Here is a 61,551-nt window from a genome sequence, read left to right as displayed (position 1 = left end):
TGGGATTTAAGTCTTAATAAGAGGACTTTGAATGATATATTTATTATACGTTCTGGGACTCGTGTTTTTGGTGGTGGTAAGAACTTGTCTATTACTTTGGATGTTACTTAGGAACAGTTGGGACCATCTTCTTCTCATGTTGATAATTTACGAATTTTCTCAGTTGGAATAATCAATGTTGTTCCTGACCCAATTTGGAATGGACGGCTTTAAATAAGAACCTTTTGTGGCTAACTAGTAGATTTAAACCCTATGTGGTCTGTATTTTGGAAGCTAAAATGTCTTGTTTTGTTTTTTATAAATGGTTTGCTAAGCTATAGGGTTTAACACTTTTGTATAGATCCCCTCTTCAAGACTAGCTGAAGGGATGATTTTAACTTGGACCAATGTATTTATTAACATGGATCATTTGCTCATAATCTGGGCATTCTTCGAATCAACAAATTCAATTCTTAGATTAAACGGGGATTGGTGGTTTGTGGTTTGTGGTTCGTGATTCATGTTTTCCAACACCCTTGCTCCAGTACGCTGCATCAGTTGGTATTGGAGCTTAGGTCCATCATGCCGCGAATAAATGGAAGTAGTGAAAGGAGCCAAGGACATGAACCCAATACAAATGATGTATGGAAGGGATGATATTGGGTGCTTGGCACAACAAGTTGAGCGACTTGCCCAAAAATGGAAACAAATCCTTTTGGTGAAAAAGGTCAAAGTGAAGAAAGGAGACTGATCGAGAATCTAGATGTGCAGCGTCGAGATGCGGGTTTAAGAATTGATATTCTAGAATTCTAGAGCAATGTACAACACGAAAAATTTCTAGATTGGCTTAATTCTGTAGAAGAGGTTTTGGAGTTTAAAGAGGTCCTAGTAGATAAGAAAGTTCTGCTTGTAGCAACCAGGTTTATAGGTCATGCCTCGGCATAGTAGCAACAACTGAAAGCGACCTATATGCGAAAACAACAAGATTAAGACGTGTGAGAAAAAATGCAAAAGCACATGAGCTCAACCCTCCTATCGCCTAACTACCAAAAATTAATTTATCAACAGTTGTAAAATTTGAGACAAGGGACATGAACAATGACAGACTATACCTCATAAATTTTAATAGTTGGTAGCTCGAAATAATCTTGTTGAGACAGATGAGCATATGTTGTTTTGGTATATTGGAGGCATGCGTCCTCAATTTCAGGATTAAGGTTTTTTGTGGTTATAATTATTTGCCCACTACGTGTGCTATCAGTTGGTATCAGAGTGTGGAAAGCATATCCTTGGGGAGGAACTCCACATCAACTGGAATTTTGCGTGAAGAGATATTGCCAAATTACTAGATAGTGTTCGTATATTTACATAACTTAAAGCTTGAAGAAAATGGTTAGTGATGATTATTCGTTCGATCATATATTATATCAATCTCCCTCCAATATTTGATTGATGTTCGGTTGGTTCATGTGAGATTTGTTGCGATATTTCTTTTGGGATTCAGAACTATTTCGAGAAAAAGTTAAACATGAAACCAAACTTTTGGAATGCATTGAATATGTTGTCGAAGATTATGTACCCTTTCTACACGCATTATTTCTTCCTAATTTACCCTTACTAACATAAACTCATCACACATTTTATTTTTTCACACCTCATCGGTAACTCTCTATATCACTAAACCCTATCGCAAACACCCCATCACAAATCCGTATCTTTAAATCCCATCAAAAACCTGCACCGTAACTCGTATTGCTAAACCCCATTCCAAACCAATGTATCACTAAACCCTATCGCCCAACTTCGCGACAACGACGCCACTAATCCAAGGTCGTGAAGAACGCAGGGTTAGCCTTCGATTTTGATTTGTAATTTTATGTTTCTGAGTTATATTTCAAAAATTGGATGTGTTTTAGAGTATAAAGATGTATGTATGAGGTTGAGCCTGGTGTTTTAGAGTACTATTAGTCATAGTTCCAAGCCAAATCAAATGGGAAACATGTTCTCATACATGATTATGACATGAGTTTGCTTCACCTATGAAATAATAACACAAAACGATGATTGCTCGCTCTCTATTACCAATTTATTTATTTTTAGGCCAAATCTCTCTATCTAATGTAAAGACAATACTCTAAAGAAGAGTTAAACGGGACAAAAATTAATTCAATACAACAGTGATGCAATTGACCACATATCTTTCTCATCCAATCTCAAACAACAGAAGTTCATATCTTCATCTCCATCCATTCATATGCCAAATGGGTCACAAGCAAATATTGCATGTATTGGGTCTATCGAACTTAAAACTCTCTATCTAATGTAAAGACAATGATCTAAAGAAGACTTAAACGGGACAAAAATCAATTCAAAACAACAGTGATGCAACTGACCACATATCTTTCTCATCCAATTTCAAACAACAGAAGTTCATATCTTCATCTCCATCCATTCATATCCAAAACGGGTCACAAGCAAATATTGCATGTATCGAGTCTATCAAACTTAATTCTGATTTGCAGCTAGATGATATGCTTCCCTAATTTAGGGTCAATTTGATGTCAGTTAGCAAGATGAAGTGCTTTTGTTGAAATAAAGAAACCGAACCAATGGCCCCTGAATAGACAACAAATACAAAATAAGCTATGTAAATAGTCAAATGCTTCATGACCAATAATGTAAATTAACTAAGCACATAGCTACATTTACCCAACATGATATCAAAATAATTAACACCCAACTCTTTTTTTCTTATGTGGATAAGAAATACATGGAGTGATGATCCATGCTCATAAAAAGAAAGGCCTAATTACTTATGTCAATGAAAACATTACGATGAAAAATGAAACGAAACCTAAAAGAATGCCATGGTCTTATAGTCGTTAATTTTAGATTCACCAAATAATAGGTTTTTGGTTATATTATGATTGGGTTTGATACTACATGTAAAATTTAATTAGCATAAACAACTAAAAGACACTAACCTCGTCTCTAGCATCATCATCACCAACATCCTCCTAGTCAATTAGATCTACACGTGATGATAGAAGAACTCAGAATTAAGGGATGTAAATTAACTAAGCACATAGGTACATTTACCATACACTTTAAGAGAGAAAACCTGCTTAAGAAATAGATAAACCTATATATATTATATACCTTCAACAATATATACTGTTTAAGGCAAGCACCTCGAACAAACATGGCAAAAAATTTGGCACCAAATTATTTAGTGCCAAATCTGTTTCAGCGCTACTCAATCGTCTGGGCTATAAGTACACACAATAAAAATTTAAAAAGTGAAACTAAATGAAAACTAAAGGAAAATATATATTTATATGATTTGCTATTTATACCGGATGCGCATCAACGTTACGGTTGTATCTTAGGAAGTCCAACGAACTTATCGTGTAACCAGTGGGGTGGGGATGAAGATGTTTTGGCACCACATTGTAGCTGGGGGGAATCTTAGTTGTCTTATAGTGCATGATGCTAAACAAGACAGACCGAGGACCCTTTTGTACAACATTGTTAACCCAGTTTCCTATACTCGGAAGTGCATGCCTCAAGTCATCTTCAATCATGTCTTGCACGCCACGAGCACAATCCTTTACTTTCTTGCAAGCATCAACTCTATACCTCATCTGATCTTTGGCATCCATGAGCACGGGGTGGCCTTGTAACCCACCACGTAGATTGCTTACATAAAAGAAAAAGTAAATCACACAAAAAACTATTATAATTTTTTTGAGAGAAAATGAAATTTACTGCCTAAGACAAGCGAACATGAAAGGAAGGTGGAAGCAATAGGGCCCAAGAGAATTGATCACGTAAGGTAGTAACCCCCAGCCACACCTCCTCCCAAAATCTCACTCTACCTTCATTTCCAACCTTAAAGCAGCAACATGCTTCAAGTTTATCCAGGACTTTCGTAATACCTATCCAAGGGTTATAACTATTTCTATAGAAAATCCTTTTGGGGTCCCATCCGTTCACTTGCAGGCCATACTTGCTCTTAATCACTTTATACCCAAAAAAACTACTATAATACTAAGTTAAAAATGACTAAAAGAAAATATATAGATTGTTACTTACCGACGTTGGAGACAGATCAGAAATCTACTTAATTCTTCATGAATTTGGCTCGAAGGGCTGAAAAATGAGCGGTCCATACGATCAAACTCAATAAAATCCTCTGATATATTGCTCATTTTAGCAAATTTGGCTCGATTGTTTAATTTGTAAATGTTACGTGGATTCAAATTTCCATGACCGCCATGACATGTGATCATTTCGAGAATATCCATACGATAATAGAATTAAAATATTAACAGAAAAAAAACTTAAGTAATAATACATATATTGTTAAAACTATGACTAATGTACTTGTTGTAACAGTGTAGTTAAATTTTGGTCAAATAGGTCTTAAAACATTTTGGACATAACCTTGTTTTGTCTTTGGTTGCATTAATGCTACTTTATTTGTTAAGGTTTAGATGAAGCCACATAATCACTCTTATATGCGTGACTTTCCTAGTTTTGGCTGAGTGATATAATCAACCTTAACTTTTCATGTTTAGCATACCAAGACAATAATTTCAAAGAGATTTCTTCTTTGTTTATCAACTCTATTTTATATTGTGTGTGTGTGTGTGTACTAGTTGAATAATAACACCAAGATATCTCAAAATCCAACATGTAAGTGGAGGGGCAACTTACTTTAAGATTTTCCGAAAGGATCTGTCAAGCAATTGTACGTTGCATCCACTAGTGGAAATCGAGAAGCCCAACCTTCAAGCGTTGTATGGGCAGGCTCCATGAAGATAATTTTGCACTTATACACTTTGTTAACATCCAGGGGGTTGTTAAAGAGACGGGTTGACTGAAACCACGGATCGGCTATTTATAATTCATTTGGATCGAACAAGTGATAATTTTCCGGATATTGTTTACATGATGGTTTTACTATCCTTCCCGAGAACCAATTGGGTATATTGGGATCAATTGGCTTCCCCTCAGTATAATAATTTATTTGAGTCGAGCATCCGAATTTGAAATAAATTAACAACTCAAATAAATAACGAAAAATAAGAACTTAATGAAAGTAAAGAAATTAATATGAACCACTTACAATCACTTTTAAACAGCCACCATCAATTCTAAGCGTTTGCATCTGCATCCAAATCCGCAAGTACAATCATATAAACCTAACTCAGCAAGCAATTTGATTTTTACACATGTGCATGCTTGTGAACTTGTGTCATGAGCCAAGAGGAGAAGAATTCAGTGGCTTACTGAAGAGAATCAGTTGCGACCTCAGAGACAAACCTTTGTGTGGCAACATCTACCAGCCCAATTCTGTGAATAGAGTAAAAAAATCAATGATTTTGAAAGATAGTCGATCCGCTTGAAACTAAGAAAAAAAGAAGGAAATAAAAGAAAATTTGATATGCTTGTTCTAACTATGTATAAACCATCTTCCAATCCCACAGCTTAATCTCCATCGACATATATAGTACTATGTTGGATGAAGTTCATAAGGCACATCTGTATTTCTAATCATGTTTGTCTTAGAGTAATTACTTCAAATGCCTCAACTAGCACTAATGGGATTGAAATCAAGAAAGCAAAAAAGTAACTAACAAACATGTTGATTAATTTTTGTGAAATATATTAAATAATTTCGATATGATACCCTATCAAGCTCCCCAATATTAATTCATGGTTGTGATTTTGTTGAAAATGAATGTATGAGGTTGAACCTGGTTTTACCGAAATAACCGAAACTTTCGGTAAATTACCACCGAAATCATCCAAGTCACACAGATCCTTATTACACCACACAAATCTCCAAGTCATATTATCAGAAACTGCCGAGAAATCCCAGTTGTGGCTGGATATCAACACCACTATCACACAAATTGTTTTGCCCTCGATTTTAGATGACGGGGAGGATTTAGAAGACCACTACAAAGTAATGATGTTATAAGACAACCACATGGGCCAACCCACCAAGAGCTTTGATCACAAGGACAAACTCGAGATTGACCTTCTTATGGAGGACATCGCCATATCATCAATTTTGGACACCATATCTCATGAGTTGTCCTAGTCAATCTACGTCAAGCATGGTCGTCCAACAAAAGAATGGTGCAAATCCATCACCAAAATAATTAAGCGCTCGCTCAATCTCGTTGTACCATTTGTGCTTCCGAATACACTTTTTAAAAACAGAAGACATATCAGGTAGTTGCAGGAATAAATCTTTGCGTATCCTACACAATTCATTAGGAGCAAATGTCATTGTCACAACTATGGCTTTATATCCGATTTGCTTTTTAGTGAGGCAGTGAAGTTCTCCTCTAGTTTATTTTTAGGTGAAGCAATGAAGGCCGATTGTGCCATTATAAGCATTAGTGAGTGGCTGTCATAACAAAAATGGATAAGGGCACCCTTAGCAAACTCAAAATGCTTATGGCTAACGATGAGTATAAGTGTCTACTTTTTGCGGTCTTCCTTTGGTCTTTAACTTATTTTTGGTTCAGTAAGCACAGTAGAACTAAGGTTCATTAGCTCATCGAGTACTATCTGGTGTTGTCTCTTCTTTTCGTCATCTTGTTGCTTATACCACGTATTGAATCTTTGTAATTGCGACTTTCCTAGTGAAGTTGTATCCTGACTACTCTTTCCTATATTGATGAGATCTTATTTCCTTCAATGTGAATGCATTATATCAAGTGGGATCGGTACACCATGATCTATATACTCTGCAATTTCATATGTACACGGTAATTGGTGGGTTAGACGAATGACACAACCACATCATAGAGAATCCACCATATCCATCTATAACCTGTTTTAAAATAAATTATAATGTTAACTATGTAGGCCATATATGTACATGCAATAAGTAAACTGAATTTACATTTTTGACTCGCATACAATTACACTCAAAACCATTATAAAATTAAACCTAATAACTTTCTCAACTCCGGATGCTTGACTCTATGTTGAATGAAATATCGACTCTTTACAAAATATGCCTTAATCTCTGTGTGCTCCAGCTCTTACAATAAGTGAATCTACTCATGATCTCTTAAATTTAAGTTAACTTAAGGGAAGTTGTCGCTTCAACTTTGCATGTGCAATTTCCGATATGTTGATAATAACAATATAGTTTGTGGAAGCAAAATAAATTATAAAATTAACAATAAAAATGGACTAAAATGCTTACCTATTTGAGATCTTCGATTCAAGATGCATACAAGTGTATGTCCACACGGCCACAAACTTATCATTATTAATCAATTGTCATGTTTGTATACGAGAGCCTTTTTAAATTCACTAAACTTAGACTCAATTTGTAGCAAACAACGCCGATATTCCTCCTCCATTTCTGAACTAACCAAAGTATTCCAATCCCCATTAAATTGCTTCCCTTATTTGAGAGTCCCAAATAACTTCTTGCAGTTTGCAAACACTCCTTTATTAATATGTCATATATATAATAAATGTTGTGCACTTAGAAATATAGACGTAATAGAATTTATGAGTGCTAACTCTCGATTTGTGACAATAACACCAGGAAGACAATTATCATCCAACAACCTCCTCAATCTAGTCAAAGCTCATGTGTAATTGTCTTCTTTCTCGTCATTAATATACACATACGCAACAGAGTATGTCATATTAGTATATGTCACCCCAACAATTTGCAATAGTAGGAAACGATACTTATGAGTCTTATAGGTGCAATTCATGATAAGTACATGTGGAAATACCCGCAAAATCTCAATATTAACGAGGTGTATCCAAAACAAGTCAGTTACAATATCACCAAATGTCTTATGCTACTCAATATAATTGTATTCAGATAACTTAGTAAGCAATTGTTGCATTTATGTTCTCCCATCAAATTCTTTGACTCTATTTCGGATCCTAGCATTGTATATTGTCTTCATAGTTGAAATATTCATTGCATCTCTATCCTTCACAGTGACCGAAATATTTATAGGTTTCACCAAACTACATGGTTATGTACTATGTAAAACTTCAAATCATTCTCATCACTAATATTGACACCCTTTAATAAGAATGGACATCCATATTTCTTAGTACAAGTGTCCCTCGAACACTTTTCGTATCAACATTTGCATTTGACCTTACACCATTTGTCTCTCTAGACTTGTAAGGCTCATATTTACTATTGCCCTGACCTCCAAAATCAAACATTCTAATAACAATTACGATATTATTCATTTTTCCTACTGCACAAGTCCATCTAATTAATGCAAATCTAACTTTGAATATCTACACATTAAACTCATGTTATTTAAAGTTAAAATTTGAAACATTAATGCCACGTTAATGATACTAAAAAGGATTTCATACAAAAAAAAAAAGATACTCAAAATGATTATCTCGTAAGTTGTGAATTGATCAATATAGTCCATTACACATTTTGTTCTAACATTGTTGTCTTCAGTAGCGGCGTCACATTGTTTTTGTTCCTTCAATACGAGTAAGGTCAAAATAGTTTGCATTAAATTTGTGATCAACAAGAAGTTCTTGAAAAAAAAAATTTATATTTTGATCGTCACCACCAAATAATAGGTAAAATTCAGTCATATGATACCAAACCCCTTTCCACGTTACGGTGGACCTCCACCACATCTTAAGTTAATAGTCAATCGAATACAATCGAAATAGGTTCAATGTTTTAGTGGAATGCCACCGAATTTGCCTATCGTGGTTGGTACTGGTCTGCCGCATGTAACCAGCGACCACCATGCAACCCTAAACTTGAAAAAAGCCAAAAAATTAACTCACACCTCATTCGAAGCCTTCCTAACTTCAGTCTCACCCTTATAAGTAAATACTATGTATGTTTTCACCAATATAAGCGTATAAACCTTGTTAGGGTTGTAGGAAGATATGATGGTTTGTAAAAAAAAGTCTAACTAGGGTTGAAGGAACGTATGTGTGGTGTATTGAGTACATTTAAATTCTATTTTAAATGTTTTTTTGTCCTTAATGGTAATTATGGATAAGGATAAAATAAGTTATTCAATTTAAAAATTAATGTGAGGATCAAAAGAACAAATTGTGAGGTTCAAATAAAATCACACATTTTTTTTTTTCTCTCTCTCTCTCTAACATCTCTCATGCCCCTTTTGCAATCATAAAGAACTCTTCTAGATATTTTATATTCAATATACTCCTCGGAAACCATCTTGGACGAGTTTCGAATTATTTAGGAGCCATTAGCTATAAAAAAACACATTCATTTCATTTTCAATCACATCTTGGTAGATTATTTAGGTTGAGAATTAAGGTATTTTCTTGGTCAAAAAATTATTTATTTTTCTTGAGTTTGTTAGAGCATTTCCAATCGGCCAGTTAAATGACAAGTGGCATGGCAAACGGTAACAATTGAAGCTGCTTGGAGATCTAGCCGAGTTGTCATTGTTGGCATGAAAAAGAAGGTAGCGAAGACGTCAAAATTGACGGCAGCATACTGAGGCGTTATTTCCTTATTTTGAATTTTATATTTTCTTTGGCCCCACTTAGCTTTAATTACTGTTTGTTGTCTTTGATTGGTGCCATCAAATTTTTTTATTCTTCTAGCCCCACCAACTTTTATTGTCTTTTAAACCCATTAAAAAATATTAATATTTAACCAAGGTGGTTGATGTGAGTAGTTCGGCACTCTCATTCCTTAAGAGAGGTCAGGGGTTCGATCCCCGTTCTCGTATGGAGTCACCACTTTGGCCAGCACTTTACCCCTTACGGGCCGACCCGATGTGAGCGGGGATTAGTTTGGATTGTGGTTAAGGCTTAAATATGCAACCCATAGTTTAAAAAAAAAAAAAAATATTTTTTAACATTTTGAAATAGAATACAAATTTATACAATATGTCAAATACCCACATCAGCCATCATTCAAATTAGTTGTTTTGTATTTACATCTCTCAGTAAGTTTCTGTCTGCCAGAAACAAAACATTAAAATCTGGAAATTAGACGAATAATCAATCGAATACACGAAAGTTCGGAGTGACAGAGTCATAGATAGCTCGTAGGGTCATAGGCATGTGAAATTTTGGTTAGGAACCAACGCCAGAACGTGGACACACACTTACCGTACAGCACAACGGCACGTGACATCGTGACTAGATTTAAACCACTGAAATGGAGCGTGCTCCGCAGTCTCCATAGCAGCACGTGGATGCCAAACCAAAGCAGCTACCCCACGTCTCCTCTCTCTCTCCTCTCTCTCTCTGTCCAAAAAATGGTCTCAAATCACAAAGAGAGAGAGAGAGAGAGAGTGGCGTAGAAATGACTCGAACTCGACGAAAAATTTGGTAATTGCTTTTGCTTCTCACTTTTTTTTGTTGCCCCTCCCGCCCTTTGCTCCCTCGCTCTGTCTCTCGATTTCTCCGCCTAAGCTTTCGAGTTTCTGCTCTCAAACCCTAAATTTCCTTTTTCTCTCTCTCTCTCTCAAATCCAAATTTCTTATCCATGTGCTTTTACGTCGTTGGAGTTTGAACACTTGCATATATCTGGTGCGATGCTCTTTCAATTTCTCTGTTATCGAATGTTTTTTCCTTGTTCGTTTCTTGAGCTTGAGAATCTGTTTGGTTGCCGAGAAATGGAAGGGAAACCACGGAAATTACAATCAGTTGCCTAGCATCTCTCTATTTCTTTTTACTTTTCAAAAAAAAAAAATGGAAATTTGAAATTTGAAAGTTGGGTTTATCCTTTGCTTGGAAATTGAGAAATCAAAAGTCCTCTGTTGGGGCAGCTCAGCCTGGTACTACTTTCATTTTTAGTTTTTTTTTTATAACAAAATTTCACGATTTGGGTTTACGTAATTTCCTTTGCTCTCTCGGCCTTCATATATGTATATAAGATTTTCACTTTTTCACTTTTTATCTCTGGGGATTTTTAATTATTCAAAATTTTAATTTGAATATTAATATTGTGGATCTCTCTCATATGGATAAAGGTCAGGTGCCATTTGCTTGGGTTCCATGTTTTTCGTTATTATTTGATTAATTTATTAACTGTCTTCTCGCGTGCTTCATTGATTAAACACGTTAGTCTGTATAAATCTCTGACCTGGTTTTGTTTCTCTTTTAATTGTATTTCAGACGCACATTAGTCTCCCCAACTAACTTATCTTGGATCCAGAATTGTTCTGACTGCGACAAAGGTAAGGCTTTCGGGTTTCAGTTTGGATTAACAAGATTATATCATTAGCTGGAATGTACATTTTTCTGGGTATGATTGGCTCGTTCATGGGGAAGCCATTTTTGGGTAATTTATACTACTTTGGTATTTCATTACCTCGCCCATCTAAGGTTCATACTGGTGTATATGCAATTGTGTGTCTCTTCTCTTTGAAGATTCAATTGAGTACTGGATAATTTGATCTCCTTCAATATTATGGTCTGAGAGTTGATCTCAGGGTTCTTTCTTCTTCTTCTTTCTTCCCAAATGATTTGATTGTTGATCTCAACGTCAAGGGATGTTACCTTTGTCTTTTTGGGTTATATTTATTATAGTTTCAGTTATCGTCTTGGTATCGCATTCAATTGTTACGGAGCAATTCTTTGAATTCAGACCACAAATAGGGATCTTTAGACCATAAAGCGTTTCTATAATTTGCTTGCATATACTTGGGCTGGTTGAAAGGAGTTATGTATCTTTCCAGAATTCAACTGAAACTCTAAGGCTTTGCAGGAAATAAGAAGGAAAAAAAGAAGAGACTTTTAGACATGTGGAAGTGAGATGGGATAGGAATGTTCTGTACACAGTAGTACCTCAGTGCACGCTATTTGCTGCGTCTCAGTATTTCATTTTCCCAAACATGGAAAATGTTACTCCATGTGGTGTATCAGATGGCTATTTGTGCTTCAGATGCAACCAGTGGGGAAGTTTGTGTTTCTAGGGTCCTGAAACCTTTGTAGTCCGCTTAAACCAGTGTCTATAACTTTGGTCTTGTGCATTTTGGGATGTCAAGTAAGCATATTGAGGAGGGGAGTGCCTTCTCCTACAACAGTTTGTTCTACTTAATGTGTTATATCTGGTTTATGGTTTAGAACTTAAGAGTGTCGATCTCCCGAGAATTACAGTTCTGTCGCTAGGTGGAAAAGATTCTGTGACTTCCAATCTGTTCACTCTGTGAAATAAATATATATAAAAAAATCGACCTTTTGCTTCTTGTGATGCAAAATTAAACCATAGAGGTCTGAAATGTAAAATATTGCAAACAAGACCAGTGAGATATAGCTCAAATTTGTAACTTACAAACATTCCAAGCAGATCCTTACATTGGCCCATGAAAAGTTTTAAAAACAAAACTTGTCAGTGTCACATGCACTTTCATAAATTGATTATGTCAGAACCTTTTGAAGTAGTTAGCTGCAATTCCTATTCCATGTTAATCATTTCATTATCTGGTGTATTCAATTTTGGAAGGAAATGTTGTCAGATTTCAGAGTGATGCCTGATTCACTAGATTGATATAACCTATGATATTCAGGAAAATGTAGGATTTCAACCAGTTTACTCACTCTTCTCTTTCTGCAATCCTTGGATTTTTTTGGATTACTATATACGGGCTGTAAATTTTTAGTTGCCTTTATTTAAACCTTAATTGGGAATGTCTGTAGGAAGGAAATGATGCCAGATATTGAAGTGATGCATGATTCGCTAGATTGATTCCACTAATATTCAGAAGAATGTAGGATTTTCAGACCTTACTTGCAATGCTTGAAGCTTTTAACATTAGTATTTTGCAACATTTACAGCGTGTGAATTGTCTTTGACTTTTATTTAAGCTTTAATCTTGGGATATGTCTGTTTCCCAGTCCTGCTAGATTGCAGAGTCCGTATTAAGTTAAGCAGCGTAATAGTTTGCAACTAATTAAGTCAGGAGAAATTTGCAATTTGTCAAAGCAAGGATGCCTCTGTTTTATATCAGGATTGAAACGACTGTTCTGGATGGTCTAGATGGCCATAAATCAGTGCTGTCCCATCTCTTGAACTCTATGAAGGCACATGTCCCCTGAATGTGGTCAGGTAAGACGGAAGAGGGCACTCGTTTATTTGTTTTTTTTTCCTTCCCTTGTGAATGGATATACATCCATAACCTCCTGTTCACCTTGTTCCTTAAAAGTATACTATATTAGGAATTGGAATTTTAGAGGAAATTGCAAATATGCATTTCTGGGGTAAAGGGGGGATGTATAATGAGAACTTTGGTCAATCCCAACTGAGATTACTGAGTTGATTAGGAGATAGTATGAAGTACTAATTCTTAATTTTTATTATTTTGATAAATGGGGTAGGGGAGATTCAATCTTGGGACCTATTCCAACATTAGAAAGAAAAGTACCCCTAGACCAAGAGCTAGTTGGTTACCAAGAGTTTTCAGTGTCTTAAGATTCTCTCACTTGGTATCTGATGCTTTTGTTACATGCTATGAGGACCGAGGATTCCCTTTTTCTTTTAATAATTTTGGCCAACTATTGATATTTTTAAGTTTCAAGGCTTGTCAACTAACTCCATATTCTGTATGTGCTGCTTGGTATCCATTGTGAGGTGTGTTCCTCCCCAGATAACCAGTTCTAATAATTGGTGATTCGTCTTGTGGTTTATTTTTCGGATTCAAGGTTCTGATTTCTTGTTATTCTTTTAGACTTTGATAATTGTTGCCCAGAATTGGCATCTGCAGTAGTAGGATGAGCTTTACTCTACCAATGTTGGTGTGGAAGTTCCTGGTGTTCTGTCTGCTGTTATATGTGTGTGTGTCTGGATTATCCTGGTTCTTATAAATTTTGCAATATGGTTTGCAGGTGAGGCCTGAAAATGGCAAAAGGTAGCAGGGGACGACGCAGGATTGCTTCCCGAAGATACAGACCAACTCCATACCCGTTGCGCTCTAATCAAGATATATTGGAGGATCTGTGCCCGAAGAAATGCTCCAGAGATTTGGAGAAAAAAGACTGGGATGATGCAACATGTTCTGTGTGCATGGAGTATCCTCACAATGCTGTTCTTCTCCTATGTTCCTCTCATGACAAGGGTTGCCGACCCTACATGTGTGGAACTAGTTTCCGGCATTCCAACTGTCTTGGCCAGTACAAGAAAGCTTATACCAAAATGGTGTCATCTGATCACGGACAACCATTGCTTGGTTCCGATAACAATCCAATTGTGCTACCAGATTCTGAATGGCCATCACAGAAGTGTGAAGTCACAGAGCTTGCATGCCCCCTCTGTAGGGGAAAGGTGAAGGGCTGGACTGTTCTTGAACCGGCACGAGATTATCTAAATGCAAAAAAGAGAAGCTGCATGCAAGAGAATTGCTCATTTGTTGGAAATTACAAGGAGCTTAAGAGGCATGTGAGGGCAGAACACCCCTCTGCACGACCGCGTGAAGTGGATCCAGTACTCGAACAGAAATGGAGGAGGCTTGAACATGAGCGGGAGACGGATGATGTGATCAGCACAATACAGTCTTCCATGCCAGGGGCAATGGTTTTTGGAGATTACGTAATAGAAGGAAATAATTATGGATTTGATACAGACGAAGAGGATGGTGGTTTTGATGCAGAAGCTGGGGAAAGGAATGGAGGATTCGGGTTGGGCTTTGATGGTAATCTGGTTAATGTCTTTTTCCTATTGCATGCATTTGGGTCATCAGGGACTGGACGACTGAGGCAGCCTGAGAGGGCGTTGCAGCACTCATCGGACGGTAGTGCAGTTGGCATCCGGCACAGCACTCCTATTGGTGGTTCGGATTCCTCAGATCAAGATGATGAGAATGACAGTAATGGTGATAATGCTGGTGGTGGTATGTCATTGGTGAGTCGACTCCGCCGTCATGGCAGGGTGTTGTTGGGACGCTCTGGGAGGAGACGAAGGCGTAGAGAAGGAAACAGTGATCAAACATAAACTGAATCGTGGTAAGAATGGGGGGGATTTAGGAAACCTTGCGTAGGCACACAAATTTTAGGAGTGATTTGCACAAAAACAAATAAAAGAAGTTATGATTTTAACTTTCTCGCATTTGCATTGGATTTAATTGTCATTTAGAAAGCTGGGAAAAAAGGAAAATGGAGATGATGGTTGTTCCTTTACCCTCTGTTGTGTAATATATTTTCAAATGTAATTTTTAACTTCCCTTTTACCTTAATGTATGAATATAAATTTCCATCTGTGTATCATGTATGTGATATTTCTGACAGAACTTGGCCTTTCTCCCTTAATGTATGAATATAAATTTCATTCTGTATATCGTGTATGTGATGTTTCTGACAGAACTTGGCCTTTCTCTCTCCTACCACTGATTTTTCTTTCTGCTTTTCTCTCTCTTTGTAATTTGGCCAAAATAAATGAGGTTGAAGCATTTGGTTTGGACCAGTCACTGGAAGGAGCTTCATCGGTTATAAACAGTTACCTCAAAAGCTTTGGATAAATGAATGAATGAGGTCTGCAACCTGATAGCCTTGCAACTTCCAATGCATGGGCGCTTACTCGGGGAATAGATAAGGCGGCTAACTTTGCCTTGGAAATTTGGTGGTATTTTTGTATGAAAAAGCTTGGACACTTTTCTTCTTTTTCTTTTCTTTTTGGGTAATTACATAATGTATAAAAATGCCGTCCCATTTTTTAAAACTATTATTCTATTAATTTTTTTTATAAATAATTAATTTAAAAATAAGGAGACCTTCGACCAGTATCCAAGCTTTTTCGCTGGTGGTGCGACCCCAACTGCCCACCAATTGCTCGACGGAAGTCCATAAAAAACAGCTTGGGAAAAACGACATCATTTTAGCTCATGCAAAGTTTTAGAAAAAAAAAAAAAACTTAGCCGAAACGACGCCATTTTAGGCTAGGACTTTAAAAAAGAGGCAATGTTTCAGCACATTCAAAATCAAAATCCACTTCCAAAACCCCAATTCTGCAAATTGAGAGAATGGAGAAAGTTCCTTCGGCCAGAGATTTCGAGTTGCTCCGATCATTTGTAGTACAGACATCTCCCTCCCTATCATGTGGCGGATCCATAATTTGAAAGCCAGCTGAGCAAAATTTACATATGAAACTTGACTGTACGAGTGAATTTCATTAATAAACATAAAAAGATACATCTAAACATGAAGAATGCAATGAGTCTTACCCTTAAATGCATCTCTATACATAAATAAAATCTTTAAATTAAAAAAAAAACCACAAATAAATACAATACAAAACAACACAGCTATTTAAATCTAAAAGGTTACCATGCGAAGCTTATATTAGAAGTCTTAAATATTATCGTTGCATTATCGAATTAACACATTAATTAAATATATACAAATTTCTACATATTTGTATTAGTTGGGTATGGGTTAAAATAATTTTTGTTTGTTGGATAATCTTCTATTATATTATATTGGCCTATAGGAGAAATTTTTAAATACTTCACCCATTATCTCGAAGCAAAACCAAACCCATTATTATAAATTCAAAACTAGCCCAACACTAAACCCACCGTTTCATTGAAAGCAGGCTAATAACAAAACGGTGTGTATTGATTATTAGGGCACCAAGACAAGCCAGACATCGTCTTCTTCGCCAGCGCTCCGCAGCAACTCAGAAAGCTCTTCGCAAGGCTAAGCTAGCATATCTAACTATTTGTTTTTTTGGGAAAATTTTGGACCGGGAAGCAGCCCAGCCTGCCCTCTGTGAAGAACCACCCCTTGCAGTTGCTCTTATCTCCACTCCAGCCACCCTCCTCACTCCTCACCTTCAGCCACACCCGTGCCCAATTGCTGCCGCCGCTGCTAGCTTGGTAAGTTCTTCTTCTTCTACTTTCTCTTCTTTTAATTGAATTTTTTATTCTCCTTTTTTTTTAAATTTAGGATTTAGGGTTCTTATATGATAAAATAAAAAATAAAAAATTAAGGATTTTGACATTACAGACTTGTGTGGTGGAAATGTATGGGAAGAACATTTGCTTCTATTGGTTGTGCTTTTGATATTCAATGAGTGCTATTTCTGTGTATGTGTAAATTGTCATAGCTTCTGAAAAGTGAAAATTATTAGAGTCTAGTAGTCATTGAAGATTCAAAGGGACAGCGAAACTGTTAACATAATAAGGACAGTGAAGATTCTTCTTTTTATAGTTTAGTTAACAACTTTGGGCTCCTTTTATGTAGGCGCATCAATGGCAGGAGGCAAAACAAAGAAAGAGAAGGCGAGGCCAGCAGGGCACACGCCCTACCAAGGAGGCATATCGTTCCACAAGTCCAAAGGACAGCACATCCTCAAGAATCCGTTACTGGTGGACTCCATAGTCCAGAAGTCAGGTATCAAATCCACTGATGTCATTTTAGAGATTGGTCCTGGTACTGGTAATCTCACCAAGAAGCTTCTAGAAGCTGGTAAGAGGGTCATTGCTGTCGAGATTGACGCTCGAATGGTTCTCGAGCTGCAGAGACGATTTCAGGGCACTCCTCACTCCAACCGCTTGCAGGTACCTCCTTTTCCGTGCTTATTTCTAAAAAAATTTATTTTTTCAACCCAAATGGTTCTCGAATGGTTATTGAGTTGTTATACTCAGTTCGTAAGTTGATTCCGTTTGTATGTTGATACCGAGGATTGCTTATCCTCTTGATTATCAATATAAACCTTTTATATTTTAAAAAAATAATAATTGCAATTAGCGTTTCAGTGAATATGATAATTTATAAAGAGTGAACTATTATGCCATGAAGGAATTCTCAAATTCTGTTGTATGATATGTTATGTGTGATGTGATGTGTTGTTGATGATTTTCATCGAATACTAATAGAGGATTTGTTTGCTATGTCCACAGGTTATTCAAGGAGATGTGCTAAAGACTGAGCTTCCCTATTTTGATATATGTGTGGCAAATATCCCTTATCAAATCTCATCTCCCCTCACATTCAAGTTATTGAAGCACCAACCTGCTTTCAGATGTGCCATTATAATGTTCCAAAGGGAATTTGCAATGAGACTGGTTGCACAGCCTGGTGACAAGCTCTACTGTCGTCTTACCGTCAACACGCAACTCTTGTCTCGGGTCTCCCACCTCCTCAAAGTTGGAAGGAACAACTTTCGCCCTCCGCCTAAGGTAGATTCCTCTGTCGTTCGAATTGAACCCAGGAAACCGCCTTTTGAAGTGAACCAAAAGGAGTGGGATGGCTTTTTGCGGATCTGTTTCAATAGGAAGAACAAAACGCTTGGCTCAATTTTTAGGCAGAAAAGTGTCATCAATTTACTAGAGAAGAATTACAAGACCTTGCAGGCGCTTAATCTTGCACCAGCCCAACAAGGTGCCTTGGAGGATACTAATGATGTGATGGATTTTTCAGATGAGGACATAGAGATGGATGATGATGGAGTGGATGATGGAATGGAGGTGGAGGATGGTAATGCAGAAGGGGAGGTATCCGAATTCAAAAAAAAGGTTTTGAGCGTGTTGAAGAAGGGCGGGTTCGAAGGGGAAAGGTCCTCCAAGCTCAAATTACAGCAATTCTTGGACCTACTTTCCGAGTTCAACAAGGATGGTATACACTTCTCCTAAATTGGGACCCAAATGTTTTGTCCGTTTAGATTATACCCAACCCAATTTTGTTAGGTTTCAAGTCTTTATCTTGTTTTATTTATTTTGGTTTTTAATGTTTTATAGGAGGTTACGATTGGATAATTTAGTTAGGGATTATGTGGATGGTTTTCCAATTCTCCTTTCTAATGCATCTCTATCTTTATCTCTATTATTGTAAGGACAGTTACTCCTCTTTGTGTTGAGATTTTATTTGAAGTTTGTTGCCCTATTTTGTTGAGAGTTAGACAGAAAAGGAGAAAAATAAAGAAAATGGGGGGTTTTTTTGGTTTCTTATTGCTTTAGGAACCTGGTGAAACAAAATCCTAAGGTCATTTTCTGAAATGCTAACGTCGTAGCATCCAACAGTCACCGTCTATGGCTACAGGACCCCAGAGTTTGTAACATCATAATCAAGTTATTATGGTAACCACCTCCATTCTCAACCATTTTAGAAATATGCTCATCCTAGAGGTAACCTCAGAATGTTGCTGCTGGAGAAGATGTTTGTAAGGATTGTATTTGTTGTATTGTTTGGCTTTTTTTTTTAACAAAACCGTTGTAATCTCCTTAGAAATTTAAGATAGCTTCTAGGGTGCATTAAGTGGTTACTGGTTTCCAAAGATCTCTCTGTTGAAACACAGGTAAGTTCATTTGCACGCATTCACATGAGTTGATACACGGGAAATTTGGTGGTATTTTTATTTTCGTTTGAAAAAGCTTGGGACACTTTTTTCTTTGTAATTATATAATGTATAAAAATGCCGTCCCTTTTTTTTTTTTGGGTGAAAACCAAGGTATCCCCCGCGCGATTGCGGGGACTAACCCTCGAGGTACTGTCGGGCGCAAAGCGGGGACCTCTCCCAACAAAGTCTGCTCTATTCGCAAGCGCCTGGGATCGAACCCAGGACCTCTTGTGCCGTCCTATTTTTTCAACTATTATTCTATTAATTATTATTTTTTAAATGATTAATTCAAAAATAAGGAGACCTTCCATTCCACACATACATTGCATTTGTGATGTACTTATTTTAATAAGAAACAAAATTAACCAGACCTATAAAGACTAGTGGTTTCACATTTGAATCGCATTTTGATAGTGTGAGAAACTTCTCGTCTTGTAATTTAAACTATCGCTTCAAGCTTGTACTGAAAACAAAACCAAAAACGAAGCAAGCCTCTTTGTTAAATTCCATGGAGACTAGGTTGAATTTATCCAAGGTGTTAAGTTTCTTATACATGCCTGCTGCATTTTGTAAAGCCTGGATTGAATAACGAAACAATGATAAGAAGCGAAAAAATTCACAAAAGAATCACTTATTAGTGACACGCAGAGGAAGGAAGAAGTAAGAGAGAGATGGAGTCATATTTCTACTGAAACCATTTGAATATACATATGCTACGGGAAAGTGATTTTGATCATAAAAGTAACAATAACTTAGTCTTAGAGGCGTTTTGCTGGTCTTGCGACCCCATGGAGTTGCCCACCAGCTGCTCGACGGAAGTCCAGAGAAGAAGAAGCTAAACCTTTTTCTTTTTAAGTGTTTAAACGGCCTAGCAAAACGACATCGTTTTTAATAAAATGACCTGGTTAATACGACGCCGTTTGGGCTAGGACTTGAAAAATTAAAAAGTAGCTTCAGCATATTCAAAACCCTTCCAAAACCCCAATTCTGCAAATTGAGAGATTGGAGAAAGTTCCTTCGGACAGAGATTTCGAGTCTCGGAACGAATCCACCATTTGCAGGTTTCTCTGTTTTTTCTTTCAGTTTCTTTTTCCTCTGCAAGTATGCTTCGTTTTCTCTGGTGATGGATTGTAAATTTGATGGATCAAGTACTCCTAAATTTACTACTGGATCCACGACTGTGCATTGGGGAATTTTCCTCTATGAATACTTGTCTGGCTTTGTTATAGGAGAAATGATAATTCTATGGCTGATTATGTTTTCTTGGTGTTATGTGTGTGTGTTTGTGTTGACCTTTTAAGAGATTAAGTGAAAAGTGAACAATGAACAAGGATAAGATATTCAAGCTAGCCAAGGGCTTCAGGGGAAGGGCCAAGAATTGCATAAGGATTGCCAGAGAGAGGGTGGAGAAGGCCTTGCAGTATTCCTACAGGGATCGCCGCACCAAGAAGCGAGACATGCGCTCCCTGTGGATCCAACGCATCAATGCTGGCACCCGCATCCATGGTGTATGTATCGAATTGTGTCTATTATCTTATATGTGGTTTGAGAGAATTATAGCAGTTTCTCTTTCAATTGGTTTTGGACTTCAATCTAAGTTACCATTTTCCTGCCACTGTTGTTTGCTATGTTTATGTAGTTATCTTTATCCGGTTGAGTTATTCCTGAGTTCCTTTCTATATTGCCTACAACTTGGATGGAATAGACTGAGAGAGAGAAATACATGTGAAGAAAGTGGATGATGAGTATTGATTTGCTCAAAGATTGTTATCTTGAGCAATAGGTAGCCAATCTTTGTATATATAGGTGGTGGTATGGCGGTAGAGTAAAAAGGCCATCCTATTGATATGGCAGTGAGTCAATGACTCTGGTAATGTGGTCTTGTGACTGAGCCTCACCATAAGCCTCACCATCAGTAGGGCATGTAGGTATGCTGATGTGGATTTTCTTTAAGCAAAATGGGAAAGGAATTGTGTCAGGCCATTTTGGTTGAGGATAATTTCAAGAGACCTTTATTCCCAGCTTACCCGTTTTAAGTCACTCTTTGCTTCTCTTCCTTTCCTGTCCCTCTGGCATTCCTTTCAGTCTGAGGTTGCGTTGGAGTCGTATATTGTTGAAAATCCTGATTATTGAAAATTAAGGACTTTAAGTTTTTCAATATGCTGCAGAACAATGAACTTTATATCAGTTTTTTTGGGTTTTAGGAGTTAAAGATGGGAAAACGAGAGACTATTTTTTTGTTAATGTATACATTTTTTCCTCATAGAATAGTAAGAGAAGCATGGGCCATCCATGCCTGGTCATCCTAACTGGGGTAGGGTCTTTTTTGTTAAGTTTTTTTTGCCTTTTTTGTCTAGAGGTTGCTTAAGCATAAAAGATCAAGAGGATTGTTCTTTCTCCAATATTGGTTAACATGGAGAGTAAATGTCTAAGAACTTGGTTAGTGAAAAGTACCTGGAGAAAAGTAAAAATAATAGCATGCGAAATTAAAGGTGCTCATTGGAATTCTTGGAATTGGTTACAAAGATTGTTAGCATGTAAATCCCGTCTGTGGTCTTAAAAACTTTGCTTAATGTTTTCAAATTGACTTCAAGTTTTCAGTTTTGGTTCTCATTGGAATTCTTGGAATTGGTTATAAAGGTTGTTAGCATGTAAATCCTGCCTGTGGTCTTAAGAACTTTGCTTAATGTTTTCAAATTGACTTCAAGTTTTTAGTTTTGACTTGAATATTCTCTGCACTAAAGTAGATCCAAATTATATTTTTATGGTTGGCTTTGGAAAGTCTAGGAAGTTGGGGAAAGCTACAGCAGTTTAGAATTAAGATATAAGGAATCGTATGTATCTTTCTGGACCTTCTGGCCTGAAAGAAGCTGTTGAGCTGTTGGATGGGTAGAAGCTGGAACATATTGCTGATTTGATGATCTTAAGCTATTTGAGTGGTTTTTACGCGATTTCCTGTATAATATATGTTTTCTAGTGTATTCTGATCTCCCTTTTATTTGGGTTTTACTGTTGTCGTCAGGTTAATTATGGGAATTTCATGCATGGGTTGATGAAGGAGAACATTCAGCTGAACAGGAAAGTTTTGTCAGAGCTGTCCATGCACGAACCATACAGTTTCAAGGCCCTAGTAGACATCTCTCGCACAGCCTTCCCTGGGAACAAGAACGTGGTTCATGCTCCCAAAAAGGAAGGCCTTTCAATGCTTGTGTAATTGGCCTTTTAGTTAAATCCATATTTGCTTAATATTTTAGAGCTTGTATGGAACAGAACTTTCTGTGTCTCTCCTTTTTTGGTCGTTTTGTCCGTTAGATTTTGATCAAGATTATTGCATTAACAAGATTTTGATCACTAATATTTTAGATTTTGTCCTTTAGATGTTAATGCAAATTTTAGTGAACCTGCAAGCATTTCTCTTTACTTCCTTCCCCCACCTCCTTATCTGCACTGAGTCCACTTCATTCGGATGGTCGTGTATGCCATAGACGTTCGTTCATGATCACGGTTCTGTACATATGTATTGTGGGAAAAGATAATGAAGTATCTAGAGGAATCATAATAACCTAGTAGGCTGATAAACACATTTTATTTTGAATATATGATGCGCAGATTTTGGGTTCGGTATGTTTGAAAACGGTTATATAAACTCATACCCCCAACATCATAATTTGTGCTTCGAGGCCTTGGCTTGTCAGAAAAACTTAGTGAAATAGGGATAGCATTGTTTTGCTATTCTCAGCTAATTATAGATTGTCACGTGAAAAAGTTATCACGTGTAGCATGCTATGATTGATCAGGGATAGCGAAACAATGCTATTCCCGTTTCCCACTAGTGTTTCTCCTTAGCTATTGCTTTTGACTTCGAGATTCTTTAGTTTTATTTGCCATCATGGCCTTTAATGAAGTATTCTCAAGAGTTGAGTAAGCACTAACTTTGTCTCAAAGAAACACAATTGAATACAGATACACTTGACATCTCGTTTTTATCACGTGAACTGGCAATACAAAGAAATACAAGTTGCAAATTGGAGGGAAATTGGTGAGAATATGAGATGGCCTATTTTCTTACTCATTTAATAATCCTATTAATGGATCAAGGGATACTATCTTATTCACCTAAGTTTAGTCCTTCGTGACATACACAACTAAACACAATTATAGAAAGACTTTCTACATCCAATTACTATTGATACAAAGAATCAGATCAGAACTTGGTAGGATTGTCTTTTGGATCTTCCTCCAAATAGAGTTTTTTCTTCAAAATTACAAAATACTCATAGTTTGACACATGTATGTAAACTTGTTTTTGGTTTTTAATGAGTAACTTTAGTGCCAACAAGGTTTAGTCTAATGAAAAGGGTCTTGACTTGCAGATTAGTGATCTCATGTTCAAACCTCATGCATTTGATGCGTGTGTAAATCCCCCTTCCCCCACCCCCACCGCCCAGTAATTTAGATTATTGCTTGTACTAAAAAAAAGAATAACACTATGTATGTTGGATACAAATTCCACAAAATCTATGAAATGCCTTTTGATTGCCCCGTATTTATTAGGGCATTAACTGCTTAATGGGATAAGAAATCATGACTAACGTGACATTCGTTGCTTGTCCGTTACCAATAATTGAATTGATCTTCTAATTATCCACATGATTGAATTGATCTTCTAATTATCCATATTCGATCTTGCAAGACTCACAGAGCCAATATGTTAAGTGTCCTATATACGTGTTCTCCTCTACTAACTTATGTAAAAGGTGTCGTGCAATCTTATTCAATGCGTGATGAGGAGCATGTTATTAGTTTCCCGAGTATAAGCTCGTGGATAAAATTATTTTTACACACTAAAATTGCTACCTCTTATTTAATTCTTTTGGGTCCCCACTCCCCACTCCCCACCCGAATTCTGAGACGAAGGGGAAAAGCCTAGATATAGACTGTAGTCACTGTAGTGTAGCCCATCCAGCCAATCACACCTGGCCTTAACAGTTTAGACCAAACAAACAATAAAAGATAGAAAGTCCACCCCAAAACAGCACGGACATCCCTCCCTACGATTTGCAGCGGCTCCGATCTCCACTCCAGCCACCCTCCTCACTCCTCACTCCTCACCTTCAGCCACACGCATGCCGCATTGCTGTCGCTGCTGCTGCTGCTAGCTTTGTAAGTTCTTCTTCTTCTTTCTTTATCTTTTTCATCTGAACAATTCTTCGAAATTCTTCCTTTTTTCTTCTCTTCTTCTTCTTCTTCTAAAAATTTCTCTCACATTCTTCCTATCTTCTTCTTCTTCTTCTTCTTCTAAACCCTTCATTTCTTACGTTCTTTCTTCTTTTAATCCTTCATTTCCATTATTTTTCTTCTTTTAATTGAATTTTTAGTCTGCTTGTTTCTAATTTAGGATTTAGGGTTCTTATATAATAATAAAAAATTAGGGATTTAGGAATTTTGACATTACAGACTTGTGGGGTGGAAATGTATGGAATAACATTTGCTTCTATTGCTTGTGCTTTGATATTCAATAGCAAGGAACTGGATTTTGAAGTTTTTGAACTTGATCATTGAATGACTGCTATTTCTGTGTATTTGTAAATTGTAATAGCTTCTGAAAAGTGAAAAATATAGAGACTAGTAGTCATTGAAGATTCAAATGGACAGCGAAACTATTAACATAAGAAGGGACAGTGAAGGGACTTCTTTTATAGTTTAGTTAAGAACTTTGGGCTTCCTTTTAGTGTGTACATGAATAGCTTTCTCAGTGCAAAAGGCTGTTAATTTACTCATGTGTTTTCTTCTAAAAAAAAAGTGGCCACCAAGAAATGAAAGAATCTCATGGGTGTGATTAACGGTTTCCGTAAAATTGGAGAAAAACAAAGGAGGCTCTGTCGGAGTTTCAATTGAGGAAAATTGGCTTAAAACTTCGGCCCAACCCACTTTTAAATACTGGGTCCATGCCTTCCACAAAGTAGTCGTCGATCTTCTAACTTCGCTTTCTTGCATCTTGGAAGCTCCTGTACACCAAAGGTGTAGGCTTTTTGGGATATATGCTTTCTATGTTTGAAAAGAATTTGCAAGTTCGTTACTTGATTGTTTTGTATGTTGTTATGATGTCCAATTCAAACAAGTTGTTTACTTATCCTTTTCTGCTGCAGATTCCACCAACATATCTAAGCGTTTGATTTGTAATAGTTGTGAAGCTGCTGCTTTGCTCTTCTGAACCATTTCTAACTGAAACGTTAGCTGTTAAAAGTCAGCTCATCTAAAGACATCAAACATAATTGCTGCAGTTGATGACACTGTCGGAGTCGATTCTTCTAAAGAAAATTGAAAATTTTGGCTCATCTGAAGGCAATTTTGGCAATGTTAAGTACTTATTAATGTCACTAAGGGTGAAGTATGACGACAATGAAATTTCCAAAGCGTTACTTAGTCGTCATATTGACCTTCATCAGCACATCCGTTTGCTATATAGAACGTGTCGGGTTTTCAATTGCGTACACTGTTGCCGCTGATGCTGCTGGGGTAAATCAATCAAGTAAAGGCACAATTCTTTCTACATTCTATTATGGCTATGCTTGTTCACAAGTGCCTGGTGGCTGGGCAGCTCAGAAAATCGGGGGAAGGAAGGTTCTTCTCCTTTCATTTGTGTTATGGTCATCGACTTGTGCATTGATTCCTTTGGACCCTAATCGAGTCTTTGTCATGGTGATTGCTAGATTGCTTGTTGGTGTTGCACAAGGTTTCATCTTCCCCTCAATCCACACAGTTCTAGCACAGTGGGTTCCACCACACGAAAGATCCAGATCTGTTTCTCTTACAACTTCTGGTATGTACCTCGGTGCTGCGGCAGGAATGCTTTTCCTTCCAAGCCTTGTAAAGTATAGAGGCCCCCAATCCGTCTTTCTTGCTGAGGCAGCACTAGGAGCCATGTGGTCTTTGCTTTGGTTTAAGTATGCCAGTGACCCACCTCGCTCTGAACATCCAAAAGCCACAGCTGCTGGTTTCGGGGAATCAATGCTGCCAATCAAAGGAAGTCAAAAGTTGAAACTAGAAAATGGAGGAAGTTCTGTCAGAACTGCCAAAATTCCATGGAAGAAAATTTTACTCAGTTTGCCAGTCTGGGCAATTGTGGTTAATAATTTCACGTTCCATTATGCTTTATATGTGTTAATGAACTGGCTGCCGACATACTTTGAATTGGGCCTCCAGCTTAGCCTTCAGGAAATGGGTTCTTCTAAGATGTTGCCGTATCTCAACATGTTTATTTTCTCAAATATAGGTGGGGTGGTTGCTGATCACTTGGTCACCAAGAGAATCTTGTCTGTGACTAGAACCCGGAAGCTCTTGAACACCATCGGGTTCATAGTTGCTTCTCTTGCATTGATGGCAATTCCCATATTCAGAACATCTGGTGGGGCTGTTCTCTGCTCTTCTGTGGCTCTCGGTTTCTTGGCACTTGGGAGAGCTGGTTTTGCAGTGAATCACATGGATATTGCCCCGAGATATGCAGGCATTGTGATGGGAGTTTCTAACACTGCTGGTACGTTAGCTGGCATTATTGGAGTTGATCTGACCGGCAAACTTCTTGAAGCTGCAAGAACTGTTGATTCGAGTCTTTCAAGTGCAGAGAGCTGGAGAGTGGTGTTTTTCATTCCGGGTTTGCTTTGCATTTTTAGTTCTTTAGTATTTTTACTATTCTCAACAGGGGAGAGAATTTTTGACTGAGATAGGCTTTTGCATGCGAACCTCTCGAAGCTCCTCAATCGGTATTCGGATTCTTCATTTATAATTGTTTGTGCAATGAGGCTGCTGATGTAGTAGTGTAGCATATAATTGTTGCCTTGGGAAAACATATGAACTTAAAAGCGCCATAAAAGATTGGTATCTAGAAATAGCAGGTCATATGTGGGGATTACAATGCATGCTTAATAAGCTCTCTGATTGCTTCCAGCATATAATTCTTGTGTATGAAGGATAGATGAAATTAATAAGCTCATAAACAATCTGAAATGGTCAGCCTAAACCTGCAAATTATCGATTTTTATAATGTATTTGTTAAATTTGATTCCATCCCTATACCAGGTTTCATCTGGTTAGTGGAAATGTTGTTTGTTTGTGGAATATCCAGTTGTAATTGACAGACAATTGATACAATAAAAGAATTAGTGATGGTTCTATAAACTTGTGCAACTCCGTATCATGTCCTGGGTTAGGCTTCCTTTGATTTCTTTTTTATATTTCGGATCGAACGTGAGGCCTCTTCCAACTAAGTGCACATCGCATTCTACAAGATTATGCTACATTGAGTTAGTTTCTATGGAGTTTCGTCCTAGTTGTAACTTTTGGTGATAATTTTGTTTGTCATTTTCAGTTTTCATTTTTTAGTTAGAGATGGAAGTAAAGCATATAGGGAAAAATGAAAAAAAAACTTAAGAAACTTTTGTTTTCATTTTCATAAGCACTAGCCCCTTGGCACACATGTGCCAATTGGTTTTCATTTATTTTTTTTCAGAATTAAGAAAAAATAACGTGGGTAGTTATGTTCCATAAAAGTAGGACCTATTATTTGATTTTGTTTTGTTTTTAATTTTTTTTAATATGAAAAAATGTGAATTTACCATATTATCCTCATTTAATTAATAATTTCAATTCTTAATGTTTGAATTAACCAAGGACATTTTCTGATATTTTTAATGTTTCATCATTCTCTGCCTTTTGCTTTCTATATATTAGGGGTGTAAGTTGGATTGGAAAATCCGATTCTTACCGATTACGGTCCGAATATTTCCAAAAAAAATCCGACTCCGATAAATCCAATATTCGAAAATGCCGAATTCGATATTATCCGATAAATGCAGAAAATTCCACAATTTTGATCCAAAAAAATTCCGAAGTTTACCGAACCCATTCCGATTCGATTTTTCCAAAGTTTTCCATAAAATTCCATAATTCTTATTATAATTGCATTAATTTTAGTGTATAGTTCTTATATATGTGTTCATTTCTTAGGTCACATACAAATATTCATATATATAAAATAGGCTTTGCCAAAAAATATATTAAACATAATAGTTTATAACTTTAAGAGTATATATTTTTGGCAAATGTGCTTGTTTGAATATAACAAAAATGCATATGTGTGCTTGTTATATCAAAACGTACTATATATGTGGTAAATGTAGGGTATACTATTCCATTTTGTATTTTATGTATGTATGAATTTTAAAATTTTAAACTATCTTCATTTAAACTTTTAATTACATGAAACACCAGATATAATATAAATATATTCATTGGAGCTTGACAATTATAGTATTCCGATTGTATAGAGCAAGACTAACATATTAAGATATTGAATGAACAAAGAGTATTAGTTCCTTTTGTAAACTTTTAATCCATTATGTTATTTTTAAAATTTCCATCATGTACACAACTCAACCTCCCATTCGTATTTCCACCACTTTAGATTCCTGTTATATGTACACCCTCTTATAAGGCTTCATTTGGACGAAGAGATTCTAAATCCATGTATGCCAAAATTTGCACAATAATGAAAATAAAATAAAATAATTCAAAAGTCCAACTTAAGCTTCCTTGCACACATTCTCTCTCTTTTATATATATGATATATTAAAATTAAAAACCTTTTTTTATCAGAAATTTAAATAAATAAATAAAAAGTAAAGAGCTAAATAAATAAAATTAAAAGTAAAAAAAACAAAACGCTCCATCTCCCACTTATCTCTCCCTCTTTCTTTTCTTTATTTAATTTCTCAATTTCCCACTTACCCTCATTTCATTTGTTTATTTTCCCCCTCTCTCTCTTTCAATACTCATGTTTCTAACCCTAAGTAACCCATCTTTTTCTTTTTCTTTTTTTCCATTTGTAGCCGCCGCACCCTTTAGGTTTTTTTTTTTCTCGCTTGGGTTCGATTGGTTAGTCGACTGATTGGGTTTAATTGTGTTCTGTTTGACAGTGATGCTTGTGCTTTGTCTTTGGAGATGTTGAATTCATATGGTGTGAAAAAGCTGAGTTATTAGGTGGAGGGATGGTTATGTTTTGAAGAATTCAAAACTTCGGAATGGGAAAGTTCCGAATTTATCCGGAATTTTTTGGAATCGAAATCAGAAGTGTTTATTGAATTCTGAAGGGTTTTGGATGGAAATTGGAATGGCTATTTCCGATTCGATCCGGCCGAATTACAGGCTTAGTTATAAGCTTTGGTATTTGGGTTGTCAGATTTTAGAGGCTTGTATTTTCTCCCCAGCCGTTGAGATCACTTAAATGGCTGAGATGGAGCCTCAAATAGTTCCGACCTTAGCTGCGCGCTAAATTCAAAATCTTCAAACTGGGTTGGACCTAAATTATAGTTGAGCGTGAACTTTTTTTCCAATTCCACTGAGTGGGCTTAATCTAAAGTCTTAGCCCACCCATTTCCACATGTACTACCCAAATCCAGTAAATTGAACCGGGTTTTTAATTTCTTGAGCGAAAGGAAAAGGAAAATAAAAAAGATCCAACAGCCTATGATCGAACAGCGCTGCGAGAGAGATCCCTCTCTGTATTCTTCACTTTTAGTTTCTTGAGGTTCGTGTCTCTATCCTCCTGCTCTTGCTTTAAGTTTTTGTACCTGTTTAAATGTTTGTGGCGAAATTAATAGGTGTTGCTTTCCATAATTGTTACCTCAACATTTAGAGAACAAAAACGAGTGAGTTTCCACTCTCTATCTTATTTCCACAACCCGGATTTTTGTTTCATTAATTTGATTTTGAATTTGTGATTTTTTGAGCAGTTAATGGAGTTGAACCAATCCAAACCCGGCCTACTGTGCAACCCTGGAGCTTCTCAGAGAACCTTGTATTCTATTCTCACACTTTCTCGCTTTTCTCATTTTTATTGTTACATTTATGATGCGTATTTTTGGTATGTGTAGACCTTATGGTATTTTGGGTTTTAGGGATTTTGCTTTCTATGTGACATTTCAATCCTTTAATTCTTTTTTTTTAAATATAATTTTTTGAAGGTACCCATATGTAACCGGTACATCTGTGGTGGCTCTGAAGTACAAAGATGGAATTTTGATGGCTGCTGATATGGGAGGTTAGATGCCAATCCAATTTAGATTGTGTTTCAAATTTTAATTATTTTTTGACATAAAGGTTAAAGTCCATCGCTTTATGAACAATGCTCATCATCTCTTCTTTTGCTGTTTACATTGCAAAAGTTAGACACCCATGTATGTTCCTTTTCATTTTTCTGTTTAGGTTTGTAACTATATCAAATGATGCATTTACTAATAGGTTCTTATGGGTCTACCCTGCGATACAAGAGTGTGGAACGAATGAAGCCTATTGGAAAGCATTCTCTTCTTGGTGCAAGTGGAGAAATAAGTGACTTTCAAGAGCTATTACGTTATCTTGATGAGCTCATGTAAGCATTGTTCTCAAGAAAAATTATGCAGAAGATACCTTCTCTAATGCTTTCATTGTGATTTTTGCTATGCTTCTTGGTATCATTTGCAACTGGAGTTAAAAAGATTATTCATTTTGAGTTTTATGGTTGTAGCCTATATGACAACATGTGGGATGATGGCAACTCTTTGGGACCTAAAGAGGTCCACAACTATTTGACCCGTGTGATGTACAATAGGCGTAACAAGTTCAATCCACTGTGGAACTCTCTTGTCCTTGGTGGAGTGAAAAAAGGACAGAAGTACCTTGGCATGGTAGGCCTCATATAATCCTTCCCTTAACGCGTTGTAGCATGCTGTGTGCAATTAGGAAAGCTGATTATTTATTTATCTATTCAAGAATAAAGTTTCTGAATGAGCTGACTTAGTTACTTGTCATATTCTTTTATCCCTATCCAGGTTAGCATGATAGGTGTAAATTTTGAGGACAATCATGTAGCTACAGGATTTGGAAATCACCTTGCACGGCCTATTCTTCGTGATGAATGGCATGAGAACTTGACTTTTGAAGAGGGAGTAAAGCTACTGGAGAAATGCATGCGTGTCCTTCTCTATCGTGATCGGTCTGCTGTCAACAAGCTTCAGGTATAGTAATTAATTAATCTTATTTACTCTATCTTCTGTCATCCTATAATAATAACAGTGCTATAAGCTATCGATTCCATAATATTAAGGCTTGTAAGAAATGATGATTTGACTAGCAATTGCTGAGAGCCTTCTTATCTATCTATCTTTTTATTTATTTTTTATCTGCCATATAATTCACCTATCTGTTATCTTTAATCGTCTTCAACATTTATAAACCTTTTTAAATATGAAACCTGGTAAACCTTTTTAAATATATTTGAAGTGTTTTGTTTTTCTATGTTTGTAACTTCTCTCTCTCTCTCTCTCTCTCTCTCTCTCTCTCTCTCTCTCTCTCTCTCTCTCATACACATGTTCAAATAGGTTTTCACTAAACTTTTGTCACTCTTGATCTTACTAGTTTGTCATGTAAGAAACTCTTATGAGCCTGATAAGTATTGTAATTCCCTTTCACTGGTGAAGTGCTAGTTATTTACCGGAAAGTGTTTAAAGTGGAGACAGAGGAAAGGAAAGGAAAAGTATTATGCTAATGAACATGATTGCATGGTTTTGATTTCAATTTTCTGTCGGAATATTTTCCTATTTCTACCCAACAAGTTTTCTAACATCTGTTCTGTATATATTTTATGCAAATCAGAAATCACATTGTACAATGAGTTGCTTGGTAGAATTTACTCATCGTTTCTATTGGTCATACTTATAAAAGGAAGGATTTAGGTGATAATGGGTCATTTAAGAGGGAAATTGTTTTCGATCTTTGGATGTGCTTAATGCTAGATATTGTCTGGTTATGAACATCACATGATTTTAAACACCACCTTCGTCTTAGAAGAGGTGCTGAAGGTTTGTGGCGTATGTTTGTGGATTTAGTTTGGTGTGAAACAATTTCCTCCGTTTTGCCTCCTTTGCTAGTAAAGTGAAAACACTTATTTCTAGAAAGTTCTGTTAGTAAAGTGATATTGCACATTTGCACACATCAGATAATTGCAATGAGATATTATTTTTGTTTTTAAAAGTGAAACTAATAGTTTGAAATTGGCATAGTAGTTGCAAGGCCAAAATGGAAAATCCAACAATCAGTGTTTAAGGATCTTGATAATTTTGTGCATTGTAAGGGTGGAGTGTATTGTTTTGCTTGAACATGGATTGGCACTTTCTTGTAAGATGACACACTTTAAATTTTGAAATTGCAGATTTCCAAAATCACTGAAGAAGGTGTAACCATCTCTCAGCCCTACTCTTTGAAGACTTTCTGGGGTTTCTCTGCTTTCGAAAATCCAACATTGGGTGCTGAAGGATCATGGTAGTTGAATAGAGGCATGGCTACTGAACATGAAACAGCCAACTAGGAGCTAAGTTGAACTTTAATGTGTTTCTACAGTTATTGGAACCAAGAATTTGTAACAGTGTTGACTCGAATATAGCTGGTTGGCTTTTGAGAAACATTTTATCTATAATACCCATCGTTTTCTTAAATTTGGTGTTGCAGCATCCAACGAGTCTGAACTTATTGTAGTGACACTTAAAGCAATGTCTATTTTCCTTTGAATCATTTGGCCAGTATGTGGTTTGAAGATCATATAATCGGTTGCGGAATACATACATGCATACATTTATATATATATATGTGCAATAATAGGAATAGGAATTCTATCTGGCATCTGATTTTCTCTGTTTTCATACAAAATAGTGGTTTTTTCTAGAATTTTTGGGATACTGGGGACAATAGGAGGATATCATGGATTGTTGTTAAGCAGGAGAAATGAGTTCTTGTTTGTTCTACACGGTTATTGAAGCTCCACAGTGCTTCTTTGTGGTTGGAGTGTGTTTTTTAAGTTGAGCTAGGAGGGGATGGTTTTAATCAGTCTTAGTTTGACAATTGGAAAGTTTCTTTAGATTATAAAATATTTTTGGAGCCGTCAGATGTGAAATGTATGATCTAAATTCTTTGTGATGAGACAATTATATTTATGCTCTCCAGATGAAAGGCAAACTGTCGGAAGCTTGAAACACTTGACCAAAAATGTTAACGTCCTGGGTTATTGTTGCGAAGAAAATTAGCGTTTTACAAGAATAGATTATTGCTTCAATGTCATAACGCAAACAGTATCATTTTGACGGATAATGTTTACTGATAAAACATTGTCGATTGAACATACATTGTAAGTTTATAGCGTGGTAATGGAACACTGCCACGTGATATGACCAATCTATGTGCTAAACTCACCATTAATTTTTTTGGCATCATCACCATCTGGGCTGTTAGAAACATACTTACTGGACTTGACTTAACATACAAATTGGGCTTGGTTTAGACCCAAATGCATGAAGCAAATCTTATTGCTTTGTCTCTAACCATAACACCGTCGCCTCACCAACTCAGTAATTGCTTCGATTTGCCGATCGATAATCTTCGGTGAATGAGAAGTGAGATTCTCAATCGCCAAAACATTGGGGGATTGAGATGCCTACTCGCCTGCGACGACCTCGTTTGGGTTTCTCCGTTCCGAAGCCCGCTTGTTTTATGAGTTTGACTGCGGGCATCTGCACTCGTTGATGGTTTCTCATTTTCTCTTGCATATTTTCATTATATCTTTGATATAAATTTGAAACTAAAAATTAAATGCTTAATAACAATTTCATATCTTCATCAATCTTTAACAAATCCTCTAGAAGTAAGCACATTATGAAATCAGGAGAAAACATCCATGAAGTCAGGCCTTTCTGAACTATTCAATTCAATTATGCTTCTGCAAAACAAGGTCAACTTTGGGCACCAACTTGCTAACCAACTCTCTAATAGAGGTGGAGCCTGCCAATACAACGGGTCCCACGCTCTATTAGAGAGTTGATGAACAAGTTTGTGCCCAAAGTTGGTGCCTCGAGCATTTTCCGTTATATATATACAAAACCCCAACTGGATAAGCATTGCGAACTTCGAGGACATGCCGCGCGTATCTATATCAACTTTTCAATAGAAATTCAATGCATTATATTTTCCTTAAGAAAACTAGTGGTAGATAAGGTGATTACAATAAATTTGTAATCTTTATATATACTATATGTCTCCATTTTGAGTTATTTACACTAACATCTCATGAGATTTTTGACTTTTTCACAAAATTGATTGAGGTTTTAGAAATTACAAGAACATCCTTTGAGGTTTTAAATTGTTTTCACAAAACTCATTTTCATTGATTTTTCATCCAAAGATTGATGATTTTATACAAAAAAATTCTCCAAATGACAAAGTTGGCTTTTGAGATTAGATTGCATATATTTCATTGAGGTTAATTTTGTCATTTACATAAGTTTTTTTTTTATATAAATGAAATCATTAAACGAAAAAAAATTTGTGAAAACAAAAAGACTTATGTTTTTCTTCTTCTTTTCTCTTTTTCTTTTGTGATTGGGCATTGTGCTCGTCTCTTCCCTCTCCTTTTTTTTTTTTTGATAAACATAGGGGGCAAAGCCCCAAGAACAAACAAAAAAGAGACTTAAGAACAAATTAAACGGGATCTGGGAATCCCAATCAAGTCCTCATCCAAGAGGTCACTTGCCCAAGGAGGAGCAATATCAAGGACACAAACACCAAGGTCCAGGTTGTGACTCCAATTAGCAAGCCTATCTGCGACACAATTTATCTCCCTGTAAATGTGATGGACCACACAATCCCCAATTTGCTTCATTAGATCACAACAGCTATTAATTAAGGGAGCAAGAGGATGGCAATCCAAGTGATCAGCTTTGTGGATAAGTTGCACAGTCACAACTGAATCCAACTCCACAATAAGTTTAGACAACCCCTTTGACACAGCCAGCTTCAAACCAAAATATAAACCCCAACACTCAGCGTCCAACACCTGGCCCATTCCCAGATTCACAGAGAAGCCACTTATCCACTTGCCATGCTCATCTCTGATAACACCTCCAGCCCCAATACAACCCGAGGCCATACGCCTGGACCCATCGACATTGAGTTTACAATAGCCAGTGCTAGGAGGAACCCAGACAAAGAAAGCTTGAACTTTCTGACTGTGCCCAATGCTATTATGGATGATTTGGAACCATTCATTAGCAGCATAGACAATTACACGCCTAGGAGTATAAGGGAGATCCTCTTTATCCTTGAAGATGAAATTGTTTCGCCACTTCCAAATGTACCAACAGGTGAAAACAAAGACAACACTCCAGGGTAGCTGACCAGACCAATTACCTTTAGCAAAAATATTGCTCAGAAGCCAAGGTTGAGTGTCAGCAAGGAAGAAGTGGGGATTGTGGTTGGGCTGGAGGATGGAATTCCAAACAGAACGGGCTCGAGGGCAATCCCTAAGGCCAAGTCCAGCGGGAGCACAAAACCGGGCAAAAGGCAGCCCAGTCAAGCCAAACAGGCCTCCAGCGCGCAGCCTCAAGCCCGGGCAAGTGGTGGGTTCCACCAACCTGGGCAAGCCCACAGGCAGATCTTGCCTGGGCTGCAGCCCGAAGGGGCTGATGCCAGCGTTGATGTCACGCTGATGTTAGTGAGCAAAAAAATTCAAAAAAATTCAATTTTTTTATTATAAAAAATACCAACAAATTATGGATGTTTTCCCTATAAATACATAACAATTTTATTCACTTTCTAAATTGTTTATATTTTGTTGCATAATCTTTTTTTTTTTCTTGCCCTTGCCCTAGCCTTCATGGGTGGAACCAACTAAGGCAAGGCTGCCACTATTCACATGAATAGTGGCAGCCCTTGCCTTGCCTTGCCCTTGCCCTAGCCTTCATGAGTGGACTTGCTCTAAGAATGTGAATAATGGACTCAGAGAACCAACCACAGTCATCGCAGGTAGGGTCCACAGCAATCTGTCTAATAACTCTCTGTTCATTGGACAAAATTTTACCATGGAGCTCTTCCCTCTCCTTTCATGCCTCTTTCCCCTATGCTTCCTTGCATTTTCCTGACCTTCAATCTTAGCCGTCCAGTAGATCGTGTAGCCAATAAGATATTATATTTTCACTGTTCTCCCCACATGGGAACTTTTGCTTTTGTTGACTGAAACGTTTGAGGACCTTGACTACGCGTATTTCGAATTTATTCATCTGCGCTGCAACACACAAACCAGTGACCACTGCCCAGAAAAAAATAATTGATTATGAAATAACTTCTTCTGCTCAAGTCGGATTGGAAGGCCAACTTGTGCATAATTTGTTGCTGGTCTGATCTGAACCAGTATCAATTAATGGATGCCAGGAAAGCCCATAAAGCCTCCTCTTCATCCTCACCATCTTCCTCGTCAAAACGTTGGAAGTACCAAGTGTTCTTGAGCTTCAGAGGTGAAGACACACGCAAGGGCTTCACGGGCCACCTCCACGCAGCATTATCTGATGACGGAATCCGCGCCTTTCTTGACGACAACGAGCTAAAAAGAGCGGAATTTATAAAAACCCAACTGGAGCAGGCAATCGACGGGTCCATGATCTCCATAATTGTCTTCTCCAAGAGTTATGCCGATTCCAGTTGGTGTCTTGACGAGCTGGTGAAGATCATGGAGTGTAGAGAAAGATTGGGGCAACAGGTTATTCCATTGTTCTATGATGTTGATGCTTCAGATGTCCGGAAACAAACTGGTAGTTTTAAGCAGGCATTTGAGAAACATGAAGCGGGCATATGTGAAGGTAAACATGAGAAAGAAAAGGTACAGCGGTGGAGAAATGCTCTCACTCAAGCTGCAGATTTGTGTGGGGAAGATCTTAAAAATGCTGACAATGGGTAATTACTAATTTCTTGTTCCTTGGGTTATCATCTCCTTACTTGAAAACCATATGTTTTCTGTCCTTTTTGTTTTTGTTTTTCCAACTATGTTTTTCCAACCATATTCATTCTTTCTTATTTGATAATGTTAAATCCCAATCTTAATTGTTAACTCTGTATAAAAAAGGAAAATAATTTGGTCATTCTAAATTATTAAGTTAGGGATTCAATTTAACCTTGTAGTTTGTTCCACATCGAATGATTCGTAGTTCTGCTTCTTTGTTTAATTGCCAGGCATGAAGCAAAGTTTATCAAGAAAATTCTTGGGGAGGTTAATAAGCAGTTGTACAGCAAATACCAATTAGACAACGAACACCTTGTCGGAATTACTTCTCGGGTGAAGGTTTTGAGTAATCTCTTAGATATTGAAAAATCAGGTTCTAAGGATGTTGTTCGCATGATTGGTATTTTGGGGATGGGCGGCATTGGGAAAACAACGATTGCCAAAACCATTTATAACAAATTTGAACGTATCTTTGAAGGTAGGAGTTTCCTTGCAGACGTGAGGGAAGTATTTGCAAACCAACGCAGTAATGGTCTGGTTGGTTTGCAACAACAACTTCTAAATAATATCTTGAACGTATCTTTGAAGGTTGATTCTGTTGATGTTGGGATCACTGTGATACAAGAAAGACTTCGCTGTAAAAGAGTACTTGTCATAATTGACGATGCAGATGATCTACAGCAACTAAAAGCAATAGCTGGAGCTCGTGATTGGTTTGGTCCTGGAAGTAGAATTGTCATAACAACAAGAAATAAACATTTGCTAGAGCAAGTTGAAGTGGATAGCACATATATGGCTCAAGAAATGGATGAAAAAGAAGCTCTAGAGCTCTTTAGTTGGCATGCCTTTGGAAGTGGTTATCCTGATCAAGAATATCTTGACCTCTCAAAACGAGTAATTCGTTACTGTCGAGGCTTGCCACTAGGACTTCGAGTTGTAGGGTCTTTTCTGATTAAAAGATCCACACTGGAGTGGGAAAGCCATTTGGAGAAATTGCAAAGAAGTCCTGATGGAGATATTCAAAAAATACTCAGAATAAGCTATGATGGGCTACCTGATCATACAATGAGAAAGATATTCCTTGATATATCTTGTTTCTTTATTGGAATGGACAAGGACTATGTCACACAAATATTAGATGGATGTAAATTTTCTGCAGTGATAGGAATCAGGGTCCTCATTCAACATTGCCTTGTAACTGTTAGTGCGCAAAACAAGCTGATGATGCATGATTTGCTTCGAGACATGGGAAGAGAGATCGTTTATGAAAATGCCGCTGATCACCCAGAAAAATTTAGTAGATTGTGGAAATGTGAAGACGTAACAGATGTATTGAGCGATGAATCTGTAAGTACTTTACCACTTAAGTTTTAGAATGCATTATGCAAGAGAAGCATATGTATTCCATGTGTATAATAAATTAAAATATCATTTTCCATATCTTTATTTATTTTTTGTTTAGTACAAGCGATAGTCTAAGCCAAAGTAAAAGAGGGGGTTCTCACACATCCACACTACCAAGGTGCCATATGAATTTGAACTTAAGACCTTAATCTGCAAATTTATACCATTTTTCACTTCGCTAGACTTGTTGCCATTTCTTATATTATATCCATTAAGATCAAAGCTCAATTAGGCATAACCAAAAAAAAAAAAAGTGCTTTGATTGCAAACACAAACTATAGGGTGTAACATGGTCCAATACTATTAATTATACCTTTTGGTTAATACATACACGGATTTTCATGTTTGTAAATCATTTTTCTAACTTGGTATCTTTGTTAACAGGGAACTGAAGAAATTGAAGGAGTTGCTCTACATTGGGATTTGGATCTACATTCAGATCAAAATTCGGATCTAGATTTGGATCCAGATTTGGATCTAGGTTGGTTTAGAGATTTGACTAGATTCAGTGCACAAGCATTTACCAACATGAAAAAACTGAGGTTACTCCGCCTCAGCAACGTAGAGCTCACTGGAGAGTACAAAGATTTTCCCAAAAAGTTAATATGGTTGTGCTGGCGTCATTTTCCTTTAGAGTCGATACCAGATGACTTTCCTACGCAACCAAAACTAGTTGCTTTAGACCTGCAGTATAGCGAACTCAAAATAGTTTGGAAGGATTGCAAGGTATAATAATCTCAACCAAAACTAGTTGTTGTTGGTTCTTTCCTTCTGGTTCTATACATATATTATAGTTCACCTTCTCTTCATTTTGGTTTAATTTCTGTATCAGAGACCTTCCTTTTGGATTTTAATTTCCATTCTAATTTTGTTTTTGTGTAACAGTTGCATCAGAATTTGAAAATCCTTAATCTCAGCCATTCCCCTTGGCTAACAAAATCACCAGACTTTTCAAAACTCCCAAATCTCGAGGAATTGATATTGCGACACTGTGTGAGATTGTCTGAGGTTCACTCATCCATCGGGGATCTTCGAAGACTTTCTTTGGTAAACCTTGAATACTGCTACAGTCTAGAGGATCTCCCACTGAATTTCTATAAATCCAAGTCTGTTGAAACTCTTATACTGAATAAGTGTAGGAGATTTGTAAACTTGGCTGAGGGCTTAGGGGACATGGTATCATTGACAACTCTGAAAGCGTATGAGACAGCCATAAGACAAATACCATCTTCCATATTAAAATTGAAGAAACTGAAAGCTTTATCTTTATGTTATGTGAAAGGGTCGCCATCAACAAATCTTTTGCCTCCTTCATTGCATAGTTTAAGCTCTTTAAGAGAATTAGCTCTTGCAAACTGTAGTTTAACTGATGATGCAGTCCCCAAGGATCTCAGTAGCCTAATTTCCTTAGAAAGGTTAGATCTTGAACGCAATGACTTTTGCATCCTACCAAGCCTCAGTCGTCTTTCACAGCTTCAAGATTTGTCTTTACATAACTGCATAAATCTTCGTGCAATCCCAGATTTACCAACAAATTTGAAAGTCTTAAAAGCGTCTGGCTGCATTGCATTGGAAAAAATGCCAGATTTTTCAGAAATGTCAAATATAAGAGAATTGTATCTACGTGATTCGGGCAAACTCACTGAGATTCCAGGCCTGTATAAGTCATTAAACTCCATGACAAGGATTCATATGGAAAACTGCACTAATCTCACTGCCGATTTTAGGAAGAACATCCTACAGGTCAATCCTTCTCTCTCTCTCTCTCTCTCTCTCTCTCTCTCTCTCACTCACACACACACACATACATCTTTCTCTTTCTATCACATGCAATAAGAATGTATTTCTTATAGAAATTTGGCTCTACATGGTATAGGGATGGACTTCTTGCGGATATGGTGGCATTTTTCTCAGTGGAAATGATATTCCTGATTGGTTCGACTGTGTATATGACGATGATATGTATTTCACTGTGCCTCAAAGTGATGGCCGTAATTTGAAAGGGTTAACTTTGTCCTTCGGGGTCTCTTCCTCTTCAGAATGGTTCAGTCTTCGTTTTCGCATTAGCATTAAAAATATGACCAAGGGTACTAAGCTTGACGCCAGGATCACACCCCTTTCCAGTTGTCGAACTGAGGGTTATTATCTTTGGCAGGGACAATTATCAAATGACGAGCTCAAATTGCAAGACGGTGATAAAGTCTTGATTGAAATAATAGCCGATGATTGGATGAAGGTGAAGAAAACAGGTGTTAGTCTGGTATGGGACAAATTTATGAACGAAAATATGATTGATTACCATCTTTGTGCGTATGAACGACGCCCATCTCAAAATCTGGTCAATGATGATGACATCATTCATGTCGAATGTGATAATCACTTAACAAAATCACCAGACTTGTCATATTTCCCAAATCTAGAGAAGTTGATATTGAAAGGTTGTGTCAACTTGTCCAAGGTTCACTCATCCATCGGGCATCTTGAAAGACTTTCTTTGGTAGATCTTCAAGGCTGCGAAAGCCTAGAGGATCTCCCACTGAATTTCTATAAATCCAAGTCTATTGAAACTCTTATACTTAATGGTTGTAGAAGTTTTGAAGACTTGGCTGAGGGCTTAGGGGACATGGTATCATTGACAACTCTGAAAGCGGATAAGACAGCCATCAGACAAATTCCATCTTCCATAGTAAAATTGAAGAAGTTGAGAATTTTATCTCTATGTGGTGAGAATTTTGAAATTCCATCTTTTACCCCTTTCGTTACATGGCTTAAACTTTTTAATAGAGTTATGTCTTGCAGGCTGCAGAGAACTTCGTGCAATCCCAGATTTACCAACCAATTTGTATGTTCTGAAAGCAAATGGCTGCCCAAAATTGAAAACAATTCCAGATTTTTCAAAAATGTCGAATATGAGAGAATTGTATCTAAGTGATTCGTTCAAACTCACTGAGGTTCCAGGCTTGGATAAGTCATTGAACTCCATGACAAGGATTCATATGGAAGGCTGCACCAATCTGATTGCCGATTTTAGGAACAACATCCTACAGGTCTCTCTCTCTCTCTCTCTCTCCCTCTCTCTCTCTCTCTCTCTCTCTCTCTCTCCCATGTAATGATATATGCATGCATGTATAAGACTGTCTTGCTTCTGGTGTGCAGAGATGGACTTCTTGCGGATTTGGTGGAATTTATTTGAATGGAATTTATGATATTCCTGAGTGGTTCAAATTCGTCAATGATGTGGACAATATCGTCTTCTTTGAAGTTCCTCAAAGAATCATGGGCCTTGATTTCAAAGGGTTGACTTTATGCTTCGTTTACTCTACAGACAGGCGAAAACTCATAGATGTTGGAGTTCCTATTTGCGTTATCGTTAGAAATCTTACCAAACGAACTGCTTTGCACACCAAGATAGCATTTGCCTCTTACAGAAGTCCAGACGGCCATTATCAATTGTCAAACGGACCTAAAGACCATTATCTTGGGCAGAGACAATTGTCAAACCGTTCTCGTTGGCTGGGACAATTGTCAAACCGTTCTCGTTGGCTGAGACAATTGTCAAACGGACCTGAAGACCATTGTCTTTGGCAGGGACAATTGTCAAACGATGTGCTCTGTTTGCAAGGCGGGGACCGAGTCTCCATTTTTGTAAGGCCTGATAATGTTCATTTTGTGAAAGTGAAGAAGACGGGGGTTCATCTAGAATGGGACAAAGTCATGAAGGAAAATATGGATAATCCGGATCCTCATTTGTATGATTTGGAAACAAATGGGGATTTTTGAGGGGGAGTTGATGAGTCCATTTCAAGAAATTGTTGATGGAGGAAGAAAACACCCCTTGCACACCTAAAACTCCATCCCGTTTTCTGGGTTGTGGCTGTAACCGACTGGGTTTTGGTTCTGTGCCCAGAATCAAAGAAGTCCAGATGCAACCTTGAAACCTGAGGAAGAGGTGGAGATGGAGATGGAGATTGAGGCAGAGGCACAAGGAAATAATTACACATAAAAAATAATTTAAAAAACTTTCCATTAACCTCTTGGGTAATCTGATCCTTTCAGTTACAAAGTTAAAATTTTCAATAAGAAAATACTCCAATTATTTGGTAAGATTATGACCCAAATCTATTACAAAAGTTAACAAATTTCAATAGGAAATCTACTTCAATGATTTGGTGATGAGATGACTCAAATAAGAGAGCCATGCAGAGACCACCACCTGTCCCAAAGCCCTACATGTCACATTCTGGTGCACTCTTCACTTTTATAGGTAGCAGACACGTGTCAGCATAAGTAGCAACATACGCTTCACATCTCCTTCACACAAGTAACATTTTTTACATTTAAGACCAAAATAGTACAGGGAGCTTCACATTTAAGACCAAACATAAATCCCAAAATATAGGAAAATCCTAGGCAATCCAAATTCCATAAAACAGTCCAGTTCGACTATTCAATGGACCTACCAATACAAACAACACTTGAAAATCATACAATTTATAAAACTTGTGTGCCTCAATTTCAACAAGAAAGTTAGGAAGATACTGTTGACGTGAGTCTCCTAATTAATCAATGAGATTTATTTCCTTGATTAATTAAGGGATTTACTTTCCCATTCCATTTAGTTGACAAATCTGTGTATAATTAGGAGATACTTTCCTAATTCCTTATTGTATCTCTTGTAAAGCACTCTGTAAACTCATATTTATACCTCCTTATGGAGAAGAATAAATTAACAGAACATATTCAAAACTCATATTCATATTTTAGCATGGTATCAGAGCAATCGATCCTTGGTTGTCTCTAAATCCTCGTATCGAATTTCTTGAAACCCAAATCCCTCATATCGAATTCCTTGAAACACGAACCCGTATCCTCGTATCCTGAATCCCGAAACCCTAGACATTTTCCTCGTATTCTTCAATCATTCCGCTGCCATGGATCCTGTAAGTCCTGCTGCTCCACCTGCACCGGCTCCTGCCTCTGCCTCTGTAGCCACTTCAGGTACCCAAGGTTATGTTTTGCATAGTTCCTCAAAGAAACACACACGGGTCATTGACACCGGAGCCACTGATCACATGACCTTTGATCCGGGATAAATTACCTCTCATACACCGCCTTCTCAATCGGTGGTGTCTAATGCCAATGGTACCCATTCTCCAGTTATTGGGGAGGGTTCCCTCTCTCTCTCTGACTCCCTCATTTTGGATTCTGTGTTGATTGTTCCATCCTTACATCATAATCTCTTGTCTGTTGCCCAAATTACTACGGCTTTGAATTGCACTGTAACTTTTTGGCCTACTCATTGTGTTTTTCAGGACATTCTCAGCAGCAAGACGATTGGTTATGGTACTAGGAGGGGCAAACTCTATTATTTGGACCTGACATCTGACAGTGAAGCCAGCCTCAGTCAAGCTTACAAAATTGGGGGGACGAGTGTTGAGAAGCTGTTCGGTTCATTTTTACACATGATTTTTCATGTTATTCACCTATTATTTTGAGTTAGTTCTTGACATTTTATAGCTTTTTACTTCCTTTTTGTGTTTTCTTAGATTTTACCTTGGTTAGAATGAAAATGAGCTAAAAGTGCATTATTGGTTATAAATTCTGTTTTTGTTCATTTTCGTAGGTCAACTTCTTGGCCCGGGATCAACATGCTCTGGTACTCGGATGAGATGAAGATCTTCATGAAACTTGTTCCAATGGATGTTAACTACAACATATCCAAATTTGAGCTTCATTGGACAAGTATTGCCTATCCAACCAATCCAGCATGTTACCACAACTCTGGAAATCCGAAGTGCTCCAGCTTTTACCTCCATATTGTTATCTTGATTCTTCTTGTTACCATAACACTTGGTAACAAGAAATTACCTTGGTTAAGAGATATTTTCAGAGGCAAAGAGCATATTTTCAATGACAAAGCTTCATCATGGCAAGGGGACAAAGTTTGAAGCTTTAACAAAAGGTGGAGTTTTATATATTAAAAGTGAGCTGGAAATCATGGGCTAAAGGAAGAAGAATGTGCAATCTGCAAAGCTGATGACAATTCCTTCATTCTACAATATAGAACGTGGGGGATTTGATTCATCTATCATACTACACATTGGAGAGCAGGTTTTGGAAGCTAGAGAGCAAGAGGAAGAAAAGAGGTTTTTAGAGAGCAAGAGGGGGGGGGAATGGCATAACAATTGAAGAGAACCTTGGGGAGCCTTGAGGCAAGGATCCAAGGGGTTGAAGATGCATTCTCCTTCTCCTCTTTGTTCTTAGTTTCTTTCATTTTATTTGTTTCTTGTATTTTCTTAGTTTCAATGTAACTTCTTATTTTGCTAGGGCTTTGGTTGAAGCCCTAAACATGAATACCTTATTGTTTTGATGCTTTGAGTGTATGAATTTCTAGATGTTGTTGATGAACCCCATTCACTAATTGAATCTTATGATATGTGTTTGCTTCCTTTGCTTAATCACCTTAGGTTGTATGCATGTAGCTAAAGTTGAGAAGTTGTGTAAGATAACCAAGAACATAATTTCTAATTAGCAACAAATGATTGAACTTGTTTAAGTGAGCATCATGTGAATTGGTTTCTTGACAACAATTGATGAATTCCAATTCACCAAATTAATCTATCCTTGATGTGTGTTTTCCTTGATTGATTACCTTTGAAAGCATGCTTCTTGAGGTTGTTGGGATTATGTGTATCTTCATGTTTTCCTAAGCAATAAATGGATGGAGTAAGAACCATCCATGTGAATTGGTTTCTTGAATACCTAATGTAAACACCATGCTATTAGGATTTTTGTGATGTTCATATTCTCTTTGAACTTAATGGGTTTTCCTTGTAATTGAATCGAAGTACGAACCATACCTAGGTTCGGTTATGGGGAGGGCACAAGTATTGTAGCACGAACCATGCACTTTACGTATATTAGAGAGAATCAATGCGTCTTGAGCCACGACCCATGGTCTTGATTGCGAATATTTTCATCAATACGTTTAGAGTTCATGACTTGAGTATCCATGAACATGGGTAGAATTGTTTAGGGTGGATTTCGAAACCCTAGTGTTTGTTACTTGGTACTTTCACATTTTGATAATTCATCTCTGCCATTCTCATTTAAATTCAAAGTCCATTTACTTTCATGCAATAGAAATAGGTCACTTGAACCAAACCAAACCCCCCCCCCCCAAATGTGTGTGTGAGTTGCGTGTTCGACACGTTGTGTGTCTTGTTTACTGAATTCTGTTTATTTTTGTAACTGTTTTGGACTTTTGGTCCGCGTTGTGTTCTTAGTTTTTGTGTGCTGAATCCAACCGTATAAAGAACGTGAATTTTGGATAAACGGTTGGAAAGTTATAGGCAAAACACTGGACAGAGGTCGAAACTGGAAAAACAGAGAAACGAATCTGCCCAAAAACGACCGGTCGTTACTGTTCAGGCGACCGGTCGCACATGAATCTGCCCAAAAACGACCGGTCGTCACTGTTCATGGCACTGTTCACAGGTGATAAAAGGGTGATAGAAAGTGCTGTTTGTGTTTTTCTTTAGTTTTCTTGTGTTGTTTCATTTCTTTTACACTCATTTCTAGTTTCCCTTTTTCATTTGTGCATTTGTGGTGTGTTAAATAAGTGTTCTTTACGTACTCAAATTAGAACTTATAGGAAGCCGACAAGTTCTTCGTGGGATCGACCCCGTACTTACATAATCTATACTTCATTAGATTCGTGCACTTGCGGGTATTTTTAATTGGTTGTTTGCACATTAATTTGTGTCCTTTTAGGAATGCAACAGAAGCAAACTTCCGAAGTATGGTTATGGCATCGCCGTCTTGGACATGCTTCGTTTGGATATTTACAGAAGCTATTTCCTTCCTTATTTTCCAATTTAGAGAGTTCTAGTTTTAAGTGTGACATTTGTGAACTGGCCAAGAGCCATCGTGTTCCTTTTCCCTTAAGTTCCAATAACAGTTTAATTCCTTTTTCCCTTGTTCATTCTGATGTTTGGGGACCTGCTAAAATTACCACTCCCGGGGGAGCTAGATGGTTTGTCACGTTTATTGATGATTGCACACGCATGACCTGGGTTTCCCTCCTCAAAACAAAAGGGAAGTTAGTTCCAAGTTTCAACAGTTTTATCACATGGTGGAGACACAATTTCATACCCGAATTCAGGTTCTTCGGCCTGACAATGGCAGAGAATTTCTCAACCATGATCTTAATGAGTTCTTCCAAGCTCACGGTATCATCCATCAACTCTCATGCCCTTCCACTCCTCAACAGAATGGTGTGGCTGAACGAAAGAATAGACACTTACTGGAAGTAGTTCGTGCCTCCCTATTTGGTGCAAATATGCCTCAGTCCTTTTGGGGCGAGGCCGTACTCTCTGCAGCATATCTTATCAATCGGATTCCCTCTAGTATCCTCCAATTCCGAACCCCCCTTCAAACACTCCAACACCATAGCCAAATACCTCATACCCAAAACCTGGAACCCCGCATATTTGGTTGTGTGGTCTTTGTCCACTTACATGATCACCAACGTAGCAAATTAGATCCTCGTGCCGACAAGTGTGTGTTCATTGGTTACGCACCTCATCAGAAAGGTTACCAGTGTTATCATCCTCCAAGTCAGAAAGTCTATACTTCTATGGATGTGTCTACCGCGCAAATCTCACGGCCTGGAGTTCCGGGCCGAGGGGATGTGCGTTGACACGCGGTTTCCTACTTTTGGGTGCGGTGCGGTTGTGCGCGGGCGTACCAGCACGGTTTACCGTGCGTCGATGTGTTGATGAGTGTTGGATGAAAAAGTGGTGCGCCTGTTTGAACTCGTCTTCCTAATCAAACGATTGTAGCCGAGAGAGGAACTGGTCTCGGCTGTTAGGTTCACGGCCTGAACTACAAGGCCGTTGAGTGATGATGTTGGTGGTGGGTTTTGGGCGGTGCTCCGGCGCGCTGCTCAGGGAGCGACGGTCGCGTGATATATGGGGTGAGTGAACGAACAATAAGGATGGTGCTCCGGCACCTTGAAAATCAAGGGTCGTATGATATATTGATGAATGGATTTTCCTTACAATCTAACACTACTCCTAGGAAAGCAAGTAAAGATATTGAAAGTGCATTACAAGAAAAAATAAGTTGCTTCGTGGGAGGCTTTGTTTTGGTGTTGAACCCTTTGAATGTAGCTCGAGTCTTGTATTTATAGGAAGAGTCCCTGGATGAGTAATCGAGGCTGAATTTACGCATAGTGGAGTCTGATTAGCGCAAGTGGGTGTCCAATCGACATTTGGGATCGTGAAGTATGGTGGTGTGACCCCAGAAATCCCGGTGAATCTCGCCCGCCGCTCTTAATCGTGGGTTCTGAGCTTCTAGCCGTGGAGACGCATTTATGGCTTGGATAGCTGTTGAACCAATATCTCAGGCTGTCAGAATTTTTGTGAGAATGTCCACGTCTAATCACTCTAATCCTCATCACCAAATCCTGACTTCAGTCACTTCCCACCTTCCCTCATGCATTAAATGCTTCTTTGTGGCCAATGGGTTTGCTGCATTAAACAGGCACTACTTCATTAAATGAAGCCTGGGACCCTGCTGTCACGTGATGATTTTCCTTTAATGCCTTGACCGTGATTTTGTTCGGCCTCGGCCTCGACCTGCGCTTGAGGCCGAGATGATCACGCCTTAGCATTTCTTCTTTTATCTTTAGGAAGGCGAAGTACCCTGGCGAAACACTGCGTTTCAGTTTTTACGAACAAGTGCCAGGGCCGAGAGAAGGGGTTCCTTCGGCCAGCTTATGACCGTGATTTATCAGGCACAAACAGGATGTTGCGTTCCGGGAACAAGAGAGCTATTTTTCAGATGCACAGGAGGACCCTTCTCAAAATTCCGAATTTTTTCCTTCAGCAGTTTTTCCAGATTCGTTCCAGACTCAGAACGACCGGTCGCAGACCTTTAGCGACCGGTCGCCAACGCCTCTACCTGAAAGCGACCGGTTGCATGCCTCTAAAGACCGGTCACGACGCACGCCAACGACTCTGCCTGAAAGCGACCGGTCGCCTGACCCTAACGACCGGTCGCTCCCCCCATTTTTTTCTGAAGTTGTTCCGCTTCAGTCCGATCCCAACCATCACACTCAGGAGGAGAGAATTGAAGAGTTTGTGCCTGCTCCGGAGAATTCTTCAGCTCCAGTACCACACCAATCACCTTTTGAGGACGTCATTCAGGTAACCCCTCTACCTGAAACTAATAACATTAATGAAATAACTGATTGCATTTCAAAAGGCGATGAGCGTACATATCAGATTCCAAAAAGGAAGAATCGTGGTAAACCTACAGTTCACTACGAAGCAGATCTTAATGCAAAGGGGAAATATCCCATCAACAATTATGTATCCCTCACCAGATTATCAGGGTCACGGGTATACTTTGTGAAGCAGTTAGCCGACATACCTATTCCCAACAGTGTATCTGAAGCACTAGAAGATCCAAAATGGAAAGAAGCCATGAATGAAGAAATGCGAGCTCTCCAGAAGAATGGTACATGGAACTCGTGCCATTACCTCATGGAAAGAAGACAGTGGGATGCAGGTGGTTCTATACTGTGAAACTTAAGGTAGATGGATCCATTGAAAGATATAAAGCTAGATTGGTGGCAAAGGGATACACACAGAGATATGGGATAGACTACCAAGAAACCTTTTCCCCAGTAGCCAAGATCAAAACTATCAGAGTCCTCCGGTCTCTAGCAGCAAATCTCGATTGGCCATTACATCAGTTTGATGTAAAGAATGCATTCTTACATGGAGACCTGGAAGAAGAAGTATATATGGACTTACCACCAGGATGTAACTTCACTCGTGACAAGGAGAATCAAGTTTGCAAGCTCAAAAAGTCATTGTATGGGTTAAAGCAGTCTCCCAGGGCATGGTTTGGTAGATTCACTAAATCCATGAACAATTTTGGATATACACAGTAATTCGGATCACAATTTGTTCTTGAAACATGATGGAAAGAAGCTTACCGCACTGATTGTTTATGTGGATGACATAGTTGTGACTGGAAACGACACAGGAGAGCAATTGAAACTGCAGAAGTATTTGTTTCAGGAATTTGAGATGAAGGATTTAGGTGATCTGAAGTACTTTCTTGGAATTGAAGTAGCAAGGTCAGCAAATGGTATATTTCTGTCACAGAGGAAGTATGTATTGGATCTACTCGCTGAAACAGGATTGCTTGGATGTAAGCCTGCTGACACACCAATCGAGATGAATCACAAGTTGTGTGAAGGTATGGATCAAGAACCAACCAATAAGGAACAGTACCAACGCCTTGTTGTAAGGTTAATATATTTAGCCCACACAAGACGAGATATTGCATATGCTGTGAGTGTGGTTAGTCAGTTTATGCATTCACCTAGTGTGTCTCATAGGAATGCAATTGATCGAATCTTAAGGTGTTTGCTGCGCAAATCTCACGGCCTGGTGATCCGGGCCGAGGGGATGAGCGTTAACACGTGGCTTCCTACTTTTGGATGCGGTGCGGTTGTGCACGGGCGTGCCAGCACGGTCTACCGTGCGTTTGAGATGATGATGTGGATGAAGTGGTTAAGTGGTGCGCCTGTTTGGATCTGACTTCTGGTCAAACGATTGTGGCGGCACAAACATTGCCCCCACATCCCCGGATTCTTCGGTCCCGGCATGGGTAGGGGCCAAATGGATTCCAGGGGATGGACCCTTTACATTCCTCCTGAAGTGATTGACAACTGGGGTATTAAATGCACGGGTCAGTCGGCGCGCATTTAATGCATGAGCACGTCGTGCAGGCCATCATTACCCAGGCTTACGCGAGGCGTCGCTTCGCCTCGTCAAATGAAACGACGGCCTCTGGGCTTTTGACACGTCATCGTGCTTTCGAGTATGCTGTCAGACCGTTTCGTTTCTCGAGAGAGCCACGCCCTTTCGTTTTGTATTCGAGCGCCAATATAAAAGCCTACACTTCTTCGTTCTTCTCAGGCCTTCAGAAGCCTCTGGTCTATGCGCTCAAAAAGTCCCTTCTGAACTCTTCACTTCACTTCCTGATTCTGCAAGTCCTCCCTTTGCTCAGTGACCTTTCGCCTGTAGACACAGGTGTTTCCTTCTACTTCGTTCTTTTTCAAACCCCTCCCCTTCAATCTTAATTTGTTCCAAAGGCTACCAATGTGGCTTCTCGGATGCTGGGGCTAAGCCCTATCTGCTGAATGCTCATGGCGTGGCAATTTGGCCTGATCCAGATGGTACATCTTCCCCCGTTGTCCACCAACCGTTTCTTGTTTTGGAAAGGCGGTGCGAGCCAGGGCCATGATGTGGCCGAGATTCCCTTCCAGCCCCGGAGGGAGATGACCTCCTTCCCCTTGAGGTCGTAGAGAAACTGCAATGCGATTCACGAAGATGGGAGGGTCTGGTATGATAGTTTTATCCTGGCCATGTCAACTCGGCCGAGCTTTTCGGCCGCGCCTATTTCCAGCACAATGCTCCTGGCCTCCTGGTCGTGCCTCGAGCGTCATCCTTGGCCGCGTCCCGAGCGACGTCCTCGGCTCCAGCCCAGCTGCACCCATTTCCAGCACGACGCTCCTGTCTCTGCAAATTGCGGATCTCAAGGACGTCGCCTGGAGAAGGCTCATCTGCCTGTTTAACAAGGAGATCAAAGTTGTCGTTCATAGATTTTAAGATGTAATCTGTATTTTTCATATGTATATGTCCTCTTAATCGGCCGCGATTGGCCGTTCCTTTGTAAACATGATCCCCTCGAATCCTAAATGAAACATAACTTCCTTTCTCAACTGATTGACTGCATGCCCTTTTTTCTCTTCTTTTAGCTCCGTCATGCTATTTATTTATCTTGTCAATTTTCAAACCTCACAATTCTTTCTCGGCCGTTTCCCATAATGATGGCGCATATTTCTTCAAGTATTGGCCGTTTATTGGCAAGTTGTGACGCTCACCATCCCCGTCTTTTAACCGAGAATTCGTTCAATGATAAATGGTCCCTCCCAATTGGGCGAAAACTTGCCGAACCGGGGATCCTTAGTCCCAATAGGAAGCACGGCTCTCCATACCAAGTCACCTTCAGGGAAAGTCTTCTGTTTGACCTTTCTGTTGTAGGCCCTTGCCGCAATCTGCTTCTATGCTTGCATTAGGTTATAAGCATCGAGTCTCGACTGTTCCAGATCCTCCAACTCCTGGGTCATGGCTTGCGCGTAGTCTCCCCTTTCTACCCCAGGTTGTTCGGTCACACGGAGAGACCGAACCTTTAACTCCATTGGAACGATGGCGTTGTGGCCGTAGGTCAGGGCATAAGGAGACGTCGGGTTTCGGAATTTTAAGGCCGAAGGATAACTTGACTTTTTTCTCGGACAATAGCAGGTCAAAGATAGCCTCGGCCCTCGTCAAGTCAAAAGTATAAGCCTTCGTTTCCCGCATTCCAAACTTGGCGTCGGGAATTTTTGTGCGGCTATTGTCGGTTTTGACAAGGCCTTTGCATACGAACGGTTTGTCTATGCTGACCTCGGCCGAACTCATCTCTAACTCACCGCTCTCGGCCTCCGCGGAGCCGTCTGCTTCGGCGTGGCTGATAAAGGGATTTCTGTAGTAAGTCCCCTTTGAAGCCGTCTTCTTCTGCATCTCTTCCTTCAACAGGGACGCGTATCTGTCTACTTTGTTGCTCAAGTCGTGCATGTCCCGGAATTCGATCCCCTTGAATTTTTTCCGGTATTCGAATTCCAACCCTTCCTATGCCATCTTGATAAACTCCCTCTCCGGTAGGTTAGTGCGGCATCAGTTCCTGCACGTTTCGAACCGCTGTAGGTAGTCGCGAGGTGATTCGTCCGACGCCTGGCTCATCCTTGCCAGTTCGGCAACCGTTATTTCTCGGTTAGTCTGATAGAAATGTTCGTGGAATATCCTTTCCATATCAGACCAATCCCTTACCGAATTTGGTGGAAGGTTTATGAACCATGAGAACGCTGCGCCGGTCAGAGAGTGAACAAACAAACGGAGCTTCTGGGCGTCTGAATCGGCCTCTCCACACTGGGCCGTGAAACGGCCTATGTGTTCAATGGAGGAGGTCTGCCCATCTCCGGAGAACAGCATGAACTCTGGCAATCGATAGTTCCGGGGAAGCGGGGTTCGGTCAATTTCTGGCGGGTATGGCCATGTGTATCTTGGCGCCCCAGGCCGCCTCTGAGCTAGGCCGTCCTCGATCATTCACCGGACGTCTTCGAGTCGGAGCCCCTGAGGTGGCGCTTCTTGCTGGGCCGCACACGGCCGCGGGACCTGTTGCACATCGTTCTGTGGCCTTATCTGTTGGGCTATTTGAACAGGGGGCTCGACCGGTACGACCGAACTGGTTGGCGCCAGATAAGCGTCATGGGTTTGGCCAAGGCGCACGTGTGTTGCCGTTGGAATGGCCGAACCGTTGTGAAGGTGAGAACCTAGTGGGAACAACGACGCCTGCAATGATGGTGAAACGGTCGAATTTCTCTGATCGTACTGCTGTGATGAAACAGCAGTCGCGTTGCTCGGGCCAGGATGGGCCTGGACGGCCGCCGTGTGAACTAGGCCGAGTGGCTGGATTGCGGGATGCGCGAGGTTGCTTTGCCCTAGCGACACGGCCAAAGCGTGGAGTGGGCCGTATGCCGTCTCTGTCGGGTAGGTTGGCCCGGGATGCGCCCATGTAGGCTGGGACTGCCCCCAGCTATTCGTCGGCGGCAGAGAATGCTGGCCGTAACCTGACGCTTGGGTGCGGCCAGAGGCTCCTAGGCTGTTGCTTTCGCCGAGAAGCTCGACCCTCTCGTGCTCTTGGCTTCTCTGTCCGACTCTAGGAGGTGTCGCGGGCGAGGTCACCGGCATCCTCTTCTGAAAAAGCGTCCGCAGTTCTGAGGAGAATCTGTCCATTGCGGCCATAAAGGATGTTTCTATCCTGTAGGCTTGCTTGGACATCAGATCCTCCACCACTGCCTGTTCTTGCATGGACTCGGCCGTGCGATCTGTCGTTACCAGGACGCTGGCCGAGGTTCTGACCGCTTGCTCGGTCTCGGTGACAGTGATTGGTGAGGTGGACTTAGGAGTCTCAGAAGTCATTTCGACTGCTTTGTTTTTTAGCTTCGCCTGTGCCCTAGTTTCCACCATAAGTTTGACAAGGATCGCACCGGGCGTGCCAAAAGTGTTTGCTGCGCAAATCTCACGGCCTGGTGATCCGGGCCGAGGGGATGAGCGTTAACACGTGGCTTCCTACTTTTGGATACGGTGTGGTTGTGCACGGGCATGCCAGCACGGTCTACCGTGCGTTTGAGATGATGATGTGGATGGAGTGGTTAAGTGGTGCGCCTGTTTGGATCTGACTTCTGGTCAAACGATTGTGGCTGAGAGAGGAACTGATCTCGGCCATCAGGTTCACGGTCTGAGCTACAAGGCCGTTTAGTGGTGGTGTTGGTTAGTTCTTGGCCATGATTTATTAGGCAGAAACATAAGGTACTTAAAGTTAGCCCCTGAAAAAGGATTAATGTTCTCAAAAAATAGAGATCTTGAAGTTGTGGGATATACAGATGCTGATTGGGCTGGCTCCATTACTGACAGACGCTCTACTTCAGGTTACTTAACCTTCGTGGGAGGTAATCTAGTCACTTGGTGGAGTAAAGAACAAAATGTGGTTTCTCGGTCTAGTGCAGAAGCAGAGTATTGAGGAATGGCTCATGGAGTTTGTGAATTGCTATGGATTAGAAGACTCTTGACAGAATTGGGTTTCAAGCCAGAAAAGCCAATGGAGTTGCATTGTGACAACAAGTCAGCTATTGGCAGAATTGGCAAGACCTCCATCTTTCTTGTGGCGACAGTCTTGTGCCTTGTGTCTAGGCTTTCCACACACCCAGCAATTCCTCTTTATTTTCTTAAAGTTCTTGTTGTTTGGTGCCATTTTGTTGGAAAAGGATTTGCCTTTAAATTTCTGGGAATTGAATTTTGGCTTTCCAACAGAGGCTTTGCCTTCAACAATGTTGACTTTGGCTTCAGAGGAAACACCATCCACTTTCGCAATGATTCTGTGATCCCGTTCAACCCTTAGTTTCAGAACCAAATCATCCAGGGTCATGTCAGATTTCTTGTGTTTCAGATAGATCTTGAAATCATTCCATGAAGGAGGCAACTTCTCTATGATAGAACCCACTTGAAAGTTCTCGTTCATGATCATGTTTTCATTATGCAATTCATGCATAATGATCTGAAGTTCTTCCACTTGATTAACCACTGACTTGGAGTCCACCATTTTGTAATTCAGAAATTTCCCAATGACAAATTTCTTTGTACCAGCAACTTCTGTTCTGTACTTCTTTTCGAGAGACTCCCACAGATCCTTGGCAGTCTTGTATGAAGAATAAACATCATACAAGGTATCATCCAATGAACTGAGAATATAATTCCTGCAGAGAAACTCAGAGTGTTTCCAAGCATCAATAGCATTTAATTTATCTGCAGGTATCGGATTCTCTGTTGCCACAGGAACTTCCTCTTTGACTACATGAGCCAAGTTCAGCGTTGTCAAGTAAAACAGCATTTTCTGTTGCCAGCGTTTGAAATCCACCCCTTTGAACTTCTCTGGTTCCTTAACATGAGTTTTGACTCCATTGACATTGACTATATCAGTCACCTTCACGCCACTTACAGATTCTCCCATTGCAAGAGTAAATTCTGTCTTTAGATTGTTAGGAATAATCAGTAAATGACTTATATTATAAGATGACACAGATAATATATAACTCTATATTGTAGACAGCAGCAAACTTCAATATTAATATAAGAGTATAAACAGAAAGTAAATACAGAAAACTGACTTTTATTGTAGATAGAGGCTTGCGTATTTCGCAATGTCCTAAAGACAGAATTTCGCCTCCTCTCAGTGCTTGAAGTTCAACAGGCGTCTATCTCTCAGGATTCAACTATTTATAATCCAAGGGTCCAGCACCGGATCCTTGGATTCTGGCGAACTGTGGTGTGCTTCTCTCCAATCCAGTAAGTAAATTTAATGCAGTAAGAAATGGATGAAAAAGATGATCGTATTATGGCATAGGACTGCTGCTTTTATAACAGACTCGCACCCCTTCAAAATAGAAGTTAACAACAGTTATTCGTGTTCAAAATTCAAACAAAAAGATAAGTCTTTTCGTTTGAATCTAACCTCTGCTAAAAGACATCCGAAAATAAAAATAAAAATAATTATTTTATTTTCGGGCTATTTGAAGAGACCCCAAGGCCCAAGTCTTGATTAATTAAATATTATTATTAATCAAGCAAGCCAACCATCCAAGCCTATCATACCACCAATTTCTTATTTAATTGGTGTAAAGGTTTCATGCTTATAAAGCATGAGAAATCTTTTGGTTTCTCCAATGTGGGACAACATTTGCTTTCAAACTTCCAACAATACCTCACCCCTGAATTAGACCAACACCTCAATGTCGGTTAAAACAACAACACTTGCAAAAACTCCAGTGTGGAGAGACCTCCATCCCCTTTCTTGGGCTGTGGTTTGGTAAGATTACCCAAATCCATTACAAAGTTACAAATTTCAATAGGAAATCTACTTCAATTATTTGGTGATGAGATGACTCAAAAGAGAGAGCCACGCAGAGACCACCACCTGTCCCAAGGTCCCACATGTCACATTCTGGTGCACTCTTCACTTCTGTAGGTAGTAGACACGTGTCAGCATAAGCAGCAACATACACTTCACACCTCCTTCGCACATGAAACATCACAAACCACTCGTGCACCAAATTAGAGGTATTTATACGAGATAGCTCTTTACAAGGCTGAATAATACATGAGCTTCACATTTAAGCCCAAACGTAGATCCCAAAATATAGAAAAATTCTATGCAATCCAAATTCTATGAAACAGCCTAGTTTGACTATTCAATGGACTTACCAATACGAACAACCCTTGAAAATTGTACAATTTAAAAAACAGCCACTGCAATAATATTACTAGATACCCAAACACAATTTTTCAAAAAAAACCCAAAACCTGCCCAGCCCACTTTGTTACAAAAATACCCCATTACAAAACTGACAAAAAAACATGATATCTTATGCTTTGGGCCCCTGATTAGAACCCCCTTTGTCTTGATATCTGTTGTGTAGATATAGCTGCACCAAAATGGATTCAGCTGCATCCTCAACTTGTGATACTCGCAAGTGCACGAGCCGTTCGGTAGTATAGCGTATGTAAGTGCGAGGTCGATCCCACGAGGATTGGTGATTGAATGATTCAATTCATTTTCCCTACACAAAACAGAAATGAAAAAGAAGGGAAATAAATAAAACAAGAAAGAAAGAAAATAACTAACTCAAGTAGATAAGTTCCCAAGTTCAATTAGATTAATGGATTGATTCTAGCTAAAGTATGATTAAGCCATGGTGTGTGGTCATAACCTTGTGTTCCTAATTCCCTAATTTGATCATTTGTTGTCTAACCTAAAATTAAGCATTAGGAACCCATTAAGCATAGAAGAACATTTTAAACAACCAAGTATGTATCTAATCCCTGTTGTCGAATGTCCATACATACTCTTCCTATTCATAGTTCAATTCGAATTAAAGCATGGTGTCTACTCTTAATTCAAACCAAGATAGCTAACATGCAAGCCTAAATGGTGATCAATCATTCAAACTAGCATATTAACTTATAAGCATAATGAATAAGAACAAAAACCATAATTGAAACTTGGAAACTAATCAAACTTGAAACTAAAGAAAAGAATTTACATAACAATGAAAATTAAGTAGAACTTGGAAAAACTTAAGGAGAATTTCAGCACAAAGATCTCATTACAACAATTGAAAACTAGAAAATGTAACTAAGAGAATTTGAGGGAGAGAAGGGAAGGGAGCTCTAGAGAAGTGTTTGAGAGCTCCCCCCCTTGGGGTGTGTTTACAAGCTTGGGAAACCTCACTATATATAGGCCTAAGGAAGCTGAAAATCTGAATTAAGTATGGCTAATGCATACAACACTTGTTTTATAAAATCTGAAATGGTTGATGCACTTCACTAATGCATACAACACTTCCATTATAAAATCTGAAATGGTTGATGCACTTCACTAATAAATCCCACCAGCAGCCCTAGCTCATCTTCATGTCACCATGACCAAGCTTCCAACCAGAAATAATAGCTCATCCTGAGGTCAGCATGACCAGCAACTTCAAGGGCTTACGAATTGGGCTTCCCTTAAGCAAATTACAACTTTAAGCACTCAAACTTGAAGTTTAGAATGTCTTCTTTCCATCCATATATCCTTTGGGCCAATCCAAGGTCGGAGGAGGATGTTAAGGCCAAAACAAATTGCTAACTCATTTTGCGCGCTGATAAAATCCATCCTGAGCATGGCTCTGTGTTTGCTAGGTAACAGACTCCATATTTATCCAATGAGGCTGAATTTTGGATATGTTATATTACACACCCATTGGAACAACTTTCATGAAGAATGTGGCCTCATCCGAGCTATGTAGGTTGCTGAAACAAAGCTTGCAATATGACCTACGAAATTGGGCTGGCAGGGGACTGTAGCCAAAATTGAGTTTGTCTTTAAGCTCTTCATCCATTCATCCAAATTAGGCCCTAACATGCATGGATTGCATCATTTACTATCCAAAGCCCTCATTATTACCTAAAGCTCAATGAACTGAAAGATAAACACAAAAAGGATTAAAAGCACAAGTTTAACTCAAAAACATAACCAAATCATAAGCTAGAAGGGTACAAAATGATATGTAAATATGCACCGATCAAATACCCCCAAACCTAGATTTTGCTAGTCCTCGAGCAAAACAAAAGGAAAACAAAGATAAAAACAAACAAGAAGTTAACTAGACCACTTTCGTAGGTAACTCGATTGCATTGAGCATATGCAACAAGCCTTTAAACCTCTAGGCATCCCTAGTAGGAGGAGTTGTGTCTCCTGAGGGTTTAACAGATACGATACCCACAAACGTTTTACTGACTCTGTAAAACAAGGTAATTAGAAAACTTAAAAGATTGTTAGTCCTTAAGCAAAATAAAAAACAAAAACAAAAAAAATAATTACATTAACAAAAACAAAACAAAAAAAACAAAACAAAACAAAACAAAACAAAACAAAACAAAACAAAAAAATTACAAAAATAAAAAGAACTCAAAACAATCTTTCCGAACATTTTCTGAAGAGAAATGACTCATGCACATGACTCAAAAGTTTTAACAATAAAAGCTCAATTTTAAACATTATTCACAAAGCGGCAAAGTTCAAAACATAATATGCTCAAAGTGTGGTAGTGTGATAGCCAAATGCAACAAATTCCCCAATCTTAGTTTTCACACAATTTCAAAAATCATACAAAGCACAAGTTCAACTTCAAATCTCACCAAAGTTGTCCTCTCACAAAGGAATCACTCGGAAGAGGGCTATAATGCAACACTCAGTTATAAACATGAGATTAGAGTTAAACCATAAAGACTTAACTCGAAATAGAAAGATGAAGAACTTGCATTAATATGATCTCAAGAAGGATGCCAAACACTTAAAAGTAGAAAAATGAATGCAATTCAACCACATGACATTTAAGATCAATTTAGGTCTTTAACATAGGTTGTAATGGGGCCAAGGGTGTAAGGTGAGTAAGAAATGAAAGGTATGGATAAAACAAAGTCCAAGGAACTCAAAATATAAGAGCATAAAACAATTGTTTACAAGACTTCGAATCATCACAATGAGAATTTATTTTTCTTTTACATGATCAAAACTCCTTATACCTTCATTTACATTGATTCACTCCTTTCCTTAAACACCAATTTATTTTGAAGGCCCAAAAATGAAACCCAAAAATGAAATTTCATTCAACCACCACTTAATCACAACTTTTCTCTTTTCTTTCACCAATTGTGTGATTTTTTTTTTTTTTCCTTCATAATGTAACACCAATTCCTAAACTTAGTATGAAAAACACATCCCAATTAAAGCTCATGAGTTCCTTAGAAAGGTAAATATTTGTTTTTCAGGCTAAGGCGAGGAAATATAATTGGTAAATGAAAGAAAAGGTTTACATGTAGGCTCAAAATGGTTAACAATGGAAAATCATGCTTAAGCATGCATAAGGTTAGCTTGAAAGGTACAAACGATCCAAAGAGGGCCTAATATCATTTTTTAAATGTCATGAAATCGAATTGCAAAAGAATGAATGACTTTTAAGTATTCAACCAAATCAATGAATAATGAGATCAAACAACAACTTTGATGACAAGAAAATAAGAGTATGTGTATAACACTCATGAAATGAAGCACAAGGCTCAAAAGCTCACATTTATGGTTATATAAGTCTAATTTATGCTTGATACAATTCTTTGGGTCATGCAAATCCTTTAATTGGAGAATTATGAAACAAATGGCAAGTGCAAAGAAGGTTTCGAACATATCATGCTAGAACGATGCCAAATTAATCAATTAATTAAATTTTTTTTTTTTACAATAAAAATTTACAAGGAAAAAAAATAAATAATAAATAAAATTCAATTTTCATTTAAGTCATGCAAACATTTATCACAATCTCATCAAATGTGTTCGGAAAGTGAATAAAATCAAAATCAAAATAAAAGCAAGACTTAACAAAATAAAATAAAAATAAAAACAAGCAAATAAAAAAAAAATTAAAAAAAATTAAGGAAAAACCAATTTTACATGCTAAACTCCAATACCCCCAAACCTAGAAATGAACATTGTCCTCAATGTTTAAAAATTAGGAACAAGCAATGTCATAATAAGAAATGAAAGGTACTAAAGTAAATATAAACCACACAAAAAAAAAAAAAAAAAAAAAAAAAAACACAAATAAAATAATTACAAAAATAAAAATTACAAAACAAACAAACAAATAAACAAAAAAGAAAAAAAAAAACAGTAAAACACTCGAAACAGAAAGCCCTAAACAGACAAAACAGTAAGCCCTAAACAGACAGTCTTACGCAAACCAAAACCCAAACAATTGAAAGCCCAACCCAAAAGAAAGTTAACCCACCTTGAAACCTAAACAACGGTGAAAACCCGACCCACAATGAAATCCGAAGCCCACACGTTTTTTTATTATTATTTTTTATTTTTAAGAGAACATGGGTCATGATGTCTCGGTTCAGTGTAAGGGACCAACTGACAGGGCGAGACACGTGTTGACGCGTAGAGGCGCCGCAGACTCCACAAGCAAAAATTACGGGCTCATGGAAAGGCGCGAAGACTTTACTGAACGCGTTCATTCAGAAAAGACACGTCGTGATAAATGAGTTGGGTATGGTTGGAAGGCGAGAAGGTTGTGGGACTCAAGGAATGCTGGAGATTCAGAAAATGCTCAGATGCTGTAATGGCTAGGGTTTGTCAAAGACTAAGTCTATAAGAAAGGGTGAAAAAAAACGCAAACTCAGAAACACACAAAAGAGAAAAGAAAGAAAGAAGAAAAGAGAGTGAGAAATCAAATGGCCTCTAACTACCCATTTTCGTTGGATCTCAACCTAGCTCCACCGACTCAGACACGAGGCCAAGCAGCGGCACCAGTATGGATGCCCTACTTTGCTTCCGCACGGGGGCCTGTGACAGTAACTGACTCAATACTCCTGGACAACGATGTTGCCATTGGAGTGGCTAGAAATTTAGTGACCCCTAAAGATATACGTGTTCTGGGGACAAGGGATGACAACCGGGTCGTGAGCGATGCCCTGGCACTGAGCGTGCAGAGTACAGCAACAGTCGCAAGTTTGGGTCATCGCCTACTTGCGAAGTCCCATGAGGTAGAGGTGCTGAAAGGTCAGTTGGCGGCGGAGCGAAGTATGGTTGAGGAGTGTCAGACTGCTATAAAAAGCTTGAAAAGGGAGAGGTCAAGGATAGTGGAGGTGAATCGACACCAGCTAGAAGTATTGCGGGACGAGAATAAAAACCTATCAAAAATGGTAGAGTTGTACTCTCGCGACATGCGAAA

At 38.6% G+C, this 61,551-nt stretch overlaps 7 protein-coding genes across 16 annotated transcripts; 6 read left to right on the top strand and 1 right to left on the bottom strand.

The window, feature by feature from the left end:
* The first annotated feature begins 10,251 nt into the window (after nt 1-10,251).
* LOC110764839 (zinc finger/BTB domain protein, putative (DUF1644)) lies at nt 10,252-15,208 on the top strand. 7 transcript variants are annotated; one of them, XM_088246877.1, is made up of 4 exons: nt 10,348-10,542; nt 11,131-11,192; nt 12,966-13,063; nt 13,840-15,208. In XM_088246877.1, the coding sequence occupies exon 4, from the start codon at nt 13,853-13,855 to the stop codon at nt 14,939-14,941; it is 1,089 nt and encodes a 362-aa protein (XP_088103003.1). In that variant the 5' UTR covers nt 10,348-10,542; nt 11,131-11,192; nt 12,966-13,063; nt 13,840-13,852; the 3' UTR covers nt 14,942-15,208. The 7 variants fall into 7 exon arrangements, with proteins under 7 accessions (XP_021823570.2, XP_088103003.1, XP_021823569.2 ...); XM_088246878.1 differs by lacking the exon at nt 10,348-10,542 and adding an exon at nt 10,554-10,790; XM_088246879.1 differs by lacking the exon at nt 10,348-10,542 and adding an exon at nt 10,828-10,985.
* A 1,232-nt stretch (nt 15,209-16,440) lies between these two features.
* On the top strand, nt 16,441-18,828 carry LOC110764820 (ribosomal RNA small subunit methyltransferase). The gene is made up of 3 exons (XM_021967855.2): nt 16,441-16,820; nt 17,188-17,504; nt 17,847-18,828. Exons 2-3 carry the CDS (start codon nt 17,196-17,198, stop codon nt 18,576-18,578), a joined length of 1,041 nt encoding a protein of 346 aa, XP_021823547.2. The 5' UTR covers nt 16,441-16,820; nt 17,188-17,195; the 3' UTR covers nt 18,579-18,828.
* Nucleotides 18,829-20,198: 1,370 nt separating this feature from the next.
* On the top strand, nt 20,199-22,650 carry LOC110764827 (uncharacterized). Its single transcript, XM_021967861.2, has 3 exons — nt 20,199-20,343; nt 20,584-20,790; nt 22,305-22,650. The coding sequence occupies exons 2-3, from the start codon at nt 20,605-20,607 to the stop codon at nt 22,494-22,496; spliced, it is 378 nt and encodes a 125-aa protein (XP_021823553.1). The 5' UTR covers nt 20,199-20,343; nt 20,584-20,604; the 3' UTR covers nt 22,497-22,650.
* Nucleotides 22,651-24,201: 1,551 nt separating this feature from the next.
* Nucleotides 24,202-27,295, top strand: LOC110764863 (putative anion transporter 5). Its single transcript, XM_021967904.2, has 2 exons — nt 24,202-24,445; nt 25,432-27,295. Exon 2 carries the CDS (start codon nt 25,676-25,678, stop codon nt 27,002-27,004), a length of 1,329 nt encoding a protein of 442 aa, XP_021823596.2. The 5' UTR covers nt 24,202-24,445; nt 25,432-25,675; the 3' UTR covers nt 27,005-27,295.
* A 2,502-nt stretch (nt 27,296-29,797) lies between these two features.
* On the top strand, nt 29,798-32,895 carry LOC148298126 (proteasome subunit beta type-4-like). 2 transcript variants are annotated; one of them, XM_088252265.1, is made up of 8 exons: nt 29,838-29,867; nt 29,941-29,988; nt 30,073-30,137; nt 30,304-30,380; nt 30,581-30,710; nt 30,846-31,005; nt 31,150-31,335; nt 32,529-32,895. In XM_088252265.1, the coding sequence occupies exons 3-8, from the start codon at nt 30,076-30,078 to the stop codon at nt 32,640-32,642; spliced, it is 729 nt and encodes a 242-aa protein (XP_088108391.1). In that variant the 5' UTR covers nt 29,838-29,867; nt 29,941-29,988; nt 30,073-30,075; the 3' UTR covers nt 32,643-32,895. The 2 variants fall into 2 exon arrangements, with proteins under 2 accessions (XP_088108389.1, XP_088108391.1); XM_088252263.1 differs by lacking the exon at nt 29,941-29,988 and having other exon boundaries at nt 29,798-29,867.
* Nucleotides 32,896-36,515: 3,620 nt separating this feature from the next.
* Nucleotides 36,516-42,349, top strand: LOC148298125 (TMV resistance protein N-like). Of its 3 annotated transcripts, XM_088252661.1 has the most exons (10): nt 36,516-37,090; nt 37,367-38,483; nt 38,925-38,964; nt 39,034-39,266; nt 39,426-39,741; nt 39,847-40,283; nt 40,417-41,263; nt 41,340-41,587; nt 41,697-41,992; nt 42,089-42,349. In XM_088252661.1, exons 1-10 carry the CDS (start codon nt 36,561-36,563, stop codon nt 42,318-42,320), a joined length of 4,296 nt encoding a protein of 1,431 aa, XP_088108787.1. In that variant the 5' UTR covers nt 36,516-36,560; the 3' UTR covers nt 42,321-42,349. The 3 variants fall into 3 exon arrangements, with proteins under 3 accessions (XP_088108787.1, XP_088108788.1, XP_088108784.1); XM_088252662.1 differs by lacking the exon at nt 40,417-41,263 and having other exon boundaries at nt 38,925-38,965; nt 39,041-39,266; nt 39,426-39,810; nt 39,886-40,038; XM_088252658.1 differs by having other exon boundaries at nt 38,925-39,266; nt 39,426-39,810; nt 39,886-40,283; nt 41,697-42,012; nt 42,106-42,349.
* An 11,998-nt stretch (nt 42,350-54,347) lies between these two features.
* On the bottom strand, nt 54,348-55,232 carry LOC148298124 (uncharacterized). The gene has a single exon (XM_088249822.1). It carries the CDS (start codon nt 55,230-55,232, stop codon nt 54,348-54,350), a length of 885 nt encoding a protein of 294 aa, XP_088105948.1.
* Nucleotides 55,233-61,551: the final 6,319 nt, after the last annotated feature.

Source organism: Prunus avium, chromosome 1 (assembly GCF_965620075.1).
Source record: "Prunus avium chromosome 1, drPruAviu1.hap1.1, whole genome shotgun sequence".
In the NCBI taxonomy this organism is placed as follows: Eukaryota; Viridiplantae; Streptophyta; class Magnoliopsida; order Rosales; family Rosaceae; genus Prunus; species Prunus avium.
This window is presented reverse-complemented; position numbering and strand designations above follow the sequence as displayed.

Excerpts from the sequence above, each read along its gene's own strand:
- LOC110764839 (XM_021967878.2), top strand. The coding sequence starts at position 13,853 with ATGGCAAAAGGTAGCAGGGGACGACGCAGGATTGCTTCCCGAAGATAC.
- LOC110764820 (XM_021967855.2), top strand. The coding sequence starts at position 17,196 with ATGGCAGGAGGCAAAACAAAGAAAGAGAAGGCGAGGCCAGCAGGGCAC. Across the intron at positions 17,505-17,846 it reads CTCACTCCAACCGCTTGCAG|GTTATTCAAGGAGATGTGCT; the intron begins GTACCTCCTTTT and ends CTATGTCCACAG.
- LOC110764827 (XM_021967861.2), top strand. The coding sequence starts at position 20,605 with ATGAACAAGGATAAGATATTCAAGCTAGCCAAGGGCTTCAGGGGAAGG. Across the intron at positions 20,791-22,304 it reads CTGGCACCCGCATCCATGGT|GTTAATTATGGGAATTTCAT; the intron begins GTATGTATCGAA and ends TGTTGTCGTCAG.
- LOC110764863 (XM_021967904.2), top strand. The coding sequence starts at position 25,676 with ATGACGACAATGAAATTTCCAAAGCGTTACTTAGTCGTCATATTGACC.
- LOC148298126 (XM_088252263.1), top strand. The coding sequence starts at position 30,076 with ATGGAGTTGAACCAATCCAAACCCGGCCTACTGTGCAACCCTGGAGCT. Across the intron at positions 30,711-30,845 it reads CGTTATCTTGATGAGCTCAT|CCTATATGACAACATGTGGG; the intron begins GTAAGCATTGTT and ends TTATGGTTGTAG. Across the intron at positions 31,006-31,149 it reads GACAGAAGTACCTTGGCATG|GTTAGCATGATAGGTGTAAA; the intron begins GTAGGCCTCATA and ends ATCCCTATCCAG.
- LOC148298125 (XM_088252658.1), top strand. The coding sequence starts at position 36,561 with ATGGATGCCAGGAAAGCCCATAAAGCCTCCTCTTCATCCTCACCATCT. Across the intron at positions 39,811-39,885 it reads ACTGAAAGCTTTATCTTTAT|CTCTTGCAAACTGTAGTTTA; the intron begins GTTATGTGAAAG and ends TAAGAGAATTAG. Across the intron at positions 40,284-40,416 it reads TTAGGAAGAACATCCTACAG|GGATGGACTTCTTGCGGATA; the intron begins GTCAATCCTTCT and ends TACATGGTATAG.
- LOC148298124 (XM_088249822.1), bottom strand. The coding sequence starts at position 55,232 with ATGGGAGAATCTGTAAGTGGCGTGAAGGTGACTGATATAGTCAATGTC.